Genomic DNA, 72,089 nt, shown 5'->3' on the forward strand with positions numbered 1-72,089 from the left:
GGGGTTAAATGTGTTCCTAGGGAGTGCTTGCTAACTGTGGGGGAGGTGCTTTGACAGGTGGAAGGTAAAGAACTGTGTGCTTGCTTAGCAGAAACACATGATCAGTACATTCTCCTCTCACAGAACGGCAATCTGCCTTCTTTACATAGGCAGAACACCATTCTGCCCATCTCCGAAACAAGCTGATTGTCTCCATTTTTTTCCAATCACAGCGGAAGCAGGTCGTCTGCAGCGTGCATGCACTCCCCAGACCTGGAAGTGTCAGATCAGGCACAGAGCCGCCACCTTGCCGCAATGTATGTGCATAGGGCGGTCAGCAAGCGATTAATTTAGGACTGCAGGTGTCCCGATGAAGGAGGGGAGCTGACGAGCCCCGAGTTGGTCATTACAGCTTAGGGGGTCTTTCACAAGGGCAGACTCCGCCTGCTCAATGGGGGATCTGTCTACTGATACCCGCTGAGCAGGTGGGTGACAGGTCTGCTGAGCAGACACAGCCTGCTTTCCTCTATCAGCGTTCAGATGTATACATCTAGCTGTGATTCGATCTTCCAGATGGACGGGGAATGGATCCCCCATCCATCTGTTTTTAGTGGATAGGATTGGATGTCAGTGGGTTTAAACAGATACATGTCTGTTTACATCCGAAGCTCCATAGAGGGCAATGGATAGACCGATTGGGTCTGCCTAAAAAAACCAACAGGTGTACACGATCGGAAAGGAGTTTAAATTTGTGGTGTGTGTGAGAGTGGGACTCCCAGAATCACAGTGCCATTGAAGGGTATCATCCCAATAACTTGGTACATAGAAAAATATATATATATATAGGGCAGGATTTTAAATACTCCTCCACTGGACACAAATACTTCACAATATGTTAAAAATCCATATACATTTTTAGTTGGTTCAGTTAAAACACATTGATAAGATCATATATCAAAAAGTGCAAGAACATTCATACCCCCAACCATTCCCATTGAAGGGAAGGAAATTGTTTAGTAAGGTAGTCTATTGAGATTAGGTGAGAGCGGTTGACGCGTTTTGTGGGAACCCCGCTTCCTCAGGACTTCCTATCTCATATACAGATATGGTAGAAAGAAGTTCTTAAAATAAAAATACACGTAAGTCACATAATATCTACATATGTAATTCACATCATTATTAATCAATATATAAGAAATTGATGGCTAAACCCCAGGGAGAGGGGAAGGGGGTAGAGAGGGGCCTATATGACATTTTAGGCTTCATTCACACGGCCATAAAAATGTTACTGTGTTTTCTAGGAGAAAAGTTCCCACATAACGATCAGTATAATACTTGTTGTGTATTGATGTGTTTAACCGCTTCCGGACTAGCCCCACGAGCCGTCATAGCTGTACGTCGGCTCTTTAGGATGCCTTTGGTGGCGAGTGAGCGCTAAGGGTTTTCCCAGAGCCGATGCGAGTGCCCGGTGGGCACCCACAATTGCTCGTTACCGAACGAGAATGGGGATCTGTGTGTGTAAAAACACAGATCCCGGTTCTCTCAGGGGAAAGGAGACAGATCGTGTGGTCATACTAAGAATGAACACCGATCTCTCTCTTCCCCTAGTCAGTTCCCTCCCCCTACAGTTATAAAACACACTAGGGAACATAGTTAACCCCTTGATCGCCCCCTAGTGCGAAACCCCTTCCCTGGCAGTGACATTTATACAGCAATCGGTGAATTTTTATAGCACTGATCGTTGTATAACTGGTCACTGGTCCCAAAAATATGTCAAAAGTGTCCAATTTGTCCGCCGCAATATTGCAGTCCCGATAAAAATCGCTGATCACTGCCATTACTTGTAAAAAAAAAAAAATAATAAAAATGCCATAAATCTATTTTGTAGACGCTATAACTTTTGAGCAAATCAAAAAAATATACGCTTATTGCAATTTTTTTTACCAAGAATATGTAGAAGAATACATATCGGCCTAAACTGAGGAAAACATTTTTTTTTTTAAATTGGGATATTTATTATAGCAAAAAGTAAAAGATATTGTGTTTTTTTTTGTTTTGTTTTTCAAAATTGTCGCTCTTCTTTTGTTTATAGCGCAAAAAATAAAAACCGCAGAGGTGATCAAATATCACCAAAAGAAAGCTTTATTTGTGGGAAAAAAAGGACGTAAATTTTGTTTGGGTACAACACCGCATGACCGCGCAATTGTCAGTTAAAGCGACAGTGCCGTATCGCAAAAAAAAAAAAAAATGGCCCGGTCATCGAGCAGCCAAATCTTCCGGGGCTGAAGTGGTTAAAGCGTAAAGACACGTATACATACATACCTATTTTTTAATGATCAATTATTTCTCCGCTTTGTTTAGACTTAAATGTATGCGCTTATGGACATACGCATTTCTACAGGTATACACGCGTTTATACGCATGCAGATTTTTGCATTCTGTGTTGGGGAGCTGAATGCAGTGCATGTTGAATGGCTCCATTAAAAACAATGCAGCTTTGTTCAGATTCGTTAAAGAATCACCTGTATATGCAGTTTTTATTTACAGCTGTGTGAATGAAACCTTAATACTTCGGTTTACATCTATAAAAAAAAAAAAAAAAAAAAAAGAATTGACCCAAAACCATTATAGTTTTTTCATTAAATAATAAATTTTCATAATCAATGCTCATTTCCTTATGTCTCTTCCTTAATGACTTTTATGACGATCCCACAGGGGCCAAGAAAGTCTCTCTTTATGATGTAAAGGGAATATATTTTAGCACTGAAGTAGCACAGAAAAGTAATGGCGGGTCACGACCTTTCCTAACGGAGATTTCATTGAAACAATAAATCACAGTCTGGCTGCCAAGGAACTGAGTTCGCCTTTTGCTCTGCTGTAAGTTGGCACGTCCTCGGTGTAATAACAGCGATAGGGGTAATGACATGGTAATACACTGCCAGGGTAATTTAATACCACCATGTACACATCATTTTCACAGTACGGAACATGCATGCCCTGGAAGCGGAACACCTGTCGTACATAGGCTTGATTCAATGGGAAATGATGGATACTACCAATTACAGGGAAATGTAATGGAGAGCCTCATATCTATTAACAAAAAAAAAAAGAAATTTTTTTATTTTTTTATTTATGACCTGTGTTGGAAAGCAAGATGACTTCTTCTCTGCACTGAACGATACCTGTTGAGTTATACCTTTCATCATGTGTGTTACCCGCAGTTGCAGTCACCGGCAATATGGAGACATAACATATGTATAAAATATTCCATAATGAAGCTACAGGGGATCACTAAGCATCCCATGCTGTGATGTACTAAGAATAGACTTCAGACAACTAACAAAATCAGCCAGGGACCCGCTAATGTCTATAAAACACTCAAGCCGCTTAAAAAAATTGATGTAAAGTGAAATTGTCACGTGCTTGGGCAATTCAAATTGGAGATAAGACGAAATATGTCTACACAGAGGTTAAAGCCAGGGGCGGACTGACCATTCGGGCACTGCCCGAGAGCCCCATGCTACTAAGCGGCCCCATCAGGGTTGCCAGCCTCAATAAAACCAGGGACAGTATGTAAAAATCTTTGTTTTTTTAAAAATTCCCAAGATTATAGCTGCCCCACCTCTCCAGTACCTTTGTGTGTATGTGTATTCTGTGTGTGTATATTGTGTGTCTGTGTGTGTATACTGTGTGTGTGTGTATGTGTGTATACTGTGTGGCCCCATAATCTATTGCCTGGGGGACTCATAATCTCCTATTGCCCGGGGGCACCATAATCTCCTATTGCCCAGGGGCCCCATAATCTTCTCCTATTGCCCAGGGACCCCATAATCTCCTATTGCCCGGGGGCCCCATGAGTTGTCAGTCCGCCCCTGGTTAAAGCTTAAAATGTATTGGATGTTTATCCTCCCCATGGTTGTTTCCCAACCAATGAACAGCAATTGTCTATGCCTCAATACCATCATACTACCTATTTAAGGGTAAGAGTGCTAGGACAAAGGTTTTTGTTCCTCCTTTTCCCGGTGTAATTAATTACCATTAATTACTAATCTATATTATGTTACATTTAAGGCACTTCCAATAATAAGCTCCTGATGAGTGGACCACCTTCCACGAAACGCGTCGAGCCTATACGCAAGCCTATTTACTTGCTGCCATGCCACAGCATTATTATATTTATCATGGTGTCCATTATTGGAGTCATTAACCCCATTCTGGTTTTATCTATTTAATTGTCGGGGGTAGTGTTTATTATTATTAATGATTAGGTGCTACATTATTTATTATGCTACTATTAATGTGATATAACTATATTATGTCCTACTGTATTATATATGTATGAATTATAATGTTTGTACCATCAAATGCACTATGCTCCCATAGGGTACTGAAAAATAAATGTTTATCCTTTTTTTTACCCTATGTTAATGACTCATTATGCCGCAGTGTGTTGTTTCATATAAAGTCCCAATTGCCCCTCCGGTCCCTATTTCCCATTTTGTTTTCAAAGCTTAAAATGTTATAAAACCCAGGAGCCTGCATTCACTATAACCGGTCTCCCACAGTACACAGAACATGGAAATGCAATTATTTTAGTAAATATAAACTGCTAAATACCTTTTCTCATCAGCAGTATATAGCAGTCTTGTGACTTCTATCTGTGTCTGGTTAAAGCTTGTAGGAGGAGTTTTCATTGTCCTCCGACTGTCCTAGGACTCCTGACCCTCTGTCTGGACAGTGCTGATTGGCCCTGTGCTGAATAAAATGCACCCTCCCAAGGAAAAAAAAAAAAAAACTCTAAAGGTCCATACACATGATCAGAAATTCTGCCAGCAAAAGCCGGATGTGTTTGGTCAGAAATTCCGACCGTGTGCTGGCAGAATTCCAGCCAGCAAAAGATTGAGAGCAGGTTCTCTATTTTTCGGTCGGAAAATGTTCCGGCAGGAAATTCCGACGCACAAAATTCCTACGCATGCTCGGAAACAATTCGATGCATTCTCGGTAGCACTGAACTTCATTTTCTCAGCTCGTCGTAGTGTTGTATATCACCGCCTTCTTGACAGTCTAAAGTTCTGTGTGACCGTGTGTATGCAAGCCAAGGTTGAGCGGAATTCCGTCAGAAAAACCATCCAAGTTTTTTCCAAGGGAAAATCCGCTCGTGTGTACGCGGCACAACAATACACACCTAACTGAGCATGTGCAGAGTGACGCCAAAGGCTATGTACTATCAGGAGATGGATTGGGGACAGTGGAAGAAGGGGAGACTCAGAGAAGACAGGATCCAACAGCCTTTTCACACAGCGCGCAGGATTAACGCCTTATGTTCCACAGTGAGTATAACAAGCATGCCTTACTGCATATAAAGACAGATTTTACTGTTGTGGGTTTAGCAACAGAGTACAAGCCTGTAATACCCCGTCATTACCCGGCCATTTTTCTTTTTTCAAATAACAGTTTTTATTTATTTTTTGTTTTTTAAGCAAAAGAGAGTAAGGAAACGTATACCTTGTGTACAACAAGCAAATAGCACTCTTAGCACCAAAAAATAATAATAAAAGAGAACAAAGACAATATAATGTGCAAAACAAATATGTATGGGAAGTCTCAAAATTAGCTAAAGTAGCAAATCTTCAATCATGACTATACCCGGCCATTTTTCAGTGCTGCGATAGCCCAACTAACAGTGACTTTGGTTTTGCAACACTGTACCCAATTTATTTTTTTATTTTTTTTGAGGCAGATAGAACTGTCTTTTTTTGGAATTTAATAACCTTTGTTTTTTTCTTTCTTTTTTTTTTCCTTGACCAAAAATTTAGAAAAAAAAGAAAAAAAAAAAAGTTTCCCTCACTTTGTTAAAACAAAATGTCAGAAATAGTACAAGAATTCCAGAAATGACTCTTTTTTGAAAAGTAGACAACCCAATGTGACTTTATTTTATGCCCCAATTTTGGGGAAATTAGGTAATATGCCAGTACTGAGGGGGTTAAACATGGATCTGAAGAATGGTGTACTAGATACATTAACCACTTGCCAGCCAGGCTTTTTCTAGCACCTTTTGTTCACAAGTTTAAATCTGTATTTTTTTGCTAGAATTTTTTTTACAACCTCCATGTTCATCATCATTTTTGACAATGCCATCTTGGAGTGACAAAATTATGAATGACAGCTCGTTTGAATGACATGTTATGTTTCCATTTTTAAAAAGTTAAAATATCACGGCCAGGTAAACAATATCAACCAAAAAGGAGAGGTATTAGATATCAAGGGGATCAAGGGGATTCATCACTATGTCAGCATAGACCAAGAGATGTAATAAGTAACCCCTATTCATCAGAGCCTATATATAAAAGAAGGGGAATGCTTACCCAAAATCTGAGTTGATATATATATATATGGAATATGGTAATGAATCTTAAGCCCCATACACACTATCAGATTGTCTGCTGATTTTTTTCCTTCAGGTTTACCAAAACCATGTAGTACAAGGGCCTGCCTGATTGCATACACATTGAAACCCCTAAGGTTTAACCTCATATTATATGGTTTTGGTAAATCTGATGGAAAAAATCAGCAGACAATCTGATAGTGTGTATGGGGCTAAAGATGGAGTCCAAGTAAATTATATTGCATGTTCTGCGATTGAGGGGCTCACCACATTATATTGGCATAAGAAAAATCCAAGCTTAGACCACTTATATAAATAAAATGATAGATTGGTAATAATAATAATAATAAATTTTATTTATAATGCACTTTCCATCAAAAGACCTCAAAGTGCTACATAATTACAATAAAAACAAATAAACCGCTTAATTTACAAAACATTTGCTAAAAAAAAAAAGTCTTCAACCCCTTTTTAAAATTTTCAGTAGACTGAGAAACCCTGTGGTAGCACATTATCAACCTCAGGAAAAATAATAACTATGCTTACCCTCATGTGTGAAAGATGGACACATGACACATAAAGCAGCCAATTGGCTCAGACAAATAGGTGCAAGCCACAGTCAAATGAAAGAAGTCCTCTTCACAAGAGGATAACCCACACATATTTTAATGCGGAGTTCCAACCAACAATGGAACTTCCACTTTTCGGAATCCTCCCCCCCTCCGGTGTCATATTTGGCACCTTTCGGGGGGAGGGGAGAGCAGATACCTGTATAATCCAGGTATTTTCTCCCACTTCTGGACATAGATAGCCGCGGTATCCACGGATATCTATGCCATATGCGGCGACACCTCAGTCCCTCCCGCTGTCTTCTGGGAGACACACAGGTCCCAGAAGACAACAGGGACCAGTGGGAGCTTCACTTCCTGATTCCCTTACCGAAGATGGCGGCGCCTCCACCCGAGAACCAAGGGACAGATCAGCTTCGGTTGCCAACATCGCAGGCGGCCTGGACAGGTAAGTGTCCATATTTAAAAAAATAATAAATTGGAACAAAAAGGTGGGGTCTGGGACAGTCCTGGAGAGATGTTTTGGGCCTATGAGACCACTATTATTATCTCGCCTATAGCTAAACGCACTATCTCGGTTCAAGAATACAAAAATAAATCATGTTAAATCCCCTCTACTAGTGATCCTAGAGTCAATCTTTTCCTGGAATCGACTATCAAAGATATTGAAAGTGTGCGATTTAACAGTGAGGCTCCAAATTTGTTTAGAGATCATGTACAGGTCTTTGAGACACTTAAACAACATGATGATATTGTTACATATTGTAACATTGTTATAATGCAGGAGACCCAGTATTGTAAAAAGATTCTAAATAATAGGAATTGGTATCTTAACCACTTGCCGCCCGCCCTATAGGCAATTGACGGCGGCAAAGTGGTTTCATAATCCTGACCGGACGTCATATGACGTGATCAGGATTATGAGCCGCTGCGCGCCCCCGGGGGCGCGCATCGCGGCGATCGTTGTTGCGGGGTGTCAGTCCAACGGAGACTCTTTACCATGTGATCAGCCGTGTCCAATCACAGTGTAAATGGGAAGAGCCGGTGATCGGCTTTCCCTCACTCACATCTGTCAGACGCGAGTAGAGGAGAGCCGATCGGCTGCTCCTCTGACAGGGGGGGTCTGTGCTGATCGATTATCAGCACAGCCCCCCCGAGGATGCCCACACTGGACCACCAGGGACGCCACCAGACCACCAGGGAAAAGGTAATAAAGGTCATAATCCTCCCTAGACCACCAGGGATGCCAGTCAGCACAATGGGTGCCAATCAGTGCCCATAATGGATGCCAATCAGTGCCCACAATGGGCATCACTGATTGGCATGCATTATTGTTTGGCACTGATTGGCATCCATTACTATAGTATAACACCGATGCCGCCTATGAGTGCCCACCTGTGCCGCCTATGAGTGCCCACTTGTGCCGCCTGAGTGCCCACCTGTGCCGCCTATGAGTGCCCACCTGTGCCGCCTATGAGTGCCCACCTGTGCTGCCTATCCATGCCCACCTGTGCCGCCTATCCATGCCCATCCGTGCCGCCCATCCGTGCCAGCTATCAGTGCCAATTTGTGCCACCTATCAGTGTCCGTCCGTGTCGCCCATCCGTGTCGCCCATCAGTGCCGCCTTATCAGTGCCCATCAGTGTAGCCCCATCAGTGCCCATCAGTGAAGGAGAAAACGTACTTATTTACAAAGTTTTGAAACTGAAACAAAAAAAAAAAACATTCTGTCCAGGTCTGGACTTTGATTTGGCCATTCTAACACCTGGATACGTTTATTTGTGAACCATTCCTTTGTAGATTTTGCTGTATGTTTGGGATCATTGTCCTGTTGGAAGATAAATCTCTCCCAGTTTCAGGTCTTTTGCAGACTCCAACAGGTTTTCATCCAGAATGGTCATGTATTTGGCTGCATCCATCTTCCCCTCAATTTTAACCATCTTCCCTGTCCCTGCTGAAGAAAAGCAGGCCCAAACCATGATGCTGCCACCACCATGTTTGACAGTGGGGATGGTGTGTTGAGGGTGATGAGTTGTGTTGCTTTTACGCCAAACATATCGTTTTGCATTGTGGGCAAAAAGTTTGTTGGGTTCATCTGACCAGAGCACCTTCTTCCACATGTTTGGTGTGTCTCCCAGGTGGCTTGTGGCAAACTTTAGACAAGACTTTTTATGGATATCTTTGAGAAATGGCTTTCTTCTTGCCACTCTTCCATAAAGGCCAGATTTGTGCAGTGTACGACTGATTGTTGTCCTATGGACAGACTCTCCCACCTCAGCTGAAGTTCTCTGCAGTTCATCCAGAGTGATCATGGGCCTCTTGGCTGCATCTCTGATCAGTCTTCTCCTTGTCTGAGCTGAAAGTTTAGAGGGACAGCCAGGTCTTGGTAGATTTGCAGTGGTCTGATACTCCTTCCATTTCAAAATGATCGCTTGCACAGTGCTCATTGGGATGTTTAAAGCTTGGGAAATCTTTTTGTATCCAAATCCAGCTTTAAACTTCTCCACAACAGTATTACGGACCTGCCTGGTGTGTTCCTTGGTCTTCATGATGCTCTCTGTGCTTTCAACAGAACCCTGAGACTATCACAGAGCAGGTGCATTTATACAGAGCCTTGATTACACACAGGTGGATTCTATTTATCACCATCAGTCATTTCTTCAGCTAGATATATATTACTGTGCTTTGACATCTATGGCTCCTCCGTCTTTGTATTGATTGCTTCTTTACTGGCTGGTGTATTAGTGTCTGGGAGTTTCCAGTTGTACGGGTAGATGGAGCCATAGGAATGTCCACGTTCTGTACGGTGCAGACACCATATTTGTACACCTGAGTTTTGGTTGTACAGGATGTTTGATCCGAGTACTTCTGTTTTTTTGGAGTTCTGATGATGGACTTCCTGTCTGGACGCCATCTGCGTACACCCACGGTGTACAAAGGACACTCCAAAAACACAGAGGACACTCCAAAAATCCCACAACGCATTCCCAAACTCCCACAATGCATTGAAAAAATAGAACACCCAATGCTAATTAACGTGCGTTTATGCGCATTTATCTGTGTTTGCCGTTATTAAGCATTTTTTGTGGACAGAAAAATGGCACTTTGAACGCGATTTTATGCCATTTAGAGAACAGCCCATAAACTCCACTGCTGATAAAAGCTAAAAAACATGGACACTTAGGATAACATAGAGTGGAATTCATGGGCTGTTAAAAAAAAACGCCCAAACTCCAAAAAATTTCCGTTTATGAGCTCCAGTGTGCATTGAGCCATAAGGTAAAATCTTCAATAATAACCGAAAGTATGTGCTCTCTGAAAATACACCTTATAATTAAAAATAGTGGAACAGTCCAGAGCAGCATTTGTCAAACCTTTCAACACGGAGGAACCCTTAAAATAACATTCTGATCTTGGAGAACCCGTGCTAAAAATGACCACATCTACAACTCATGATACATTATAATACACAAACCCCCCCCCCCATTCACGAGGGGGGGTTTGTGTATTATAATGTATAACTTCTTTGGGGTTAAAAGTGCCCTGCTAGCAACTGAAAAGCCCCGCTTAAACAGCGCTAAAGCGTCGCTAAAACGAGTGGCTCTTGACTAGGGGATGTGCTCATTTGTGAGGCTCTTCTATAACCACTTATACTCTAAATTACTTATCTAACAAATGACCAGACGACACATTATCCTCTTTTGGAGTCGAATGGCCATAGCAGCCCATTTTTCTTTATTACAAACATATGAAAAAATACAAAAATACTCTGAAACATAACTTAAATGCATATAAATACATTTTCAACAAAAAACATTATAAACCAAATATATATATACATCCAGCATTAACCCATTTTTGATCTAGAGGTCTTTGAAGGTAAATTAGAATTTTAACCCACCAGTTGTATCGGTAAACCATAAACAGGCCCCCCGCCGTGTAATTACGCAAGCTCAGGGACAAACCAGCAACTTCCTTCCAGATACAACCTCCTCCATTCCATTATTAACCTTTTAAGGGAGAAAAAAGGACACCCATACCTCCATCTGTGCCCAACCCCCTTTAACCTCCATTATTTTTTCCAGCACCACCTTCAAAGACCCCATAGACCTAACGCCACAGCAAGCGCATTTGTGACACCTTACATGCGTGACGCCCACCACATCCTAACTGCCCGTTGCACACCGTCTTGCACCCCCAGTTGCCAAAGGTCAAGTCCGATGGCATTCAAATGCACGCCATCAGAGCGCAAAAAACGCCAAGTCTCCTCCTCCAAATCTCGATGACGCACCGCCAGCCCTCCATTCCGGACAAAAAACTTGGCCACCGCCTTGTTTACCTTCACCCTGGCCCTATTCAAGCCCGCTACAGAGCGCGCCAAACGCCAAGCCGTCCTGGCCACAATATCGGACCAAATAAAAATTGTATCAGGGAAAGAGGCTTGCAACCGTAGCAGATCAAATTTTATATCCCTGATTAATTCCCGGGCACACCGCAAACCCAGATCATTACCACCCACATGTAACAAAACCACATTAGGAGGACGATCCAAGCGAGCGTACCTGTGTATTTCCGGCAACACCCTGGACCACAGCATCCCCGGGATACCCAACCAGCGAACCGTGCCTTCCTCCCTAGACAAACCCAACAACCTCCCATCCCTCCGGACCTCAGCCCTCCTGGCACCCCAATAAACATATGAGTGTCCAAGGATCCACACCAGACAGGCCTCCGAGTCTGAAAGAAAAGAAAAAACACAAAGGAATAGAGTGGCAGGGTGGGATGAGAGGAGAGCAAGGTTGCACAACGCTTCCTTAAAGAACAGAACGTACCAACCCGGCCCACCCCCGAAAGGAAGAATTTCACCCCCCAATCTGACCGAGCCCCAGCATCACCCCGTACCTACAATAAATGAGGGCGGACGTACAACCTAAATCGCGCCGATTCCCAACGCCCAATGCTCTGAGCAGCGTGGTCATCCAATCCCCACCGGACCGCCTCAGTGGCAGCCCCAATGCGGAAAGGGTGAGAAGAATAGTTGTTAACCGACAACCCCGCGGCCACCAAACACTTTTTAAATACCGCCTGAAATTGAAACCTAGACAAGGCCGTGCCATCCTCATGTCGGAAGAAAACCCCCTCCCCCTGGGGCCGGATACAGTAAAATTCCCCCACCGATGCCACCGGACACACAGGGGAACCCGGAATCGACCGCAATTCCACCCACACACCCTTGCCCAACCTATCTGTCTTGGACCTGCGCAAGAACACACCCAACAATCCACCCCGCACAAACACTTCGCTCACGTCTAAACCCCCATCACCTCTCTTATTCCTACTCACAATCTCCCCAACCCGAAACGCCCCAAAAAAGGCCAAAACAAAAACCGCCCGGAACAACACCCTCTCAAAACGTGAAACGCAAACACGTTGCAACTGTTTTACCACCTCGCCCAAAAGCTGGAACGAAACCGGTCGCCTGGTATCAGCCGCCGAGCGACCAGCGCGGTAACCACGCATAGCGCGCCGAACCATAAAAACCTTAGTAGCATCCCTCTGGCCCGCCAACTGAAACATAAAAGCCAGCCCGGCCAGCTTTTGCGACATATACGACGCCGACACTCCACTTTCAAAATTCCGACCAATAAAATAAAGCAGCAAATGAACCCTACCCTCCTCGCTACTGCAATCTCCCACCTCCTGTACCAAAGCGCCCCATTCACTCCAGACCTTACTGTACGCTGACCAGGTAGCTGCCGATACGGACTTACGAATCAACAGCTGTGCTGTGGTAAGGCGATGCTCCATAACCTCTCGGGGCACTGAAGCCCGTGCGCCTCCGCTGCCGGTGCCAACTGACGGAATCTGTCCCACTGGAAACGAGACAACGCATCAGCCACTGAATTTTCTACTCCAGGAACATGCACAGCAGTCACAAAACAATTAAGACACAAACACTTAAGAACCAGATAGCGCAGCAAACGCACCACAGGAGGAGAAGATGCAGTGTTATTATTAATGGCGTGCACCACCCCCAGATTATCACAATGAAAGCGAACGCGCCGATTCCGGAAATCGCCCTCCCACAATTCGACGGCCAGTACAATGGGGAACAATTCCAGTGCGGCCAGATTGCGAACCAAACCCGCTTCCCTCCAAGACACCGGCCATTCCCCATCGCTCCACCGACCCTGAAAGAAAGCCCCAAAACCACCTGAACCAGCCGCGTCTGTGAACAATTCTATATCAAAGTTAGAAACCACCCTATCCAACCAAAGCGAGCGGCCGTTATAACTAGCCAAGAAGGAATCCCACACCAACAAATCAGCCTTGAGTTCCTGGCCCAAGCGGATGAAATGATGAGGAGCCCGCACGCCAGCTTTGGCCGCCGCCAAGCGCCGGTAGAAAACACGCCCCATCGGCATAATGCGGCAGGCGAAATTCAACTTGCCCAAGAGCGATTGCAGGGCCCGAAGCTGAATCTTCTTCGCCCGCAACGCCCCGGCCACCTCCCGCTGCAGGCACTCCATCGCCATAGTGTCTATGACAATCCCCAAAAAACGCAGCTCTGTGGTCGGACCTTCCGTTTTATCCGGGGCCAACGGGACCCCAAAAACCTCAAACAACTGCTGAATTGTAGCCAAGAGAGACGCACAAACGCGGCTATCAGCAGGCCCGATACACAGAAAGTCATCCAAATAATGGATGACGGAAGATAAACCAGAAACATCCCGCACCGCCCATTCCAAAAAAGAACTAAACTGCTCAAACAACGAACAAGAAATTGCGCACCCCATGGGCAAACACCGATCAACGTAAAACATGCCCTGCCACTGGCAACCCAACAAGTGGCAGCAATCCGGGTGAACCGGCAAGAGGCGGAAGGCCGCCTCTACATCCGTTTTCGCCAACAATGCCCCCTTGCCGAAACGCTGCACCCAGTCAACCGCCGTATCAAAATAAGTGTAAGACACTGTGCAGAGGCTGGGATCAATGGAGTCATTAACCGACCCCCCCCCCGCGGATGGGACAAATGATGAATGAGCCGAAATTTGTTCGGCTCCTTCTTCGGAACCACGCCCAACGGGGAGACCACCAAATTAGACATGGGCGGATCCCCAAACGGACCAGCCATGCGCCCCAAAGCAACTTCCTTGAGCAACTTGTCTGTGACAACACCCGCATGCTCCCTAGCCGACTTCAAGTTGTTCGCAACCGGCGGAAGCACCTGAAGCTGACTATTCAACCGAAAACCCTCCGCAAACCCCAACTCCAGCAACTTGGCTGCAACTCGATCAGGATAGCGCCTTAGAAAAGGCACCATCCTTCCTACCCTCACCAGCGTCCCCCCCTTTCCCCCGTCCCTGCTTGAAGCACCGGGACTGGGAATGGGAACCTCCACACGTGGAACACTCGTGCCGGAATCGACACTTGGCCCCGAATTTGCAAGTGCCGGCATTGAATTGCCAACAGAAACCCATGCGGTTTCCGGCTGGTTGTCCGACGGCTGCCGGGCTCCCGGCCCCTCCCTGAAAGGGAGGCAAGGAGCCCCTCGGGGAGGACATTAGCTTCATCCAAAGACTAATGTCCTTGTGATCCCACCGCAAGGACGGACGGACCACCTTCTTCTGCCTAAATTGCTCATCATAGCGCAACCAAGCAGTCCCCCCGTAGACCCTCTGCGCCTCCCCGATGGAATCGAGGTAGCAAAAAAGCGGCGAGCAGTTTTCCGGTGCCTTCTCCCCAATAACGCTAGCCAGAATCGCAAACGCCTGCAACCAGTTTGCAAACGTGCGCGGGATCAGCCGGTACCGCCGCTTCTCTTCCTCCTCCTTCTTGCTCTCATCTGGCTTAACTTTGTCCAAGTTAAACTTCTCCAGAGGTAGCAAGGAAAAAATCTCCACATATTCCCCTTTCCAAATGCGGTCTCTCACCTCAGTCTTCAAGTGAGCGCCCAAAGGCCCCTCAAAACAGACGTAGACCTCACATTTCGCCGCGTCAGCTAGACGCAGGCCATCCCCTCCCGCTACTCCCTTAGCGGCTACCGCCGCCTCACCAACCGCAGCCAGCGCAGCAACCACCGCCGACGCAGCCGCAGGAACAACCCCCCCAACGGCCAGCCCAGGAGCAGCTGCCAGCGGACCGATCGCCGGCCCATCCGCAGCAGCCACCACCACAGGGGGAACCCCTGACGGCAAACCCCGAACCCCAGACTGCGCACCCAAGGCCCACGCAGCCACCGGAGAAGCCTCCGCCGCCGGCCGTGAACCAGCCTCACAGCGCGCCAGAACCTCCCGCAAACCCGCCAACAAGGTGTGAACTACCCCCACATCTGGAGAACCCGCCCCAGGGCCGACCCCTAAGACGCCAGACGCCCCAGCGCCCCCCACCCCTCCCGAAGGACCCCCCTCAGGAAGGACAGAAAAAGATGAAGAAGACAGAGTAGAAGGTCTCTTACCTGGCTGCCGCTGCCCAAGGGGACATCCAGCCGTAGGTCCCGTGCCTCGTGCCGTCCTCGGTACCTCATCCTCCTCCGGCTCGACCAGCTCCCCCTCCGACAAGCCGTCTTGGGAACTCCCAGCCTCCGATCGTGCCTCCACACCAGGCCGTGGGTCAGGATTCCTCGCCGGAGTAGAGCGCCCTGCAGCACCGTCCGTACTGCGCGCCGTGGAGGTCCGCAACCCCCGCTCAGCGTTCTCACCACGACGAGCCCTGGGCCGGGCCGGGGAAGCCCGCCTAGCCACAGATCCAGACCGCAATGCGGACCGGTCCCCCCGATGGAGCCGCGATGTCCCGGCCGTCCTGCTCCGCCCCCGTCCATCAGGATTACAGGCCCCGGCCGTTCCAAGCGACTGGCCAGCACCCGCCGAGGCCTCTCTCCCACGCCGAGCCCCCCTCGCTGCAGGCAAGAGGCCCGCAGAGGTAGCCGCCATCTGACCCCCCTCCCGCGCCTGAGCAACTCGGCCCCCGGGATCGCCACCCCCCCGCGCACGCCGCGAACTAGCACTCCCCCCAACCGCCACCGGCCTACGCTTAGCCGGCGGGGTAGCGGTGTCCCTATCCGGGTTCCCCCCAGCCCTGTCAGCGGCCAGCTCGGGGCTGTACCGCTCCGGAGGCCGGGATCTGCGGGCCCCGAGGTGGCCGGGAGGATGAGGGGGGGAGAGAGGGGGAGGGGGGCCGCCGAGCACCACGCACGAGGCCTGGCCGGGGCCCCGCAGCAAGCCTGCCACAGAGGCCTCCAACCAGCCAGCACCCCGGGTCACCGCCTCCTCCCGCAGCCTCGACAATACCGCATCCACGTCCATCATGTACACCAGTCAACACCGTCGGTCCGCCGGGCTCGATATGCTAAACGCAGGGGAGAGCTGAAAAAAACTCTCCTCCTGCTTCCTATTCCCCCAGTGCGCACTGAAACTCTGCGCGCCGACTCCGCCCCCTTTCCTCGGTATCCCCCCCCGCTCAAGGGCCCGCCTCCTCCACACTTCCTTTCCGCCCAGCCGAGCCTCACCGCCCCCACCCTCGTCATGTCGGCCCTCCCCTTATCCTAATGTCCGAGCCATTTCTTTACCGCTAATGCAGCCACGGCTCAGTGTGAAAGGTGTCTTTAATCTAGATGGTTTCCAGGTATGAATCTGCTGAACACCCACCAGGGGCAGACGGACCCATCGGGCACTCGGGCCCGGGCCCCATACAGGACCGTAGGAAGGACTCTCCTGGTCTCCCCCCATAGTGTCCCCCTGTGTGCTCCCCCCCCCACAGTGTCCCCATGTGTGCTCCCCCCCACAGTGTCCCCATGCGTGCTCTCCCCCGCACAGTGTCCTCTTGTGTGCTCTTCCCCCCCACAGTGTCCTCCTGTGTGCTCCCCCCCCCCACAGTGTCCTCCTGTGTGCTCCCCCCCCCCCACAGTGTCCTCCTGTGTGCTCTCCCCCCACAGTGTCCTCCTGTGTGCTCTCCCTACCCCCCCCCCCACAGTGTCCTCCTGTGTGCTCTCCCCCCCCACAGCATCCTCCTGTGTGCTCTACCCCCACAGTGTCCTCCTGTGTGCTCTCTCCCCCACAGTGTCCTCCTGTGTGCTCTCCCCCCCACAGTGTCCTCCTGTGTGCTCTCCCCCCCAGAGTGGCCCCTGTGTGCTCTCTCCCCCCCCCCCCACAGTGTCCCCCTGTGTGCGCTCTCTCCCCCCACAGTGTCCCCTTGTGTGCATTCCCCCCACAGTGTTCCCCTGTATGCTCTCTCCCACTATAGTGTCCCCCTGTGTGCGCCCCCCCCCACAGTGTCCCCATGTATGCTCTTCCCCCCCACAGTGTCTCCCTGTGTGCTCTCCCTCCCCCCCACAGTGTCTCCCTGTGTGCTCTCCCCCCCAGTGTCTCCCTGTATGCTCCCCCCCGCATCTCTCTGTGTGCTCTCCCCCCTGTGTGGATTGAGTGTGGGTGGGGACAAAGGGGGCCCCATAATCTTCTATTGCCCAGGGGCCCCATAAGTTTTCAGTCCACCCCTGACACCGACTGTAAATTTTTTGGCTGGCTCTGCATAAAAGATGGAAGCGGAGGATGGACACGTCATGTCCTATCCCCAGAAGACACGCTCCGAGCCTCCGTATTGTTTGCAGCATGTGCGGTGATAGAGGTGGTTGTTCTGCCTTACGTAAGGACGTTCTGACACTATTTATGGTGTGATCACCAGAGAAGTGCTCTGGGAGTTGATATAATGGTCCAACTGAACTATTCCTTCATCTCTTTTGTAAGCTGCGCGCTGATGTTTCTGCTGACACGCCGAATGCGAAAGTGCATCATTAGTGGACGATGTGCTGCCACCAGCAAAACATGAACAGCACATGTCTAGAAAGCAAAATATCCAAAACTCCCAAATCTTATGTTAGAGGTGAAGTCCAGGAAATTGGTTTACTACTAATACCATCATCACTGTGATTATAGTAAAATGATGGTCATCCTTTTGTATGAGCAGAGAATACAGGGCTGACTCCATGGGCACGATGGTGATTTTCTAAATTGCTTTTATAGACACACAAAGAAAAATAAATGGTTACAATATGATCACTTCCACAGCAATCTGTGCTCTTATGTAAGGCAGCAAACAGCGTACCTCCCAACTTTTTGAGATGGGAACAAGGGACAGTGACACCTATCAGCAAAAGTATGTACTCCCTTCCTGATCAGGCCATTTTTTGCTATACGGCACTGTGTTACTTTAAGTTTTTGCCACCCGCCCCTCATCATATGACAGCAGGGCGGTGCGGCTCTCGTTCTGGCACTCCATATGACGGTGTCCCAGAACGGGCACCACGCCGATCACGGCTGCGCCGTGTTCCTAGGACACGCCGTGACCCCGATCTCTGTAAAGAGGCGTGTCCGCGGCTCTTTAACCATGTGATCGGCTGTGTCCATTCACAGCCGGTCACATGTAAACTGACAGAGTGTGTGGCGAGGAGAGCCGATCAGCGGCATCTCCACTCAGGGGGTCAGGGATCTAGGAATGTAATCAGGGCACTGATCAGCAGTGCCCCAATTATAATATTGCAAAATAGTGTCACAAATCAGTGCCCACCATTGCCAGCTGTCAGTGCCCACCACTGCCCACAAGTGCCACCAATCAGTGCCCATTAGCGATGCAAGTCAGTGCTGGCAATCAGGGTCGCCTATCAGTGCTGCCCATCAATGATATCACTAAATCAACAGAAAAAAAAAATAGATAGATATATACACACCCTAAAGAGTTAAAGTGGTTGTAAACCCTTACAAACCACTTTGACCCACAGGTAAGCCTAGATTAAGGCTTACCTGTAGGTCCAAGAAATATCTCCTAAACCTATACGGTTTAGGAGATATTTACCTGAAGACAGCCACCGCTGTCTACGGCGCATGCGCCGTAGACAGCGGCGCGCAGGCGCACTGGGCAAGCCGCAGATCGTGGTGATATGCCGCAAGTGTCGGCTCCCGTGCGCATGCGCGGGAGTGACGTCATCGCTGCTCCAGCGAATCACAGCGCCGGAGCAGCGAGACCCACCAAAAAGATGGACGCTCGGAACTACAGGGGACAGCGGTGACATCGCTGGCTTCTGTGTCAGGTAAGTGACACATAATGGACTACTATGCGATGCATAGTAGTCCATTATGCTTTACCTTTGCAGGGAGACAAAGAGAAAGTAAACCCATCAGGGTTTACTTCCTCTTTAACTACAATATCATTTATTGCTTATAAGAGCAAAATACAAAAAAGTCACAGCGAGACAAAAATCCGGCTTATGCTCTGTATATAGAACAGAAAGAAGTTTAAACAGCTCCCCAATGTTCTATACTTCCCTACATAAAAAAGAACAGATAATCCATGTCAATGTATAAATTTCTCCCATAATTGAGGATAAAAAATGGGTAAATACAGTGCCAATCACTTCTGTCAATCAATGCCCATCAGTAATGCCCAGTGTCACCCATCAGCGCCACGCATTAATGCCCATCAGTACCGCCTATCAGTGCCCACAAGTGGTGCCCATCAGTGCCACATAACAGTGCTACCTATCAGTGCCCATAAGTGCGGCATATTAGTGCCTCCATATCAGTGCCACCTAATCAGTGCCCATAAGTGCCGCCTCATCAATGCCCACCAGTTCAGCCTATCAGTGCCCATCAGTGCCACCTCATCAGCGCACATCATTGAAGGTGAAAAATTACCTAGTTACAAAATTTAATGAAAAAATAAAAAATTTTCAAAGTTTTTGGCCTTTTTTGTAAAAAATAAAAAACCCAGGAGTGGGTTTTAGTGTTAAATACCACCAAAAAAAATCTCTATTTGTGTGAAGAAAATGATAAAAAATGTGTTTCGGTACAGTGTAGCACGACCGCGCAATTTTCATTCAAAGTGCGACACCGCTGAAAGTTGAAAAATGGCCTGGGCAGGAAGGGGGTGTAAGTGCCTGGTAGGCAAGTGGTTAAAGTGGTTGTAAACCCTTTACAACCACTTTTTACTACAGGCTGGCCTGTAGTAAAGCCGGAGCGGTGAACGAGGACCGCTGCTGGGGCTTCGATCTAAGGTACGTAATTCATAATGAGCTAGTATGCATACTAGCTCATTATGCATTTGTCTTGCAGATGTTTTTATTTTATTTTTTTTTATTTTTTTTAGGGTTTACAACCACTTTAACTAACAATTGCGCGGTTGTGCGATGCTGTACCCAAATAAAATTGATGACCTAACCCCCCCCCCCCCCCCCCACACACACACAAATAGAGCTTTGTTTCGGGGGTATTTGATCACCTCTGTGTTTTTTTTTTTTTGCGCTATAAACAAAAACAGACCGACAATTTAGAAAAAAAAAAGTAGCGAGGACCCCCACCATGCCAACATCCACTAATTGTAGAAAAATAATTGAAAGAGTAAAACTCTCTCAAAGAATGAAAGGACTTTGTGGGCACAACATGAGGCAAGGATAGTTAGCATAAAATATATTTTTATTAATAATTAATATCAATATATTTTATGCTAATTATCCTTGCCTCATGTTGTGCCCACAAAGTCCTTTCATTCTTTGAGAGAGTTTTACTCTTCCAATCCTTTTAAAAAAAAATAAAACACTATTTTTTTTTTTACTTTCTGCTATATTACACATCATATAAAAAAATTGAAAAAATCTAATTTCTAATAATCCCGATAAGCATATATTAATTGGTTTGCGGAAAAGTTATAGCGTCTACAAACATAGGTTTTTAATTTTTTTTACTAGTAATGGCAGTGATCAGCGATTTTTTTTTTTTTTGGTGGACAAATCTGACACCAAATTACACTTTTTGGGGACCAGTGACACCAATACAGTGATCATTGCTAAAAAAATAAATAAAGAAAATGCACTGTCACTGTGTAAATGACACTAGCAGGGAAGGGGTCAACACCAGGGGCGATCAAAGGGTTAAGTGTGCTCCTAGGGAGGGATTTCTAACTTTGATGGGGGAGTGAATGCACTGGAGGAAAACAAAGATCTGTGTTTCTGCTTAGCAGAAACACAAGATCTCCATTTTCCTCCCTCACAGAACGGCAGTCTGCCTTGTTTACATAGGCAGATCACCGTTCTGCCTCTCCTGTGAGCAAACGCGGGGGACGGCAGCCAATGTGGCTGCCAAACCCGCTTATTGGCTCCCACTGTGTCCAATCACAGCGGGGCTATGGTGGCACACGTGTGCATGCCCCAGAGGTGAGGAGAGCAATTGTGTACTAGTATGTGATTTTGCACTTAAGAGCCACCCTGCCGCAATATATATGTACATGGGGCAGTCCTTAAGTGGTTAAAGGATAATTGTACAAAAAAAGGGGTTGGTTAAAGCCACAAGTGTTTTTTTCCTGACAGGCTCCATGGCAGCATACGTGTGGGGTTAGCCCCGCCTCCATAATTACCCAATAGGACCTCTACTCCCATAAATCTTTGCTCCAGGCTGCTATCCGTGTTCCTTTTTTGTCCTCCTCCATAGGACAGGTGTTTCCTATCTGAAGAGATCTTCACTACGATCAAGTTGGCCGACTATCAAGCTTTTGTTCCTCCGATAGGCCCTGTCTGTTAAGCATGGGTATGGAGTGTATGGCAGAGTAGCGCTGAAGACTTTGTTTATCCGAAGATAAGTGCGCACGGCTTATTACCTGCTATGTAAGGTGGCCATTATCTGCCCGGTGGATCGGTGGTGTGTGCTTGAACCTGTTCGGCCAGACGATCGTTGGTGGAGTGGTGAGCTGTAAAAATTCCGTTTTTCATGGCAGCAGTGTTTATGTGTTTTCTTTTCTACCTGTGTCTTTTCATATGCCAGCTGGTTCTTGTGTATAGGCGCTGACGCTTCCGCGTTCCAGCAGCCTTTCTCCCCCTGTTTCCGGGTCCAGCGCTGCGTTCTGCGCATGCGCGGACCCAAATCCAAAGCGAGGCTTGGTTCCCGCGCATGCGCGCGGGCATCTCGCGTCTGACGCCGCTGATGACGTCATGGGCGCCATATTTAAAACACAGTGAGAGATGTCAGAATTTGGGAATGATTGCAGGAGATTCAGCGACTTCCCGGGGCTATTCTCTGGTTGGTGTAAGGTAGGGTTATGATCTGCTCTGATGTATTGTTGCTCCTGTGTTTTGTATGGCTGCTTATGAGGGTCTATTGTTGTTACAGTCAGCGTTCTTAGTCATGGATGCCTCACTGCCTACTAGTGACCTGCCCGCTTGTAACAGGTATGTGCATGGCTGGATTGCTGTGTATTTGTGGAGTATTCCTTAGCATTTGATACCAGCCTGGTCTGTATCTCTCTCTTTTCTTGTGTATTTCCTTATAGCCCTTCTAGGTCTGAACCGCATTACAGTGCGCATAGTCGCAGTGGATCGTCAAAATCGCACCACCGTAAATCATCGTCAAAGTCTGGTTACCGCAGGTCTTCCAGATCTGAACAACGCAGTGGTCACTCGCATTCAAGCAGAGGACCAGATAATTCATGTTGGGGCTGTAAGATGCCCATTTCATCAGACAAATCGCTCTGTGATCATTGCTTCTCTAAAGTCGCAGATGAAAGAGATGGTGCGGATCAACGCTTGGAATCTATGGTGAGAAGAGTGGTAAAAGAATCCCTGCAGCAGAGGGAAGCTCATCACGCTATGGAATTCCCCTCAGACCCATTATGTCCTTCAGGAGGTGAAGGGCTCTTACAAGAGACTGGGGAATCTTCTCAACCAAGCCACCACTCTGTGCTCTTGTCTGACAGCGAATCGGATCCAGAGGATCCAGGAGTAGGATTTGATTATGCTTTAGTACCTGCTCTTGTCAAGGCAGTGAAAGAAGCTTTAAAATGGGAAGAACCCACTACTTCTCCCCAAACAAAGAAAGTTTTTCAAACAACTCAAAAAGGAACGGCAACATTTTCCTTTCCTATCTGAATTGGGAGAAATCATTACTGAAGAGTGGAGCAAGATTGATAGGAAGAGCTCCATGCAATCAAAGGTGTCTAAATTGTACCCCTTTAAGGAGGATGATGTGAAGCACCTTGAATCAGCTCCTCTGGTAGACGCAGCACTTATGCGTTTAGTCAAATACGTGACTCTCCCTTTGGAAGACACAGTATCTTTCAAAGATCCGTTAGAGAGAAGAATTGACTCAGATCTGAAAAGAATTTATCTAACTTCAGGGATGGCTTGTAAACCAACTTTGGCTTTAGCCGCAGTCTCAAAGGCTATTGAAACATGGGCCGACAATGTTGAAGAGTTCTTGAGAGGTATCTCAGTGAATACGGCTAAAGACTCTCCCATTCAGGAGATCAGAATGGCATCAGCCTTTTTGGGGGAGGCATCTATTGACATTACCCGCCTTCTGTCTCGGGCTATGTTGGCAGCAGTCTCGGCACGCCGTGCTTTGTGGCTCCGTCCCTGGTTGGCGGATCCAACATCTAAGCAGGCATGGTGTCGTATACCATTTGAGGGAACCTCCTTGTTTGGTAATAAACTAGATAGCGCCATATCCCGGGCCACAGGTGGGAGGTCTGGGTTCCTCCCTCAAGACAGACGCCTTCAAAACCAAAAACGTATTTTTCCAAGAAGGCAGACCTCGGATCGTGCTAGAGAAGCGCACAGTTATAGACCCGGCAGGGAGTTCTCTAGATCTTGGAGGTCCAGACAATCCTCCCTTAAGAAAACCTCAAAGGGGGCTTCCGCAGGTAATCAAGATTCTACCAAATCTTTTGAATTTGGGCGGCCTCAATTCAAGATTATTGGACCGTCATGACGGTTTCCTCGGGTCACAAGTGGACTTTCATCAACACTCCGAGATTAAGGTTCATTCCCACAACAATTCCAGGCTCAGAGGAAAAAGAAACAGGTCCTATTGACCTACGTAAGTTGTTTGCTGGATCAAGGCGCAGCCGTGCCCGTGCCAGAAGACGAACGTGGCGAAGGCATGTATTCCCCTCTGTTTATGGTTCAGAAAAGAAATGGCGCATGGAGGCCGGTGATAGATTTGACCTTCCTCAATTTCCTCATTCGCAAGGAAAAGTTCAAATGGAGTCTCTTCTTACAATCCAACAGTCGGTGCAGCTAGGGGATTGGTTAATCTCAATCGACTTGAAGGACGCATACTTTCACGTGCCAGTAGCAAGGGATTTCCAGCAATTTCTCCATTTCGCAGTTGGCAATCAACACCTCCAGTTTACCTGTCTCCCATTCGGGTTGACAACATCTCCTCGGGTCTTCTCCAAGGTACTCCTAGCGATAGTAGCTCTTTTACGAGTCAAAGGAGTTCGTCTCCATCATTATCTGGACGATTTGCTCTTATTATCTCAGGACAGAGATCAAATTCTGGTTCACAAGAATTTAGTCATCTCCACTCTACAGACGTTTGGTTGGCTCCTGAACCTAGAGAAGAGCCATCTGGTTCCAACTCAAGTGATCGTGTTTCTAGGGGCTCAGTTTGACACATTAAAAGGCACTATCTCTCTGCCAGAGGAAAAAATCTATGTTATCCGGGACAGGATTCACAAGGCTTGGGAATCATCTCATCTTTCGGCTCTTCAATGCTTGAAAGTGATCGGCCCAATGACGGCCACCATCCCTATGGTGAAGTGGGCCCAGTGGCACACTCGTCCCTTCCAGAAAGGGTTTCTGCAACAGTGGGACTCGTCCAATCAATCACAGCGCATACTCCTTACACCAGCGATGAGGATGTCTCTCCTCTAGTGGCTTCAAGGGAAGAATCTACGCAACCATCATTCGATAATCCCCATTTCCTGGGTGATAATAACCTCAGATGCCAGCAACAAAGGTTGGGGCGCTCATTGCCTTACGGAAGTAGCTCAAGGAAGGTGGTCGTTCCCGGCGCTGTGTGTAGTCTCCAACATCCTGGAGTTGAGAGCAGCCTTTCAAGCACTAATAGCATTTCGCCATCTGGTGGCAGGGTCTTCAGTAATGCTGAGACTGGACAACACAACTGCGGTGGCCTATATAAAGAAACAAGGAGGGACTCGCAGTTGGTCTCTACTACGAGAAGTAGAACCGATAATGAACTGGGCTCAGAAGAATGTGGTCAACATTTCTGCTGTATACATCCCGGGGGTCCAGAATGTTCAAGCAGATTTTCTGTCAAGGGTCAAAATAGACAACAACGAGTGGTCCCTTCACAGGGATGTCTTCGAGTGGCTTCTGACTCTGGGAGTATCTCCAGAGGTCGATCTGTTCGCTTCGCCGTACAATCGCAAGATGCACAGATACTACTCGAGGTTCAGGGATCCTCAGGCGTTCAGGATAGATGCTCTCACGGATTGTTGGAAGTTCCAGAGAGCCTACGCCTTCCCTCCAGTTCCTGTAATCCTACAGTTCCTTCGGAGGCTCAGAGGGGAGAAGGTGGAAATCATTGCGATAATACCATTCTGGCCCAACAGGCCTTGGTTTCCTCTGCTGTTGCTCCTCAGCTATCAGGACCCAGTTCCCCTGCCTCTCAGGCCAGATCTACTGTCTCAAGGCACACTGTTACACCCATACCCATCCTGTCTACACCTCAGGGCATGGTTCTTGAGAGGGGAAGGCTAGAAGCTCTAGGTTTCCCAGAAGAAGCGATTCCAACCCTTCTTAGTGCTAGACGGAAGAGTACCAATAAAGTATACGAACGTATATGGGCCAGGTTTATGGGCCACATGTCTTCTAGATCAAATTCATATAATTCTCCGGCAGTTCAAGATATCTTGTCTTTCCTTCAGTCAGGGTTAGACTTGTCTCTGGCAATAGTTCTCTTAGAGTACAAGTTTCAGCCATTTCAGCCTTTACAGGAGTCTCGTGGGCGAATCATACATTAATACAACAATTCTTTAAAGGAGTCATCAGGCTTAGGCCTCAAAAGAGGCCCAGGTTTCCCAAATGGGACCTTCCGTTAGTATTGGACTTTCTTTCTGATCTTGGGAAAGGTTTGGATGCTCCCCTGTCTTTAGGAGATCTCACTATCAAGACGGTTTTTCTGGTAGCAATAACTTCAGCCAAAAGAGTGTCGGAAATTAGGAATCTTGGGTCAGTTGAACCATTTCTATCTTTCTTTCCGGACAGAGTGGTCCTGATCCCTATGCTTGGATCAAATCCAAAAGTCACATCAGTATTTCTCGAAAATCAGGAGATCGTGCTACCTACGTTTAGAATGTCAGACAACCAAGAGATTCATCCCCTGGATGTTGGTCGCACCTTGAAACAATATCTGGACGCTACAGCCTCGTTCAGACGAACAGACTTTCTTTTTGTCCTTCTTCATGGCAAAAATAAAGGGATGCGAGCATCAGTAAGATCAATCTCATCTTGGGTGGTCCAAACGATTCAAAGGGCATACAAGGCAAAGGGCATGGTTCCTCCTGAGGCAGTGACAGCTCATTCAACTCGGGGCATCTCGACCTCTTGGGCAGCAGTTCGACATGTTGCACCAGAAGTTATCTGTAGAGCAGCTTCCTGGTCTTCAATTAATACCTTTGTTTCCCATTATTGTGTAGAGCCAGCTGCGCTTTCTTCTGTTAATTTTGGTTTACAAGTATTGTCAGTGGACAATGAAAAATAAAATTCTAGTTTCTTTGCTCAACATTTTTAGCCCACCCGGGTGTGTTTGGCGAGTTATTTCCCACACGTATGCTGCCATGGAGCCTGTCAGGAAAAAGGAAAATTTATATCAAATACTTACCGTAATTTTCCTTTCCTGATGGGCTCCATGGCAGCAGGAGTTCCCTCCCAAATGTTGGAGTAGGCTAGTTACGGAACACGGATAGCAGCCTGGAGCAAAGATTTATGGGAGTAGAGGTCCTATTGGGTAATTATGGAGGCGGGGCTAACCCCACACGTATGCTGCCATGGAGCCCATCAGGAAAGGAAAATTACGGTAAGTATTTGATATAAATTTTCCTTTTTTTTTTTTTTTACCACTACTATCTCTTTATATTGGCTTTTGAAATTTACCAATGCAGAAATTAAAAAAATGGGTGAAAGGTTTAGCCCTGGGAAACACTTTTTGAAAAATAAAAAGTGCATTTTATATATAAGTATAAAGATCATACTAAAATGAGGGACAAATGAGGAGAAAAGAGGGACAGAGGGATTTTGTTCCAAATGAGGGAAAGTCCCTCGAAATCAGGGACAGTTGGGAGCTATGCAATAGCAACCTAAACCGTTGAAGGCGTTTGAATAGTTTTTTGTATTGACTAGCACTATTATGTTATTTTATGGATGGCCCTTTTCTATGCTTGTTATAAACTGGTCAAAGCCACTGGCATTTTTTTTTCTTGGTTAGATTTATAGTACAAACAAGATAGATTCTGTAGGATTGTTCTTAAGTTTAAAGAGGGATTCCGCCCAAAAAAAAAATATTAAAAGCCAGCAGCTATAAATACTACAGCTGCTGACTTTTAATAAATGGACACTCACCTGTCCCGGGTTCCAGCGATGCCGAGGCCGATCGACCGCTCGGGCCTCGGCTGCTGCCGCCGCCATTCGAGATGAGGGAATCAGGAAGTAAAGCGAATCGGCTTCACTTCCCGGTTCCCTACTGCGCATGCGCGAGCTGCGCCGCGCAATAGGAAATCTCCGTGCTGTCACTGGGACCCGTGTGTGTCCCAGCAGACAGCGCGGCAGGGCAGGAAATGGCGTAGACTCCCGTGGGAGTCTATGCCCAGAAGTGGGTGAAAATACCTGTCTTTGACAGGTATCTCCACCCCCCTCCCCCCTGGAAGGTGTCAATTGTGACACCGGAGGGGGGGGGGGGGGGTTCCGATCAGCGGAGGTTCCACTTTAGGGTGGAATCCCGCTTTAATTTGTATGTAAGTTGGAACAGGTACATTTATCAAAAAAAAAAAAAAAAAGTGCATGTTTTTTGGATGGCATAGGGAAGGGTTGCCCCTGTCTGTGCCCAGGGCTGGTGCAAGGATTTTTGACACCCTAGGCAAAACCCAGTTTTGCCCCCCCTTGGCTCCACCCCTGACCCCCTTTTCCCTGCCCATGTATACCCCACCTTTTTAATGAAGTGCCCATCAAATGCAGCCTCACCAGCGCCAATCAATGCAGCCTCACCAGCGCCAATCAATTCAGCCTCACCAGCGCCCATCAATTCAGCCTCACCAGCGCCCATCAATGCAGCCTCACTAGCGCTCATCAGTGCAGCCTCACCAGCGCTAATCAGTGCAGCCTCACCAGCGCTCATGAATGCAGCCTCACCAGCGCTCATCAATGCAGCCTCACCAGCGCCCATAAATGCAGCCTCACCAGCGCCCATAAATGCAGCCTCACTAGCGCCCATCAATGCAGCCTCACCAGCGCCCATCAAATTCAGCCTGCCAGTGCCCATCAATGCAGCCTCACCAGAGCCTGCTGAGCACCCAACCATGCTTGTTTGCATAAGAAGTGACATTTTCACAATAGTAAAAATTGTGTGGACCTCTTTTGATAAGGACATCCACAAAACATATTTTGTGATATATTGGATTTTTTCTTTTTTTTTTTTTTTACATAACATGTATCACTATAAGTATGTGTAGCGCCCTGCTCCCAATGAGAAGACGCTATTGTTTTTCAAATTTAAGTTGTCTGAAGCTGCAGTTTGGCTCAGGCTAATTATTTCAAAGTTCTGGTTTCTGTACCAGTTCAGCTGGGTTGTGCTAGTTTCCACTTGGCCGTGGGTGGATGCATTGAATATCACTTTTACTCGGTAATAGCCCAGTGAGAGTGGTTCACCCGCTGTGCATTTTGGGTGGGGGTATTTAAGGTACTGACGCCATTTTGAGGGGTTCTTTTCTGGGGTTCACTATCCCGACCTCATGGCCCTCCTGGCCTGGGGTGTGTGCTGCCTGTTCTTGTGCCTCTGGCCGGCTGGCCCCAGGCTTTGCAACTGAGAGATTAGGCCCAAAAGTCTTGGGGCCTACTGATCCAGGGGTAGTCCTGTGCTGTCTTGCCTGCGGGGAGAAGCCAAGCGACTGGAGGATCCAGGGGAGGACTTTTTCAGGAGAGGACCGAGCACAAGGCTGATATCTCTGGAAGAGCCTGGAGACTCAGTTGGAGGACACAACCCGGGTCACTAATCATACACTATCACCGGGTCGGCTGAAGGAAACTGGTACTGTGTGACAACTCTTTAATATTTCTCAAGAAGTTAATTTAAATTGACAAGTCTGTGGCAGAGACTTTGAGCATCCCCCCGGCTGCTAGGTCAGTGAGAGAGGCCTATCCGGTGATTGCTGGATCCAGTCTGTGGAAGCTGTTTGTCCTCTGGATCAAGAAAATACCTCTAACCCGCAATTACCAGGGACCTGAACTCCCCTTAATCCTCTATTGCAAAACGTTTTGTCTATCGCAAATAAATCTTGGAAAAAGGACTAAGTGTCGGAGCTAACATTCTTTGGGTTCACTTTCCAACGGGACCCCTGAGACGGAGAAGCGAGCAGGTGAGGTAACAGTAAGCCCAATAAAAACCAGCAGCTCCTTCAGGGGTCAGTGCTACATGTGTGTAAACTTTTTTGTTTTCAAATAGACATTTAATATAGGGGGTTTCCACCCACTCTTCTGAGAATGCTGGGCTTTAAAATAAGAAAGCCTAGCACTAGTACTGCCTTTGTTGACTGCCCTCGCAGGTAATCTGGATGAACACCTTCTCTGCCAGCAGAATTGGAGAGGGGGTGTATGCCTGGTGTCACCCAGCTGTGTCTGTAATTTGATGTTCCTCCCTATATGTTGATCCATTTACAACACAGGCTGTGTGGTAAAGTGGAAAATCCAAAATATGTATTATTTGCATATGTTGTTGTTGTTCAGTGGTTTAGTCATGTCCGACTCTTCGTGACCTCATGGACCATAGTGCGCCTGGCTTTTCTGTCCTCCACTGCCTCCCGGAGCATGTCTATTTTCATGTTCATTGTTTTGATGATGCTCTCTATATATCTTGTTTTCGGTTGTCAATCTTCTCCTTTTTCCTTCCATGTTTCCCAGCATTGGGGTATTTTCCAATGAGACCTCTCTTTGCATTAGGTGGCCAAAGTATTCAAGTTTCAGCTTCAGAATCTGTCCTTTCAGTGAATATTCAGGGTTCATTTCCTTCAAGATTGACTGGTTTGATCTTCTTGCCAAGTGGACTTTCAAGAGTCTGCTCCAACACCATAGTTCAATTCTTTGGCATTCAGCCATCCTTATGGTCCAACTTTCAGAGCTACTACTGGGAATACCATAGCTTTGACTATATGGCACTTTGTTGGTAGGGTGATGTCTTTGCTTTTTATAAAGCTTGTTGTCTAGGTTTGCCATTTCTTTCCTCCCAACAAGCAAGCATCTCTTAATTTCATGGCTACAGTCACCGTCTGCCGTGATCTTGGAGCCTAGGAAGATAAAATCTATCACTGTTTCTATTTGTTCTCCTATTTGCCAAGGAGTGATGGGACTGGTTGCCATGATCTTATTTTTCCTAATGTTCAATTTCAGGCCAGCTTTTGCGCTCACCTCTTTCACCTTCATTAAAAGACTCTTTAGTTCTTCTTCACTTTCTGCCATTAGTGTGGAGTTATTTCTCCCTGCGATCTTAATCTTAATGTGAGCTTGTGATTCATCGATCCTGGCATTTTGCATGATATACTTTGCATGGGGGGGGGGGGGGGGGGGCGGTAATATATGTGTGCAACTCGATAGTGACTGTGCAGGCAACTCCAGGCAGATATATCTCTTGGCTCGCCGCTCGCACTCAGTACATCCAGTCCTTTCCTAGTCAAGCCTCGGGACGCTGGGGAAGGCCTCCGCCTACAGGAAGGATGCGAGCAGCCGAGCACGCTCAGCCTCGGCGGCACGATGATACATACCTCCCGCATTGCAGGGCATTGTCTGCAACATTATCAGTGCCGCAATATGTGGGCCTATAATGCAGCTGCCTGGCAATAACAAAGGCATATAGCAGCCGGCGGCCGACGGCCAGGCCGTGGTGATTGACTTATATTGCATGTAAATTAAAGTGTTTGGGCCTATAATATGATGGGGGCCTGGAGCTTCAGCTCCAAACGCCCCTATGTTAATCCGGCCCTGTCTCTAGTTCCTCTGCCTCTTCAAAATCTAGCTCGTACTTGTGGTAGCTCTCAGTTCACATGCTACTGAAGTTTTTAGAATCTTGCTAGCGTGTGAGATCAGTGCAATTGTACGGTACGGTTTGAACATTCTTTGGCGCTGCTTTTCTTTGGTATTGGAATGTAAACGGACCCTGTGACCATTGTTGAGTTTTCAAAATTTGTTTGCATATTGAGTGCAGCACTTGAACAGCATCATCTTTTAGGATTTTAAATATCTCAGCTGGGATACCATCACTTCCACTAGCTTTGTTATTAGCAACGCTTTCTAATGCCGCGTACACACGATCGAATTGTCCGGCGTACTTAGTCCGACAAACAATCTGGAGGATAGTCCGGCGTTTGCTAGCGCGATGACGTACAGCATGTACGACGGGACTAGAAAAAGGAAGTTCAATAGCCAGTAGTCAATGGCTTCCTTTTCGTACTTGCTTCTGAGCATATGTCATTCTTAGTCCGCCAGACTAGCATACTGACGAACGTATTGTCCGCTGAGAAAGTCCGCTGAAGTCCACACACGATCGAATTGTCCGGTGAAATGCGTTTCGGTGGACTAAGTACGCCGGACAATTTGATCGTGTGTATGCAGCATTAGGCCCACTTGACTTCACTCTCCAGGATATCAGGTTCAAGGTCAGTGATTGCATCATCATGGTTATATTGGACATTCAGATCATTCTAGTATAGTTCTTCTGTGTATTTGCATATGTAACTGACTATAAATAATTAACATTTAAAAAAAGATTTTTTTAGTCCTGAACAGAGTGCATCAATAAAGAAATGATATGCAAAAATGCTCCACGTCCCCTTTAAGTAGATGCTTTGCTACTTCTGACCACTGGAGAGCAGACGTCACAAGAGAATATGAAGTCCTATTACATTACACCTAAACTACCCGATGTCTGTCTCACTTTATACCTCTGTCATGAAAACTGTGCAATTAATTCCACGTGCAATTGCATGTTTTATTCCCATTGATGTGCATTTGAAATTTGTATTCTTCCACGTAATTTCTGTAAATTTTCTTTGTCTTTTTTGTAGCATAGAAGTGAATAAGCAACCACTTGCCACAACCAGAGCATGCAAATGCCAATTTAAGGGGCCACACCACAACTGAGTGCAATATATGGGATTGCGGCACAGTGGTGCAACATTTACAGGGTTACAGAAGACTTCCAGGTTTGGCATTTTTTATATAGTTGCATTGGCCCAGCTTGGACCATTGTAACTATGCATATACCATACTTGTAGGATCCCTCTAGAAACTGGTAATCACTGTAGTAGACCACCACTACTCTAGTGGTCTCCACTAGCTTCTGGGTTTGGTGCTACATACAGAGTGCAGAGCTGAGGGGTGCGCTACATTCTAATTTGCTCCCATCAATCACCAGGGTGCCGTTCCGCTATCTCCGGCGCTGCCCTGTGCTTTCTGATCATCGCTGTCACTTCTGAATACAGAAGCCTAGCTTCTGCAGAAGTGACAGCACAACTCTCCCTCTCCGGTCTGGGCGGCCACACTGAACTCTCCCCTCTCTGGTGTAAAGCTGCTGTAATGTATGGGAGGCGGGGAGGGATCTGACATCGCTAGTGCCAGGCATCCATCCAGATGCTGTACTTGCAAGTTGCTGGCGCCCGCAGCATCTCCCACGCCACACCATTTGTCACCTGCCAGCCCAGAGTTAGACCCCTTTAACACCCCAAGCCTATAGCGTCGGCGGTAAAATGCCACTATTTTTAGCAGCGTTTTACCATCGGATTTGCAGTGCATTTCAGCCGCTAGCGTGGCGCTTTTACCCCCCGCTAGCAGCTGAGAAAGGGTTAAAACCGCCTGCAATATGCCGCAATATCAGCGTTTTGCCGGCGGTAATACAGCGCTGCCCCATTGATTTCAATGGGAAGCAGCGGTGGAGGAGCGGTAAACACCCCCTAAAAAAAAAAAATTAAAAGTCAGCAGCTACAAATACTGCAGCTGCTGACTTTTAATAATCGGACACTTACCTGTCCCAGGGTCCAGCGATGCAGGGGAACGAAGCCCCCCCTCGTTCCCCGCTACGCTCGCGGCGCCGTCATGCATACTGTGGGCACCCGGCTGTGGCTTCACAGCCGGGCACCCACTGCGCATGCGCGAGCGGCGCAGGGTGCCATGATATGCCGTACAGTCACCTGGGACACGTGACAGGTCCCAGGTGAATTAGCGGCGTGAGGGGAAGTGATGTCACCAGCCCGAGCAAGGAAGAAGGCAGACTATCAGGGACCCCCTAGCAACAGGTATTTAGAGGTGAGTAAAAAATTTTTTTTTGCCAATTGTTTTTTTTTTTTTTACGAATTTTAAGCAGCTTTTTATTTTTTGGTGGCAACACCACTTTAACTCTGCACACTGAATGTAGCACACCCCTGACACTGTACATAGCGCTCTCCTGATCTCTACACGCTGCAGACCGCACTCCTAAATCCTGGACTCTGTGCCCTCTTTTCTCTCTCTCCCTGCCTCCCTCTTTTTTTTTTTCTTTCTTTCTTTCCCCCTCCCTCCCTGCATCCCTTTCTTTCTTCCTCCCTCTTTTTCTTGCTTTCTCCCTTTTTCTTTCTCCCTCTTCCGTTCTCTCTGTTTCTTTCTCTCTTTCCCCCTCCCTCCTTCCTTTCTCCCTCTTTCTTTATTTCTTGCTCCATCCCTATTTCTTTCTTTTTCTCCTTCCATTCCTCTCTCTTTTTAACTTTTTTCTCTCTCCCTCTATCCATCCCTCTCTTTTTTTTAAATTTCTTCTTCCATCCTCCTTCCTTTCCTTTATTTCTCTCTTTCTCCAGCCATCTCACTCTCTCCAGCCCTCTCTCTCTCCATCCCTCCCTCACCATCCCTCCCTCTATCTCATTTTCTCTCTCTCCATCCAGGGCTGGACTGGGACAAAAATTTGGCCCTGGACTTCATCCAGACCGGCCCACTTACATTTTGAGTGTCTCATCAGCACTCCCTTACATCAGAGTGTCCCATCAGCAGCCCCTTACATCAGAGTGTCCCATGACCAGCCCCCTTACATCACAGTGTCCCATCAGCACCCCCTTACATCAGTGTCCCATCAGCAGCCCCCTGACATCAGAGTGTCCCATCAGCAGCCCCTTACATCTTAGTGTCCCATCAGCAGCCCCTTACATCTTAGTGTCCCATCAGCAGCCCCTTACATCAGAGTGTCCCATCAGCAGCCCCTTACATCAGAGTGTCCCATCACCAGCCCCCTTACATCAGAGTGTCCCATCAGCACCCCTTACATCAGAGTGTCCCATCAGCGCCACCTTACATCAGAGTGTCCCATCAGTGCCCCCTTACATCAGAGTGTCCCATCAGCACCCCCTTACATCAGAGTGCCCCATCAGCACCCCCTTACATCAAAGTGTCCCATCAGCACCCCCTTACATCAGAGTGTCCCATCAGCAGCCCCTTACATCAGAGTGTCCCATCAGCAGCCCCTTACATCAGAGTGTCCCATCAGCAGCCCCTTACATCAGAGTGTCCCATCAGCAGCCCCTTACATCAGAGTGTCCCATCAGCAGCCCCCTGACATCAGAGTGTCCCATCAGCACCCCTTACATCAGAGTGTCCCATCAGCACCCCTTTACATCAGAGTGTCCCATCAGCACCCCCTTACATCAGAGTGTCCCATCAGCACCCCCTGACATCAGAGTGTCCCATCAGCACCCCCTGACATCAGAGTGTCCCATCACCAGCCCCCTGACATCAGAGTGTCCCATCACCAGCCCCCTGACATCAGAGTGTCCCATCACCAGCCCCCTGACATCAGAGTGTCCCATCATCACTCCCTTACATCAGAGTGTCCCATGAACAGCCCCCTTACATCAGAGTGTCCCATCACCAGCCCCCTTACATCAGAGTGGCCCACTGAGCCATCGGCCCACCGGGAAACTCCCGGTAGTCCCAATGGCCAGTACATGCCTGTCTCCATCCCTCCCTCTCCATCCCTCCCTCTATCTCCATCACTCTCTCTCCATCCCTCTCTCTCCATCCCTCCCTCTCCATCCCTCCCTCTCCATCCCTCCCTCTCCATCCCTCCCTCTCCATCCCTCCCTCCCTCTCCATCCCTCCCTCTCCATCCCTCCCTCTCTCTCCATCCCTCTCTCTTTATCCCTCCCTCTATCTCCTCCTCTCTTTCTCCATCCCTCCCTCTCCATCCCTCCCTCTCTCTCCATCCCTCTCTCTCAATCCCTCTCTCTCCATCCCTGCCCCTCTCTCCATCCTCCCTCTCTCTCTCTCCATGCCTACATCCATATAAAGACCAGGATCCCCCGGTTTCACTCCAGTTCTCCTTTACCCATCTGTCATCTCTTACCCACTCCCTCCTTTTTACCCCCTTCTCACCTACCCCATGGTTCCCACTCCATTCGCCATCTCCGCCTCCATTTTTTTCAGGGGCTAAGGATGAACCCTGAGACGGAGCATCTTATTACTGCTGCTGCATCTGTGGGTGGCATGTGTAATGCTCCAATCCCTGCTGACCCTCCTCACCTATTAATCTCATGTGATTGGCACAGTGCACATCACACTCACACAAGCAGCAGCAGTAATAAGATGCTCCGCTTCGGGGTTCTTCCTTAACTCCTGCAAAAGGCTTGAGTTGGGCATCGTGTTTTAATTTTTGCCTAAGGCCTCACAAAGCCTAGAGCAGTCTCTGCTCTGCACGCATCTCCCTCCAAAGTTCTCATGTTCTGGTGACAGCTCAAAATGTGAAATTTTCTTCTACTTTACTCTCGGCCATAACAGTAAACAGGACACACAGGGAGGGTGAATATCCCTAACATAGACAGCAATAAAAACAAATATTTGAATCGCTCTCCAAACCCCAAAAAAAGAAAAAGGCTTGCCTTAGTTCCGTATGAAATCTTAACTACTCTGCATGTAAGAGGGGATTTGTGGTTGGCTGTTTTTGGCACCAAGAACACAAGTCCCTGCCCCTGCTCAAGCCATGCTAGAATCCTGTTGCTCCTGCTGAGGCCAAACCCTCTGCCATCTTGTGCCCTGTTCCTTGCCAAAGGCTTCCACGCGACATTCCCAGCCATAGACCTTTGTATCCCCAAGAAAGAAATGTCCACAAAAAGTAGCTGCACTTTACTGTTGGTATTCAGGAAAGGGCACAGCAGTCACATCACAAGGACATACATTCCTTAGTCACTTCCCATTACACAGCCAATCACATGTAGTGGATGGTCCGCAGTAGTCACAAGTGAAAGCATATGCATATACATTCTCTCCTCTCCCCAGGGTCCTTTGTACTTACAGGACTGTGTTCTCTGTAGTCACCTCCTTGCTAGGTACATCTCTCCCGGGAACCCTCCAGGGAAGCAGACTCACACAGGGATCTCTGACCTGCTCTAAAGGGCCTTTTGCAGTTCACCCTAGTGTCCACCTCCATAAGAGACAGAAGACTACTAACAGCTTTTCCTGCATACAGGTTCACTCCACCTGGGCTCCTGCCCTGTCCAGAGTCTACCTTTGCTGGTTACATCCACATAGGTGTGGCTTGTTTAGCGTGTACACTCTTCCCTACCTTAACTTAAATATGTGTAATGATACCCCCTAGAGAGCCACTAGGTTTTGGGTCCCTCTAATCCTGCTTAGCCAGGCAACATGCATTTTTCCAAATTGTATTCTCAGAGATGAGAGGGAAGGGTGGTAAAAATCCCTCTGATTAAACTCTCAGCTCCTGCCAAAGGTAGAGCCCCCCCAGACCTGGGGGCCCCTCAAGGTCTCATGACCCTCGACTCAGCACAGCATACTCTGACCTATAACAACCACCACTGACCAGGCTCTTCAATATTTATGGGCACATTTCACCACCCTTCCAGGCCTCGTGCCTGGGGATTGGATCCCTGCCCCTGTACCTCTGCCCACTAACTTCTATACGTTTTTGGAAACTTCCAGAACCAGGGGGAAGCGCCAGAGGTCAGGCCTGCATAGCCCTCCAGCCTGACCTGAGGTTCAAACCCACAGTCGTGCTCACTTAAAGCGGAAGTAAACCCTGATGGGTTTACTTCCTCTTTGATTCCCTGCAAAGGTAAAGCATAATGGACTACTATGCATCGCATAGTAGTCCATTATGTGTGACTTACCTGACACAGGAGCCAGCGAAGTCACCACTGTCCCCTTGTGTACGGAGCCTCCATCTTCTCGGTGGGTCTTGCTGCTCTGGCGCTGTCATTTGGCGAAGCCGCGATGACGTCACTCCCACGCATGCGCACGAGAACTGCCACTCGCAGCATATCGCCGTTGACAGCGGTGCGCTCAGTGCGCCTGCTCACCGCTGTCCATGGCGCATGCGCCGTAGACAGCGGTGCCTGTGTTTTGGCAAATATCTCCTAAACCGTGTAGGTTTAGGAGATATTTCTTGGACCTACAGGTAAGCCTTAATCTAGGCTTACCTGTAGGTCAAAGTGATTTGTATGGGTTTACAACCACTTTAAGTACATTTAGCCTTGGCTCACAAGTACATATGTACACTAGAGGGTGCTACATATGGGTGCTGACTCATCCCCGACATCACTGCAGGAAGACTCTACCTAAAAGGGGCCTTGCACCTATGACACTGTCTGCTGTAACCAGACACTATTCTGGTACAGAGCACACTGGGACTAGTGCTGCTTCAGGCATTGTGTGAGACAATGAAATGTCTTCTACAAACAGAATGGAATTGTCGCTGATGTCAGTGTCAGGGCTGGTCTCGGCCCTTCCTTCTCGGAACTGGCCGCTCATCTGTCGGATAATTGCCAGCTCCTATCTCTCCACAGTTACTCAGCTGTTGATGATATCCTGTTCATCAGTCCTGCCTACTTAAGGCATCCAGTCCAGAGGATCTCTGCCTTTGCCTTGATCAACATCATAGAAACTTCAGAAACATCTCCTGCTATCCTGTTCAAGACTTGCTTTGCTGACATCCCTTCTGGCTCCAGATCCTGCTTGCTGTTCCACTACATTGATCCCTGACTTCTGGCTTGGCTGACTATCCATTCCGGTTACTGAACTTTGTCTATGTTTTGACTACGTTTGTTCTTTTTACTTTTATTATTAAACAAGCGTGATTTAACTGTACTTCTGTCTCGACCTGATACCGTGGTTTCTCACAGTCGGAACTGCTGAGTGGCTCCCCATGACCTCTAATGTTTGAATTTTTGGACTCTGCCCGCCATTTGTTATTCCTACCTCTACCATCCTGGTTCCTCCTTGCCCTAATGTGTGCAGAAACATCCTCACAAAACATCCCGCATGTCAGGTCCTGTGTGCTTAGCCTGCGTATGCTCTCTCCCTGCACTCCTAGTTCATTACAGATACGTCCAGCTTCTATTTGCTCTCACTGCTGATAAAACTTTTGTTGTGGCAAGCAATGATAGAGCTTAGTGAATAAAACCTATAGCCTATTGTTAATTTGTATCACTGTAAAATGAAATTCTCAGGAGGAAACAAAATCCCAGAATGTGAACTTCCAAAGATAACTTATTCATTATAAAGTGAGGAAATGTAACATATTTAACAAAAATCAATAGAATCGCTCTTATAACTAAATATTCTGTAAAAAAGGCATTTCCAGGGAGAGGCGATCAATATCTGTGTGAACTCTCATACATGAGATGAGGAGCTGGGAGTTATAAATGGGAAGATGCAGCATTAAATGTGATTGATGTCCCATTGCGTTCCAGTAATTCCTGGTGTTCGTCCATCGCCAGGTCACTGGGCTGAGGTAGAGACTTGACTGCTGATGAGGTCATCATTGATCAGGACAAACTTGGGTCCACTCTAGACAGCATATGTACTTTTTTTTAATTCCGTTTCTTTATTATGTTCAGTACTAAAAAATGCAATTAAATTTTTTGTTTTTAACGTCTTGTCGACCAGCCACCGTCGTTATACGGCGGCAGGTTGGCACGGCTGCACAAACCGCCATAGGTGTACGTTGGGCACTTTAAGAGGTATAGGGGGTGCGTGCACGCCGCTGGAGCTGATGCTTGTGGCCACGTTGTCCGCCGGCGACCCATGATCGCTCCTCAGACAATCAGAATGGGGATCTGTCAATCTAAACAGACAGATTTCCATTCTGTAAGGGAAGTAGAGAGAAATCTGCTGTTCCTAGTGATCAGGAACAGCGATCTCTCTCTACTCCCTGTCAGTCCCCTCCCCCCCCCCAGAGTTTGAAAAACCTCCCTAGGGAACATTTAACCCCTTGATCGCCCCCTGGGGTTAACCCCTTCCCTGCAATTGACATTTATACAGTAATCAGTGGCTATTTATAGCACTAATTGCTGTATAAATGTCACTGCAGCGCTTTACCGTTGTTTTTGTGGAGGTTTTTGGCCGCTAGCAGGGCGCTTTTAACCACCCGCAAAGAGCCGCTGCAGTTCAGGGGCGCGGCCCATTGATATCAATGGGCAGGGGCGCTTTAGGAATGGTGTATACATCACTCCTACAGCGCTGCAAAGATGTGGCTTGCAGGACTTTTTTGGCATCCTGCCAGCGCACCGCTCCAGTGTGAAAGCACTCGGGCTTTCACACTGGAGTGAGAGGAGAGGCTCTTTACAGGTGCTATTTTTAGCACTATCGCGCCTGTAAAGCAGTCTAAGCCCTTGTATACACGGTCAGAGAATCTGTCGGAATGAGTCTTATCGGACCGTGACGTCGGATAATCCGACTGTGTGTGGTATGCATCGGACTGATTCCGTCCGAATCTCCGTCCGACCCAATTTTCCAACATGTTGGAAATATTTCCCGACCAACTGGGCCGGACGAACCTAATCCGATCATGTGTAGAGCATTTTCATCGGACCAAGTGCCACGCATGCTCAGATCAAATTCCTACATCAAAGCTATTGGCTACTAGCCTGAATGTTGTCCCATCGTAATGAAATTACGTCATCACGTTCTGAAAGATCGGATTTTTCGCCAACTTGGCCCGACCGTGTGTATGCAAGAGTTTCGGACACAATCCGTCGGACTAAATCCGACGGGCAAAATCCGACGGATTTGGTTGGCAAAATCTCAGATCGTGTGTACGTGGGCTAACAGCTTCAGCTCTTCTGGGAACGCTGTCCACAAGGTTTAGGAGTGTCTATGGGAATGTTTAACCATTCTTCCAGAAGTGCATTCATGAGGTCAGGCACTGATGTTGGACGAGAAGGCCTGGCTTGCAGTCTCCACCCTAATTCCTCCTAAAGCAGTTCTTTTGGGTTGAGGTTAGAACTCTGTGCGTCAAGTTCCTTCACCAAAAAACCTGTTATAAGCCAGCCAAACCCTCATTCTCATGTTTGTGATACATGTGTTATTCCTGATCAAGCCCTCTGTCTGCCTGGCCTGCTCTACTAGATTGGACTTCCCTGTGTATGACCTTGGACAGAATTTTGGACTATTTCCTGAACTTAGCCTGACTTTTACCTGGACTGTTATAGAACCACGCTACCTGTCTGCCAACCACAAGTAACTGTTTGCTTTGCTCAGTTTGCGACTGCCCTGGCGTGGTGGCAAAGTACTATAACATTGTGTATAAGTCCTGGGGGCAACAGAGTACCGGTAGGGCCTGCTTGCCTTATGGGAAAGGGGCTGCTATAGGGGGAAAACACAGTAGCCAGCTATAGTGTCTGATGACCTGTGTTGGGGTAGACGTGACACCATGTGTTTATGGATGTTGCTTTGTGCACTGGTCCAAATCATTTGGTGGAGGAGGGATTATAGTGTGGAGTTGTTTTCACAATAAGCTCTTAACTAATGCAGAAGCTTTTAAGGCGTTGCCTATGGAAAACTTTGGGTACCAAAGTTTATCATTGTTCTATAGGCGTGTGTAATTTTAAGGCTTGGGAAGTTTGGCATCTATTTACTTGTGCAACCCCCATTTTTTTAAATTTGACCAAAAATGGGCTAATATATTGCATTTGTACCCTGAAATGAAATTAATTGTATTTTCTACTGAAAAATTGCGCTTGATAAATCGTTGCGTTCATAACAATTTGGAGCTACCACTATTTTATCTTCCAGGATCTTTGCTTTCAGAAAATATACACACTCTTGTGTATACACTACAGGTAAGTATTCCAGCTTTCGAAAGTGTCAAAAATAATGACACTTCCAAGCAATGTTTCATATTCCTATTTCTGCCCTCTGTGTGCTAAGTATTCCTTTTTTACATTCTCATAGGGGAGAGAAGACTGGGGACGTCTGAGGACACCAGGGACCCCACACCTCCCAAAGAAGGGGAAACACCAGAAGCAGAGGAGGAGGAGGAAGGAGAGATTGTTGAAGTTGGACAAATTGTCACCACAACAGGTGAGTGTCGGAGAACACAGCTTCCGGTAAACTAATCAATGTATGTCTGCATTTTTTCTTTTTTTTTTATATTTTTATTAAGAGTTTTATAACAGACAACACTTATAACAACAGTGCTTACAGTATACAGAAGGATTTTTGAATTACATAAAGGTATGCATTGCAACAAGGCATTTCAATATTCTACATCTGTAAGGGTATATCACTGGTAGGGGGGGGGGGGGGGGCAGCTAACCAAGTGTGCCAGACCTTATCGTATTTCTTTGGGCAGCCCCGGTGTAAGTAGGTATCCTTGTATAGAGGAAGACTGTTATTCACCAGGCTTTCCATTGCACCATGGAAGGGGGTTCTGACTTTTTCCAGTGCATAGCAATATTCTTGCGAGCATAGAAGAGTAATAGACTAATCACTGTGCGTTTAGCAGTGGACTGCACTATGGGCTCAATGAGTCCCAGTATGCATGCCTCCAAAGCCAAAGGCACAGTAGTCATGGTGACCTTTCCAATTAGATTCAGCACCAATTCCCAGTATTGTTGGACCTTTGGGCATCTCCAGAAAATGTGCGGGAAGTCCCCCAGGGAGGCCCCACACTGCCAACACACTGGAGAGTGAGAGGGGTTCATCTTATGGAGTCTGTACGGGGTATAATAGGCCCGCTATACAATCTTAAATTGCACTAAGCGGTCCCGGATAGAGACCAAGGAGTTAAAATGAAGATCCCATACATCATCCCAGTCATCAATATCAAGTGTTGGAATGTCATCAGTATCAAGTGTTGGGATGTCATCAGTATCAAGTGTTGGGATGTATGTCTGCATATTTATAATACATGGTGTGTTTTTTTTTGTTTTTGTTTTTTTAGGTGATGTGGAAGAAGAATCACATTTTACCAGTGAAAGTGCCCAGATCCTCATTGGGGTGCAATCGCGATTTAGAGAATATACAGAAAAACATCAAAGATGTTCAACAGAAAATGAAGAACATCATTGATGTTTTGGGGAGAGTCTGAAACACCCCAAACTAGCTAGCATAGTTTTTTATTTTTCCAAAAAACTTTTATATTTTTCAAAAAGCCAAATTTGGAAGATGTACACAGTGTGTCAACATGTACTATCTCCCATCACAGGGGATCAATGTACGTGTTTTGTGGGTGCAACCCCTTCCTTGCTACTAAAGTGGCTGAGATGAAGGGGTTGCACCCCCAAAACATGTACATTGATACCCCATGATGGGAGATAGCACATGTTGACATTAGGCATGGGATCAGGAGGAAACTGGCCACTTTTGTATTCTCAGTGTGTGTGCATCTTCCAAATTTGGCTTTTCCAGGGGTGACACCCCATGTGATGAAGGCAATATCAGCACAGTTTGTACATACTCATGTCTGATATTGTCTTCACTTTTCAAAGTTGAACTTTGTAAGTTCCTGTTATGCTTTGATACATGCCTGTTTACACAAAAACGCCAAGTTATAAAAATTTTACCCAAAATAATGTTTTCTATACACCAAATATGTTGGTTTGTTGTAAAACCCTTTTCTAAACACACATGTGACTGTGCTTTGAGTAAACAGTGAAATTATCAACAATGTGTGGCTTCCCTTTTCAATGCGCAAAAGCAGTATTTGGAGTAAAGTTGTTGGTTTCTGTGGCAATGGGTGTTATTTACTAAAGGCAAATCCACTTTGCACTCCAAGTGCAGTTTCAGGTGCACTTTTGCAGTGCACTTGTAGTGCATAGTGGATGTGCCTTTAGTAAATAACACCCACAGTGATGTTTAAATTTCCCCAATCACGCCATATTCATGATCCCACATATTTCTGCCATGGTGCTGAAAATGAGCAATATTTTTGTGAGTAATGCACTACATACAGTATCAACAAAAACAAGGTGTGTGTGTAGCAGACCCACAACATAATAAGATTATCTGAAGAAGAGACTGTCACCTCATCTTGCTCAGAACTTGGGTTTGCACTGTTGTTAAAAAAGGCACAAAAAAAGGAAAAATACCTATGAGACACCTAAAACAAAGCCAAGCAGTAAATGAAAACAAAGATTATTGGAGTTTCAAAGAAAAATGTATTTAAAAAATGCCTCTGGCATATCAATGGCAGCCCTACCCACAAAGTACTCCATGTATTGGTTTCTGACCTTGCGGGCACTTTGGGGGGGCAAGCCAGGACGAGCAGCTTCAAGGGCCGTGAGGTAGTCATTTTCCGTCAAGTCTGCATCTGGGTCAACTGAGACCACATAGTTTGAGGATCGTTTTTTCAAAAAATTGTGCAGAACGCAGCAGGCAAGCACTATATGATTTCGTTTATATTCCGCCATTTGGATTGGCGTCAAAAATAGGCGGAACCGGCTGGCCAGTATTCCGAAAGTGTTCTCCACGGCCAGAAATTAAAGATCCTCTGATCCGGGGTGAGGGTCCTCATCGGGAAAAGCCGCATCAGATGGTTTGACAGAGCAAACGCCTCATCCGCGATAAAAATGAACGGGAGTCCTTCCAGATTCTCCTCTGGAGGTGGCAAGCCCAGACTGCCACTCTGGAAACGCCAGTAGAATTCTATCCGTGCGAACACTCCACCATCCGACATCCGGCCATTTTGCCCCACGTCCACATACAGGAAGTCATAGGTCGCTGACACCACCGCCAACATCACGATACTATTAAACCCCTTGTAATTATAATAGTAGGCCTCCGAGTTGGGGGGTGGGATGATGCGGATGTGTTTCCCATCAATTGCACCTCCACAATTGGGAAAGTCCCAACGGCTGGCAAAGTGGGAGGCCACAGTCTGCCATTCCTGTGGCGTTGAAGGAAACTGTGGAGTGAAACAAGAAAAAAAATTAGTAATTTTGCACATCAACATTGCAAGCAGATTAGACACCAACATTTTTGGACAATATCAGTATAACATTTTGGGAAATGAGTATTTAAAGCCTAAAGTATAAGATCCCCTTATAAGAGTCATCAACCCCCACCCCTCCCATTTGATGGGCCCTTGCGAAAAATGAGGGGGGGTGTTTTGGACAGGTAACCCTCTCCACTTCATTGAGAGCTGAATGCATAAATAATGTGTGATACTTTGGCCAGCCCCTCCTTACTTACACTATTGGCAGCCCACCGGACAGGTAAGAAGTGTCATAATACCAATAAAAAGGAACAAATGGAAGCACATTTTGACATTCTGCTATTACCTATCAGTATAATAATAGGAGAAAAAATACTTGAAACTGTAGCATTTGAAAGCATTGAGGCAGGCCCTTGCACTACATGCTTTGGTGAATTCGTTCATAAATCTGACCAGAAAAAAGGTAGGTATAGTGTGTATTGGGTTTGGCAAAGTCAGCAGATAGAGGATTTCTATCAGCTGACCTAGCAGTTGGGGGGAGGGGGGTTCCTAATGAGTTTGGCCCAACCAAAAAAAATAATCTGGCACTATGCATGAATTTAAGTACACACATAACATTTGTACACATTTTAGGGGGTGTTTAGGGGAAAGCAATACTATGGAGCTGACAAAATACATTGCTAAGTGACTAGACTATAGGTTTATGGGCCCAGAAGAGCATGCTGGGGAAGTAAGTGAAGGCAAATATGCATGAAGAACAAAAAAGGAACTTGAAAAGCTTCCAGCATGCATGAGGACAAAGGGGCACAGCATATCAATTATAGAATATTGCAATCATGGTAATTAGGGAATGAGGAAAGAAATCCAATACATTAGCACTCTGCTACGGAGTGATGGCTTGCCGCATGCAGATATCCTGCCTGCTGATATAAAGGGGACAGCAAAGCCAGCAGATGGTGAAAAACGGGGTCTGTCATCCGGAGATAATTCCTGAAATCATCAGAATTAAACAAACGACGAGTACGTACACGAAACATGGCTTAAAACGGTCGGGTGGTCAGAACGGACAACAGAAAGCACCGATAAACAGCATTGCCTGAAAGAACGACCTGAAAAGCAGAAGCAAGCAGACAATAAGCAATGCAAATCAAAGCGTACTATACCAAGATATAGTCCACAATGAGCAACAAATGCGAACTGACTACACGCACTGATAATCCGATACGCACCGACAAGCACAAACTGAAGAGCAGTAACAAACTGAAGCACAAATCAGAAAAGCGCTAATCGTCTCTTACCAAACTTCTACTAACACGCGATAAACACGAGATCAGCAGAAGGAGCCCAAAGGGTGCCGGACGTGGTGCTGAACTTCCCTTTTCTAGTGCCGTCGTACACGGCTTACGTCATCACGTTCTTGGCAACCCGAAATTCCGACAACTGTGTCTGACCGTGTGTATGCAACACCACTTCCGGACTAAACGGATTTGGTTGCCGGAATGTCGGACCGTGTGTACGGGGGCTAACACATTCAGTCCCACAATCCATCACAGCCATAAACATTGCTATATTTGACTGGTCACGTACCAGTTAATACAAACCTCCCAACTTTTTGAGATGGGAATAAGGGACACCTATCAGCAAAAGTATGCAGACATAGGATACACCCCTTGCTACGCCCCATTAAAGGAGAATTGTACAAAAAAAACAAGATTGGTTAAACCCACAAGTGCTTTTTTTACCACTACTATTCCTTTATATTGGAATTTGGAATTTACAAATGCAGCCATTTAGAAATCAGGTGAAAGGTTTAGCACTGGGAAACACTTTTTGACTGATAAAATTCGCTTTAAATAGACTCTCCCAGCATGCTTAGCCTCAAATATGATTGACTGAGAAATTATGTCTATTCACAACCTGAACTCACTATGGTCTTGTCATTCTAATGCCAAAGGCAGCAGTGCCAATTATTGACAGAAGAGAGAAATGCACCAGATTCAGGCTTAAGGCAAAAAAGTCAGAGGATAAAACTACCAATTAACCAGGCTAATTACCGCCTAGCATAACTAAATTTGTTAGCAACCCTGCCTAATACCAGGGAGCTACAAATAAAATTCCATAAAGCATAACAGAGTATAGTGAATTATTACATAGTACCATGTGTACACATCAAGATAACCAGTTGGTATCCTATCACTCTCGGCACGTTTTGTGAAACAAAGTTCACTTCTTCAGGAGACAATAGCGCTTCATAGCTATCCTCTGTAGAGAGGCTGTAACAGCAATTTCAAAATAGAAAAAACAAAAAAAAAGTGTCCAAAAAAAGATACAAGATTCTGAATCATGCCGTTCCTACAGGACACGCGCCGTGACCTTCGGCTCCCGTGTGCACGTGCGGAGTGACACAACGTCACTCTGGCCAGTCACAGAGCTGGAGTCCACAGCCCTGGAAATGAAGAAGGATAAAGATGGATGCAGCCACCAGCGGGGACATCGCAGGCTTTCTTTGCAGATAAGTGGCACACAACCAGGGGTGGACTGACCATTAGGATGCTCGGGACCGAGGGCCCGTAGTCAGGGGGACCCCATGAGTGGTGGGTGCTTGGGTGTGCACCCCCAAAAATTCCACTGAGGTATTGGCATAAAATGTATTGTAGCGCCGGCTTCTGAAGAGCAGGCGTTATGTTTTTTTAAACTTAATGTTTCACCTAAACTGCAGTTTGGTTTGGGTATAATTGTTCCAAATTGGGACCACAGCATCAGTCTGACTGGACTATAGGATGTTCAGCCTGGCCACAGGGGGCACTGTCTTTTCTGGCAGGCATGAAACCACGGTCTGGTTGGGTGCTTTAAGGTTACCTTCTCTCAGAAGCCCGCCCAGTGGGAGTGTCACTCTTGCTGTGCTTTCTTGGAGAGGGTACTTAAGATGCGGATGTCACGTGGTTCGGGGTTCTGGTCCAGAAGTATGTTCTGACTCCATGGTCCTGGTCCTCCTGACCAGCACCCAGAAAGGCTATGGCCTGGGGTGCGGATCCCCCCGATCGACTCTTTATTATCTCTGGGCTGGCTAGCCTGAGGCAAGGAAGCTAAAGAAGGATTCCGAGGTGGTCCAGTGTCGTCTCCGGTAGTTGGAGAGGCCCAGTAACTTCATTGCTATCCAGGGGAGGACTCTTCAGAAGAAGGCAACGTATGGGTTGGCTTCTTAGCAAGAGCCTGGTGGGGCTGTAGTACCTAAGTGAATCCAGTCTTGTGGGTATCGCCAAGCTGGCTGAAAGATCCAAGTATCACACGAGTGTTCTACAAGTTTTAGTTTCCTGAATGTTCTACAACAACGTCTGTGGCAGAGACTTGTTCCTGAGAAAAGCACCTTGTTGGCTGCTAGGCCTTGTGAGAGAGGGACTATCCAATTTGAGTGAACATCCAGTGGTGAATGGCTATTCTCTGGATTTAGTCAAAGTAAGCAAGTCCTTTTGTTAATGACTTTGACACTAAGAGTACCTGAACTTCCTTCCTAACCCTCTGATCCTATTTTAAGAGACTGTTCGTTGTCTACATTTTTGAAAAAATAAAAATCCCTTTGTGCGGATCTGTCGTCAGTCTCTAAAGTTACTGGGCCATCTACCACGGGAAACCCCTAGACACAAATCGAGGAGAAGAATGTAACGGTAAGCGTCATCAAGCCAGCAGTTCCTTCGGGGGTTAGTGCTACATGTGGGGGCTCGCAGTCCGGGATTTACCGTTACCCTTCGAAAGAACTGTACACGTGGTGAATACAGGACAGAGGGTTGTGTTTTTTAGTGCGCCATCTTATGAAATGATGGACTTCCACTGTTGGTGCATAAGTGTGGGAGGAGCCTGGAAAAAGCCTGCGAGTTGTGCAGCCGAAGGAACCAGTGGGAGGAGTCTAGCCTGTTTCGTTTCCCTGCACGAGGCACCGATTGAGTGTGTGGCGGGAGAGTAAGAAGCAGGTTGCTTTGTTTGGATGCGGTTAAAATAAACTTTTAACGTGAAAATGTTCCGCGCTCCGGGAATACCACCCAGCATGGGACCCCGCATGCCGTCAGGAGAAGATCTGATGGGTGTGAGACTCCCGGGAGCTACTTTGACTGATACAGGGATTCACCGGGCCCCTCAAGAGCGGTTCGTCCTGGAGAGGTTGAGGCCCTGGGGATGCTGTGCGGAAAGTGTGAAGGACTTTTTGTGAACCCCCGGCCTTTTGTCCGCTGTCCTGCCTGTGGGGAATACTTCTCTAAAGTCGAGCAGTCAATTGCGCTACCAAGGGCCTACCGCGTGGACTGGGCCACCGAGGAGTCGGCCATCTTTGCTCCGTCAGTGTGGCCTTCCACAGTGGTGATACTTGTTGCTGACACCCCTGAGAGAGATGCCGCTACTTCCACAACTGCCACTGCCGTAGAGACCACTTTGGAACAGATGGACACTGCTTCTACCACCGTTACTGAAGCCACCATGCCTTCTTTGGAAAAAGTGAGGCGTGCAAAATCTTCCTGGAGTCGCAACGGAAGACCGCTACCGAGTCCGGCTGGACCTAATCGGTGGAAGAAGGTTGCTTCGGGAAAAGCTCAGACTGTAAGTAAAACTTCAGTGAATTATTTACCGGCAGAGGAGTACTGGGACTCTGAGTTAGAGTCATTGTCAGATACGGGGGACGATGACATTTCTGAAACACTGTCCCAGGACTTCTTATGGCCCAAAGGGGATGATGTAGCCGCCACTTGCACAGATGTTTTGGGCTGGTTATCCCTAACTTCGGGGGGTGAAACACTGAGTGCGGAAAACCCCATCACGGTGAATGTGACTCTCCCTAAACCCGTGCATTTGCCCACACTTCAAAAGGACTCTGCTGCACTGGTGCAAAGGTCCCCAAACACCTGTATACCTCCCCGGGAGGGAAGTGCCCGCACACTGCCATGGCTTGAAGGTTGCAGCGGCTCCTAAATAAGAAAAGAGCCAATGAGTATGGACTGGAATTCCCCTATGTCCCGAGGGACATTATGGATGTCATTGAGGAGAACCGAGAGGAATTGTACGAGGACGATGTTTGGAATTACTTAAAAGTACCAAAGCCGCTTCGCAAAAAGGCCTTCTCACCAAAGCTGTATGAATGGTTTGTCGGATGTCTGCAGCATTGGAGTTGCGGTCGGCACATTTATGGGGACAAAGTTGTCATTTGCCGACCGGACAAAGATAGTGCCGTTTATTTCATTACCACCGTGGCTGCACAAGAGAAAGACTTAACTTTGCCAGATCCACGTTTCTATTGGTAGGAGGAAAAGCTACCGGAACTATGTCTATTGAATTTAAGGCGAGTTTTGCCTTTCTCCCTAATTTTCCTGAAACAAAGAAAGGGAAAAAAATACAGGAACTGTGGGGTAGTTAGACAGGGCCAGCTAAACGGAACGCCGTGTCAAGGTTACCTTATTGGTCACAGAACCTGTTCTAGGGAAAAACTGCACTTCAGTGACTCTTACCACTAGGTGGCATGAGTCGGCGCAAATAGTACTGTGCTTTTACTTGTGAAAAAAAAAGTTTTAAGTTTAGGGGAGAGGGCTCCATTGAGACTGGAATGGAGCCCTGCCTTCTAATACGTTTCTGTGCAACTTGTTATTTTGTGTGTTTTTCTTCTTTTTTCTTTTAGGATTCACCAAAAGAACATCTATCAAGCAGCCGGAGAGTGGGTGGTTTAGGTAGACAGGTTTTGGGTTGTATTCTATGTGTATGATAATTCTGTGTCACTAAACAATGTTCCAATAATATTTAAAGTTTTATTGTTCTTTCTCTTTCCCCATTCTTACCCCAAAGTTCAGGTATTCAATTTTTGATAGAGCTAATTTTTGTCTCTGGGTTTTTCCCGTCCTTCCCAGACGATGAGGACATTGTCTAAATTGGCAGGGGACGTATGTAGCGCCAGCTCCTGAAGAGCACGCGCTAGGTTTTTTTAAAGTTAATGTTTCACCTAAACTGCAGTTTGGTTTGGGTATAATTGTTCCAAATTGGGACCTCAGCATCAGTCTGACTGGACTATAGGATGTTTAGCCTGGCCACAGGGGGCACTGCCTTTTCTGGCAGGCATGGAACCACAGTCTGGTTGGGTGCTTTAAGGTTACCTTCTTCTGGAAGCCCGCCCAGTGGAAGTGTGCTTTGCTGTGCTTTCTGGGAGAGGATAAGGTTAAGATATGGATGTCACGTGGTTTGGGGTTCCAGTCCAGAAGTATGTTCTGACTCCATGGTCCTGGTCCTCCTGACCAGCCCCCAGGAAGACTATGGCCTGGGGTGTGGATCCACCCGACCTATTGTCTCGGGGGGGCTGGCTAGCCCGAGGCAAGGAAGCTAAAGAAGAATTCTGAGGTGGCCTGGTGCCGTCTCTGGTAGTTGGAGAGGCCAAGTAACTTTGTAGCTATCCAGGGAAGGACTCTTCAGAAGAAGGCCACGTATGGGTTGGCTTCTTAGCAAGAGCCTGGTGGGGCTGAAGTACCTAAGTGAATACAGCAAGAGTAGGAGAATCCAGAAAGAGCTCTTAGTCGGAACACATGAGGAGAGATTTGCATGGATCACCAACTGGGCAGAGTGTGCAGGAGCTGAGTGATCACAGCGAGTGATCACATGTGGAGAAGGGTTGTAGTATTGAAAACAGGAGAAGCGTGTCCTGGAAGTCATCACAAAAAATTAAAACCGCACAGGTGATCAAATATCAAATGACGCTGACGTCATCACGCTGAGACTGTTGGGCTACAGGACTACAGCGGGAAGTTAGTGGAGACGCCGCGATTTTTACTTTTGACATTACATGCCAATCTGAAGCTTGTGTCTGTAAGTGCAATTTTACTTATTTTTATTAAAATCATTTAAAACGATTACACTGTGGAGGCACTCTCTGTTCTTCTTTCATGAGCGGTATTGTTACTCTATCCATACTGAGCTTGTGAGCAGCCTTGAGGAGCCTAACTTTTTGGGGACACCTGCGAAGTTTCCCTACGCTTAAAGAGACCATTGCAGTATGGTAAGGGTTACCTTTACTCACCTTTGGTGTATCACATCTTTTCTGGATTGAGTCACCGGCTGGGATTAAGGGTTTTTTTCACTTCTATTTGAGACTGGATTGTTTTAAAACACCTTTTGCACGGACACTTTTAGCACTATTGCTGAACACCTTTCTACATAATGATTATTTGATTTATTAATTGTTTATTAACTCTGTTAGAGCAAGTTATTTTTTCACTTGATTAATTTTTGGTGGTTGCTTGCTTTAGTATTACCTAATAAGGTTCTTCACCACTACTGGGATATTGTTTGTATTTATTTATTTATGAATTCTTTTATCACATTATATGATTAACTTCTGTCACTTTATAGGTATTTATTTATTTAAATAATGTAATGGTTATTTATTTTGTTTAATACTTATTAGCGTTGCACCCTTTTTGCACCTTAACACAGAAGATGGCCGTACTGAAATGTGGACACAATTAGAGGCAGAAATGTAGAAAGTTTTTAAGGAACGATCTTCCCTCCCTATGGCCATAGCTTGTAAACAAAAGCGGAAGGAAGAAATAGAGTTCTACAAGAGGTTTATGAAAGTGTGGAAGGAAGAAGCAGGTTTAGGCACAAAGGAAACAATGGGATCTTTGTTTATCCAGACCTTCATATCTAGTTTGAGAAATGATGCAAGTTTGGTAGTGAAACAATTGATCTCAGACTGGCCTGGATTAACAGTGAAAGGATTCACTGTGAAAATAATGGAAAGGGACGCAGCAGGATGTTTTTATCTCAAAAGGGTCAATACAATGCATTATCAAGAGGGATTACAACACGGTAAACCCCTGGATGCTAGACTCTGGGCTGATACAGATGAGGCCGTGGAGGGAGAGGGAGAGGCAGAGGAGCGCAGGGTCATTTTAACAACCGCTCTGGACCCCAAAAACATACCCATTGTTTCAATTGTGGACAGGAGGGGCATTAGAGGAGTACATTTCCTCATCCCTGCTCTCCCTGCACCCCCCGGCACAAACTGCCCCCTAAGGGGCTCCTACCATACAATCCACACAACAGGTCAGATATCCCCAAGCCTGGAACCAAAAACATTACCAAACATAGCGTGTGCCATCATTTCCACTTACTCTCATCAACAATTACAACAAACCTCCCATTATCCCTTTGGAAGTTAATGGTAGGATCCTCCCATATCTCCTGGATACAATAAAATCTACCATATCCGAGGAGATGTATAGAGGTGAGAGAATGGATGCTGACCTTACAAAACACCTCCACTCCCAATTACTGATTCTGTCACAGGGACAGTGCTCTTGTATCACTCATTCAGAATAATACCCTCATGCCCAGTAAATCTTTTTGGAAGAGATTTAATAGGAGTTCTGTAAATTGAAATTTTCTTGACTCGAAAAGGGGACATAGCTATAGAGTCACCACTGTTTTTCCAAGCTGAAGTTCCTTCCCCATTCCCACAGGATCATCCCCTTTGGGCTAAGGACAGCCTTGATGTGGGATACATCCCTTGCATCCCCTACAAGGCCCACTTAAAGCAAAAGAAAAAGAGGAAGGCATTAAACCCATTATAGAAAGATTTATAAAAAAAGGAATTTTGAGACCCATCATATCGCCCTATAACACTGCTATAAAGCCAGTTAAAAAGAGTGATGGATCTTACAGATTTGTGCAAGACCTTAGAGTCAATAATAACCTTGTAGTTCTGATTGCCCCTATTTTACCTGATGTGCCGTCCTCATCACCTCCAAACCTTATTCGGTAATATGTTTTTCAGTTATTGATTTAAGTAACGCCGTTTTCTCAGTCTCAGTCAAAGAAGAGACACAACTACTACTCGCTTTTTCCTATGGAGGGCAACGAATAACCTGGAATCGTCTTCCACAAGGATATATAGACTCACTTGCAGTCTATTCAATCACTCTCCAGGCCACCTTACAGTCTTGGGCATCCAGCCATGGTTCCATCATCCTTCAGTATGTTGATGACCTTCTGTCATGTAGTCCCTCCCAGGAAGCCTGTCAGGAAGATTCTGTTTTGTTGTTAGAACTTCTAGCTCAGACAGGTCACAAAGCATCTAACAAAAAGTTACAATGGTGTCAGTTGAATATCTTGGATTCACTTTGTCTCATGGTGAAAGGAGAATCAGTCATAAAAGAGCTGCAGCTCTCATGGGTCTGCCCCGCCCACACACCAAGAAGGAAATTCTAACCTTCTTGGGTATGATTGGTTACTGCCACCAATGGATACCTAGTTGCTCCTACTATGACAACATGCTGAGACAGTCTGCCTTGCCGAAAGCCCTGACCTTGTAAAATGGAAGGATGAAATGGTTTATGCATTTGTGTATCTTAAAACTGCCATGGTAATGGCTCCTGGTCTGGGATTACCTGAATATTGTAAAGTATTTCATTTGTTTGCAAGAGACAACTGTAAAACCATGGCTGGGGTTCTTGCACAAGAGCATGGAGGAAAGCTGAGACCTGTAGCCTTTTTTTTTCTAGAGTAGTGGCAGTTCCGGTACAAGGCATGCCGGCTTGTCTGAGGGCCTTGGCCTTGTGTACCATGGCTGTGGAGATGGCCAAATCATTTACACTGGGTCACCCTACAGAACTACTTACCACACATCAGATACATATTTACTGAAGATCCTTAATACTCAACACGTCTGCACAACGACTAACCAGGTATGAGGTCATCCTTAAAGCGGAGGGCCGTTTAAAAAAAAAAAAAAAGTCAGCAGCTGCAAACACTGCAGCTGCTGACTTAATAAGCCCACTTACCTGTCCAGGGCGCCCGCGATGTCGGCCGCCCGAGGCCGACCCGTCCCTCGGCTCTCGGGTCCCGGCGCCGCCATTCCTTCTAAGGGAAACAGGCAGTGGAGCCTTACGGCTTCACTGCCCGTTTCCTACTGCGCATGCACGAGTCACGCAGTGCTTTGTGAATGGGACGCGCTGTGTTCTGGAACACACAGTTCCCAGAACACAGCACAAGCCATTACCCAGAAGACAATGCGACGAGGAGAGAAGACCAGAAGATCTCCGCGGAGGAGGAAGAGGAAGATTAGGATTATGTGCCTAGCAACAGGCATTTCTGGTAAGTAAAAAAAAAAAAAAAATTTCATTTTTTTTTTTAGATTTTTTTAAAATTTTTAATAATGGGATTTTTATATACAGCTTACCTGTAAAATCCTTTTCTTGAGAGTACATCACGGGACACAGGAGCTTCATTACATAGTGGGTTATATAGGCACCTCTGGTGATTGGACACTGGTTGACCCTAATTAAAGAGAATTTCTCCCCTATATAACCCCTCCCATTTGGGAGGCACCTCAGTTTTGTAGCAAAGCAATAAGAAACCACGTAAAACCCAAGAGGGGCGGGAGCCCTGTGTCCCGTGATGTACTCTCAAGAAAAGGATTTTACAGGTAAGCTGTATATAAAAATCCCATTTTCTTGATCATACATCACGGGACACAGGAGCTTCATTACATAGTGGGATGTCCCATAGCAATGCTCAGGTTGAGGGGAGGGAGACACAGATCATAAATATAGACCGCCAGGGACCTGAGGACCTAAACTGCAGCCTGCAGTACACTGCGCCCGAAGGCGATATCCTCTTGCCCTCTGACATCCACCTGATAGAATCTGGTGAATGTGTGGACTGATGACCAAGTCGCAGCCTTACAGATCTGAGCCAGGGAGAACTGGTGATGCACTGCCCAAGAAGCACTGGCAGCCCTAGTAGAGTGCGCTTTCACCTGAAAAGGAGGAATCTTCCCCTTTAAGCTATAGGCCTGAGAAATCACCTGTCTGATCCACCTTGAGAGAGTGGACTTTGACGCTGCCTGACCCCTTCTAGGGCCTTCTGGCAGAATAAATAAACAGTCAGTTCTTCTTATCTGAGCAGTTGCTTGAAGATAAAGACTGATTGCTCTAACCACATCTAAAGTGTGTAAAGACTCTTCCTCTATGGACTGAGGATTTGGAAAAAAGGATGGTCGGATTATATCCTGATTCAGATGGAAACCCGAAACCACCTTAGGTAGGAAGGACCCGTTGGGACGCATAACCACCCGGTCCTTATGGATAATTAAATAGGGCTCTTTACAGGAAAAAGCTGCCAATTCTGATACCCTTCTAGCCGTGGATATGGCTACTAGGAAGACCAGCTTTTTAGTCAAGAGAGCTAAAGAAGCCAGATGCAGAGGTTCAAATGGTTGGGCCTCTAAGGCCGAGAGAACCAAATTCAGATCCCATGGGCATACCGGAGGTTTGACTGGCGGTTTTATCCGCATAGCCCCCTGGATAAAAGCCCGTACTAGGGAGTGTGATGCAAGAGGTCTTTGAAAAAATACCGATAGGGCCGAAATCTGCACCTTGATGGTGCTTATGGCCAAATTCCTTTCTAGGCCTGACTGGAGAAAGGCCAAGATTCTGCTAATGACATACTTTCTAGGATGCCATCTCCTGAGTTCACACCAGGAAACATATGCCCTCCAGATCTTGTAATAGATACGTCTGGAGGCCGGCTTTCTGGCATTGACCAGAGTGGAAAGGACTGGCCCCGAAAGGCCACGGTCTCTCAGAATGTGGGTCTCAGCAGCCAGACCGTCAAATTCAGACTGCGTAAAGCAGGATGGTGGATTGGACCCTGTGAGAGCAGATCTGGCCGGAGAGGGAGGGTCCATGGCCTGCCCACTGCCAACTTCATGATTTCTGCGAACCATGGTCGCCTGGGCCAAGCTGAGGCCACTAAAAGGACCGACTTCGACTCCCTCTTGACCCCTCCCAGGAACCGCGATAGCCGCGGGCTCGGGAGGAAGGCATAGATCAGATTGTACTGATCCCAGGGAACCGTCAGAGCATCTGACCCCTGGGCAAGCGCATTTCTTGTCCTTGACACAAACCTGTCCAGTTTCCTGTTGAATCTGGACGCAAACAGATCCACGTCTGGAGTGCCCCACTTGTGACATATGTTCTGAAACACGTCGGGGTGCAGAGCCCATTCTCCTGGGCATAACTGCTGGCGGCTGAGAAAATCCGCCTGCTAATTCTCCACTCCTGGGATGAAGACTGCAGAAAAAACACGGAACATGCTCTTCTGCCCAGACAAGTATGCGATTCACCTCCTTTTGGGCCACCAGACCTCTGGTACCGCCCTGGTGATTAATGTAAGCCACTGCGGTGGCATTGTCGGACTGAATCCGAACTGGGAAACCTCGCAGTCTGTAGGACCACTCTATGAGTGCCATGTAAACTGCCCGAATCTCCAAGATATCTATGGGCAGCAGACTTTCGGTCGCAGACCATTTCCCCTGCGAGTACGTTCCCTCTAATACGGCTCCCCAGCCTGTCAGGCTGGCATCCGTTGTGACAATCTTCCATGAGAGGGGAAGAAAAGTTTTGCCTTTCAGCAAATTCCTGGTTTGTACCACCAGACAAGATTTTTGCGTGTCCCGGGGGATAAACGCATAGGAAGATCCAGGGATAGGGGCTTCCTGTTCCAAACCTCAAGGATGCATCTTTGCAGAGGCCTTGAGTGGAACTGGGCGAATGGGACGGCCTCGAATGAGGCGACCATCTTTCCCAATAGTCTCATACATAACCGAATGGAGGAAGATCTTCTGCCCAGAATCAGGCGCACCAGATCTCCAATGGCCAAGGCCTTTGGCCTTGGAAGAAACACCCTGCCCTGAGCGGTGTCGATAATCAGACCCAGGTAATCCAACCTGGTGGTTGGTTGCAAGGATGACCTTTCTAGGTTTATAATCCAACCTAGGTGCTCTAGATGTTCTAGCGTCTTGGTGACGCTGCGACTTAAGCACGCTGCAGTTCTCTCTACGAGAAGCAAGTCGTCTAGGTAAGCCCTGATGGCTATGCCCTGAACTCTTAAGATTGCTAAGAGAGGGTCCAGAATCTTCGTGAAGACTCGAGGGGCCGTAGCCAGCCCGAACGGCAAGGCCACAAATTGAAAATGGCGCCGCTCTACCGCGAACCTTAGAAACTTCTGGTGTGCGGGAAATATTGGCACATGGAGATATGCGTCTTTGATATCTATTGATGCCATGAATTCTCCCCCTTACAGGGAGGAGACCACAGTGCGCATAAACTGCATCCGGAAGGTCTGGATCTGTAAAAAGAAACCGGTTTAGGTCTCTCAGATCCAGGATAGGTCTGACACTTCCGTTTGGCTTTGGAACGGTGAAGAGATTTAAATAAAAACCTGAACCCTGCTCTTTCGGGCTCACTTCTACTATCACACCCTGGGATAGTAACTGATCTAAGGCCAGGAATAGCGGTTTCTGCTTTACTGGATCCTTGGGGATCCTTGACCCTAGGAAACGATAAGGTGGAATCTCCTGAAACTCTAGCCTGTAGCCCAGAGATACCGAAGAGATCACCCACTTGTCCTGAATCTCTTCCCGCCAGGCGCCTGCAAACTGCAAGAGCCTTCCCCCCACTCTGCCGAGCGGGGGCGCCCCTTCACAAGGAGGTCTTGGGGGTCTGCTTGGCAGGCTTTCATCCCCAAGTCCTTTTCTGTCCCTGGGCTCGGCCCTGGGGCTTTCTAGCAGAGGAGGGCTGGGAAGGCCGTCGCCACTGTTTAGAGCTTGATGCTTCGGGAGAGAGAGTACGCCTGAATGAAGGGCGTTTGCTCCTTTTGACTGGAAGGAGAGTAGACTTACCTCCCGAAATATTTTGGACGAATTTATCCAATTCTTCCCCAAACAAACGCTCCCCTTTAAACGGGAACCCAGTCAAATGCTTTTTGCATGACATCTCAGCAGCCCAATTCTTTAGCCATAGAGTCCTTCGCATGTGAACCAACATGAGGGACAAACGTGATGCTTGTTGGACAGAATCCAAAAATCGCATCAATTATGAAACACAGGATGTGAGGCAATTCTGCATAATTCTCTACTTCCTCACTGGGAAGGAGTTCAAACATCTGTTTAACCTGTTCCTTGAGGAACTGACACAACCCCACGGCTGCGACTGTAGGTTGCACCACAGCGCCAGCCATGGAAAAGGAGGCTTTTAATAAGGTTTCCAGCCCTTTGTCAGCTGGATCCTTAAATACCTGCGCATTATCCAAAGGACAAGCTAGGTTTTTATTCACACAAGAAACCGCCGCATCGACAGATGGGACCCCCCATTCCTTAGTGAAAACTTTCCTCCACAGGATAATGCATAGAAAACCTTTTGGGAGGAGTAAACAGTTTATCGGGATGTCCCCAATCCTCATACATCAATTTACCCGTTAAAGGATGAATTGGGAAGGAACAAGCAGTCTGTGGGGCTTTCCTGACTCCCAGGGAAGAGACAGAGGATGTAGCGACTTCAGCAGCAGGCATTCTGAATGTGGTACGCACCAATTCAGTATAATACTGCACCTGCTTTCTGAGTGCCTGGGAGGAGGGGACTATCTCCTCTACCTCTGACTTATCCGACTGCTCATGATCCCTTATCCAAAGATAGGGATCCCTCCTCATTTTCAGAACAACTATCTGAGAGAGGGATTTCAGCAGAGGGAGGGGATCTACCCCTTTTCCTGCTATCTTTTAGGGAAGCAGAAATAAAATTCATGATCCTCCCTTCAAAACCCTCCAATGTAGCCCTAAGGGAGTCCTCAGTGATATAAACCGGGGCTGCGACATTAGGAGAGGCTGCAAAACCTGACAGGTGCACTGACTTGTTATGAGAAGCTGGCTCCAGTCTTGCAGAGGGGGATGGTAACTTACAGGCACTTTTGGAACCCCTGGACCTAGGCGGTGACTTGCCAGTGCTTTTATTACCTGCCCCTGAAACCCTCTTACGAGGAGACATAGTACTAAGCTACAAAGCAGAGGTACTAGTACAAATGCAATCACTGTTGCGCTTAAAGTCTCACAATAAATCAATATATGCTTAAACTGCACAACCTGATGCTGAGTAGGTGTCTTAAGGTTTGCCTGGATCCAATCCCCACGGATGCTTACAGCCCACAGCTCCTGTGTCTCCAGTTACAGTCCCCTGACGCTCTGGGCTTTTTAAAACTGCCGCTTGGCGCCTGCACTACAGCGTTGTGCACACTAACGTGCACGGCTCGCAACCACACCCCCCCCCCCTCCTCCATTAGGCCGGGAGCGCGCCCGGCGCGCGTGCACGAGGACCGCGGGATCCGGGGGGGCAAGGAGAACCAAAGGAAGCAACGTGGGACCCCTGGACCTGCATGGGACCCCTTTTTACCTTAACTGTGGCAGGAACTGTAAGGGAGACGTGAGTAGCTGGAGAACCAGGCTTTCACTGAGCGTGTTGTATTGAAAGGCATGTAAGTATGCATCAGGCTGCTCTTACTCCCTCTAGTGGTGGAAACCAGGTAAGACATACAACTACTCACAATGAAGAAATCCATTCATATATTTAAAATATATAGGATGACTTCCCTTACCTGTTCCCCGCCGCAGGAATTGCTGATCTCAGACCAATTCCAGCCTTCACCCATCACGGCGGGTATTGTTAGCCAACCTTCAGGCGTATCTGGGGTTCTTACGAAAAGATCCTCCTACCTGGGCCATGTAAAAAGCTCTGCCAGAAACTTACGGGCGCCCTGAGTCAACAGTACCCCAAGTCTGGTTGTCCCAGAGCCCAGTCTTCCAATGGAGAGGACTTACAGGCAAAACCCCGTTTCTTCGGCAGACGAGGCCCGGGTACCATACCATCATGGGAGTCAAATATCGGCCCGAGGTATGGATCCGGTTTGTTGTAGCCCTTCGGCCCTCACCGGGACCCGCATAGAGCTAAGTTTTACGTGACCATCGACCAGACACTGGCGAAAAAACTGAGGTGCCTCCCAAATGGGAGGGGTTATATAGGGGAGGAATTCTCTTTAATTAGGGTCAACCAGTGTCCAATCACCAGAGGTGCCTATATAACCCACTATGTAATGAAGCTCCTGTGTCCCGTGATGTATGATCAAGAAATTTTTTTTTTCAGGGTGGCCCTCCACTTTAAGTGCAATCCCTCCCTAAAAATCAAATACGGTGACCCTACAGCAGGTCCTGCTCTTATCTTGAAAGCCTTACTTGGCATTAAAGGAGAAACAGACGAATTAGTTCCCCCTCATGACTGTATAGACATTGTACATACACATCAACTTGAGCTGACCTACTTGCAAGCCCCATTGAGGGAGCACACACTGTGGTAGGGGATGGATCTTGCTCTCGTCCCGATGATCACACCTACTATGCCCTATTAAAATTGTCTGACATTGTGATAGAGGCACAGCCCATCCCTTATCAATCAGCTCAAGCAGCAGAGCTTATTCCTCTTAAAAGAGCATGTCATCTTTTTAAAGGGACATGAAGTAAACATTTACACAGACTCCAAGTACGCATTTGTAGTCGCACATGACTTCAGAATAATATGGCAGAGGCGTGGTTGCATAACTGAAGATGGGAAATCTATTTCTCATTCTTCTCTAGTCACCAATCTTCTTGAAGCCGTCTCCTTACCCAGCAAAATAGCGATCATTCATTGCAAAGCACATACACACCACGCTGATGATGTCTCTAGGGGAAATGCGCTGGCAGATGCCACAGCCAAACAAGCTGCTCTCACAGTTCCAGCCTTTGTCCAAATGCCCCCGCTCCCCTTTATCCTGGAAACAGGTTTTACAGGACCTACAAGCTATGACTTCATCAGAAGACCTGGCCTACTGGCATAAGGAGGGCCTGGCACGGAGTCCTGAAACTGGACTCATTGCCAGGTATACCAAAAGCAAGTGCACCTTTATTCATTTCATAATACCACGGCCTAGGACATAGAGGATGGAAGGCCACAGCTGACATGTTAACACAAGATTTCCACATCCTACACCTCCAGTCATTATGTAAGTATTTTGTGTCCAGATGCATTGAATGTATCAGAAACCCATACGCACCAAACAAGCCCAAACATGAACACCTACTGTACCCTACCTCACCTTTTACACACCTACAAATTGATTTTACCCACATGCCAAAGTTGGGAAAGAGACAAGAATATTTACTCGTCATAGTAGACATGTTTTCCAGGTGGGTAGAAGCTTTTGTCTGTACTAGGAAGGATGCAAAGACAGTTGTAAAAATACTGACACAAGAAATAATACCTAGGTGGGGTTGCCCATTGCAAATTAACTCAGATAATGGCCAAGCCTTTGTTTCCAAGGTATTTTAGGAGTTAGTCAGATCCCTGCAAATAGAGTGGAAATTCCACATTCCCTATCACCCACAAAGCTCGGGTATAGTGGAAAGAATGAACAGAACAATCAAGGACAAGTTAAAGAAAGCTACAGGCGGCACATTTGCCAAATGGAAAACTGTGCTCCCTGCAGTTTTAGAAGAGATTAGAATGACTCCCTCAAAGATTAATCATTTGTCACCCTTTGAATTTCTGATGGGTCAACCATTTCCCACCCCCTGGGCCAAGAAACCTCCGATAATAGAACAAGGTGACCTAGGCATGATACAAGAATAATATTGCAGGAATTTGATTATGAAATTGAATGGCATCTATGGTAAAGTATCCTCTTTTCTCCCGTTACACACACAGGAACCAACACATGAATTCCAGCCTGATGACGCGGTGGTGATTCGTCAGCTGAACCGGCCCAAGAAGCAAGACTATCCCTTTGGCCCACCCACTACTGTCATCGCAGTTACCAGAATGACTGTCCTTACTGAACAGTCTGTATTGTGGATCCATGCAAAGAGGTTAAAGAAAGTACCACAAAGGACACAGAAGCAAGACACAGATAAAGGAGGTGAAACAGGTGATATAAATCCTCGAAGAGCGAGTGAAACAGGTGATAGAGACTCTGAAACAGATGACCTCACTACTTTCTCCACAGACCTCTGGAAAGATCTTGTGCCTGCTCTTTATGCTGGCACTGATAGTGTTTTTGCCCACTTAGATCATTACTAACTCTATCTACCACCCTGTGAACTTGGGTGCCATTGGTATTTTATGTGGCCGCCCTAGCAATGAGACCATGCCTGAAACAAGAGAGAGACTAATGCACAGAGCCAAGACTCTTTTACTGATAAAATGTTGTTGCTTCCGTTTAAAACGGGAGTAAACCCGCTTACTTTTTCTTTTTTTAGACCTGTAAGGTAAAAGACATAATGAGCTAGTATGCACCGCATACTAGCTCATTATGAAATACTTACCTTAGAATGAGGCGTCAGTAACTCATCTGGTCCACGCCAAGGGAGATGACATGTTGCCTCGGCGTGTCTTCCGGGTATCACGGCTCCAGCACTGTGAGTGGCTGGAACCGCAATGTTGTCACTCCCACACATCCATGTGGGAGACTTCTTTCCGGCAAGGTCTGGCATCTGCCGAGAAACCCCTGTGTGCATGCGCTGCTGCAGTCAGCGTCTCATAGCACGGGAAATATCTCCTAAACCGTAGGTTTATATTTTATTTACCTACAGGTAATCCTTATTATAGGCTTACCTGTAGGTACAAGTTTAAAAATACACTATACAACCGCTTTAAGTACTCTTAGGCCCAGAAATCAGCATATGAGAAGTGCTGGGTGTGTAGTAGACATGTGCATTCGTTTTCGTCCGAATGCATTTTCGTCCGAATTTCAGCTATTTTCGTTTTCGTTTTGACAAACGATAACGAAAGCACAAAATCCGAAAAACGAAAGATCCGACATAAATAAATGCTTTATTTTCGTTTTCATTGTTACAACAGTTCGATATAGAATAGGAGATTCGACATGACTCTGACAACAATCTGTGTCTATAGAACCTGTGTTCGAATGTGCCTAACCTTACCTCTATTAGTCCAAGATTATATAGAGAAAATATTCGACAGAGAAAAAAGATTTGACAGAGAGAAAAGATTCTGCAAGATACTGTCCTAAAAAGTGTTTGGGGACCCGGGTCCTGCCCCAGGGGACATGTATCAATGCAAAAAAAAGTTTTAAAAACGGCCGTTTTTTCGGGAGCAGTGATTTTAATAATGATTAAAGTGAAACAATAAAAGTGTAATATTCCTTTAAATTTCGTAGGGGGGGGTTGTCTATAGTGTGCCTGTGAAGGGGCGCATGTTTCCCGTGCTTAGAATTGTCCCTGCACAAAGTGTCATTTATGCAGGAAAAAAAGTCCTTTAAAATCACTCGCAGCTATTATGAATTGTCGGCTCCGTAATACAGAGAACACTCATTGAAAGTCATTGATAAAAAAATAAATAAATACATTTAAAAAAAAGCGTGGGGGTCCCCCAAATTCAATTACCAGGCCCTTCAGGTCTAGTATGGATATTAAGGGGAACCCTGCCTCAAATTTAAGAAAAAATTTGATGTGGGGTTCCCCCTAAATATCCATAACCAGACCCTTCAGGTCTGGTATGGATATTAAGGGGAACCCCGCATCAAATTTTAAAAAAAATTGACGTGGGGTTCCCCCTAAAAATCCATACCAGACCCTTTATCCGAGCACGCAACCTGGCAGGCCGCAGGAAAAGAGGGGGGGACGAGAGAGCACCCCCCCCTCCCTCCTGAACCGTACCAGGCCACATACCCTCAACATTGGGAGGATGCTTTGGGGGTCTGTGACCCCTCAAAGCACCCTGTCCCCATGTTGATGAGGACAAGGGCCTCATCCCCACAACCCTGGCCGGTGGTTGTGGAGGTCTGCGGGTGGGGGGCTTATCAGAATCTGGAAGCCCCCTTTAACAAGGGGACCCCCAGATCCCGGCCCCCCCCCCTGTTTGAAATGGTAAGGGGGTACAAAAGTACCCCTACCATTTCACAAAGAAAGTGTAAAAAATGGTTAAATAAAACAAACACACTTTTGAAAAATTCCTTTATTAAAAATAAAAAAAAGATTCCAGCGGCGGTAATCCACTCTTGCTATCCAGCGACGGACGGTCATCTCTCCAGCGATGTCTCATGTCATCCAGCGCAGCGAATACATCCTTCTTCTGTCTCCTCCACGGAGACACCGCAGGCATTCCGGCGGCTGACGTTTCTTATATACGGAGGGCGGGGCCACCCGTCACCTGACCCCGCCCCCCTCTGACGCAAGGGGAAACCCGGGGTTCCCTGTGACGTAGGGGTGACCCGCACCCCTCTGATGTAACACAGGCAGGTTTCCGTTACATCAGAGGGGGGCGGGGTCACCCATACGTCACGGGGAACCCCGGGTTTCCCCTTGCGTCAGAGGGGGGCGGGGTCAGGTGACGGGTGGCACCGCCCTCCGTATATAAGAAACGTCAGCCGCCGGAATGCCTGCAGTGTCTCCGTGGAGGAGACAGAAGAAGGATGGAGGATCGCTGCGCTGGATGAGATGAGACATCGCTGGAGAGATGATCGTCCTTCGCTGGATAGCAAGAGTGGATTACCGCCGCTGGAATCTTTTTTTTATTTTTTTATTTTTAATAAAGGAATTTTTCAAAGGTGTGTTTGTTTTATTTAACCATTTTTTACACTTTCTTTGTGAAATGTTAGGGGTACTTTTGTACCCCCTTACCATTTCAAACAGGGGGGGGCCGGGATCTGGGGGTCCCCTTGTTAAAGGGGGTTTCCAGATTCTGATAAGCCCCCCACCCGCAGACCTCCACAACCACCGGCCAGGGTTGTGGGGATGAGGCCCTTGTCCTCATCAACATGGGGACAAGGTGCTTTGAGGGGTCACGGACCCCCAAAGCATCCTCCCAATGTTGAGGGCATGTGGCCTGGTACAGTTCAGGAGGGAGGGGGGCCGCTCTCTCGTCCCCCCCTCTTTTCCTGCGGCCTGCCAGGTTGCGTGCTCGGATAAAGGGTCTGGTATGGATTTTTAGGGGGAACCCCACGTCAATTTTTTTTTAAATTTGAGGCAGGGTTCCCCTTAATATCCATACCAGACCTGAAGGGCCTGGTAATTGAATTTGGGGGACCCCCACGCTTTTTTTTTTATTTTTTATTTTTTTTATCAATGACTTTCAATGAGTGTTCTCTGTATTATGGAGCCGACAATTCATAATAGCTGCGAGTGATTTTAAAGGACTTTTTTTCCTGCATAAATGACACTTTGTGCTGGGACAGTTCTAAGCACAGGAAACATGCGCCCCTTCACAGGCACACTATAGACAACCCCCCCTACGAAATTTAAAGGAATATTACACTTTTATTGTTTCACTTTAATCATTATTAAAGGGGTTCTGCACTCATAATAAAACATTTGCCCATTCTGTTGCCTCTAGTTCATATATTTCATAATGCCACCTGTTTTTTTTTTGGATTCACCTACCTTTTGTAATCTGTAGTAATTTATTTTAAACCCCTGCGGCGATGGGCGGTCTCTTGCGGGGATCAGCGTCATTTCCTGCTGAAGCCCGCACTGTCTCCTGGGATCTCGTTCAAGTAATCCCAGGAGACATTGCGGCTAATGCACCCGACATCTCGCGAGATTTCGGGTGCTACAGCCGACATCTCGCGTGATTTGGGTTATTACAGCTGAGATCTCGCGAGGGTTTAAAATAAATTACTACAGATTACAAAAGGTAGGTGAATCCAAAAAAAAAAACAGGTGGCATTATGAAATATATGAACTAGAGGCAACAGAATGGGCAAATGTTTTATTATGAGTGCAGAACCCCTTTAAAATAACTGCTCCCGAAAAAATGGCCATTTTTTTTTTTTAACTCAAAACGGATTTTATTGGTACAAAAATACACACAGGTCATCACATAATCAGCGCAATATACATATTCAAGCAGCATACATATAAAGGCACATTTCACTTATCAAAGTCATACACCACAAGCGATATAAGTCATCTCCCTATTCTAACATCACACCACATGTACAAATCAAGACGGTCCATTCGGGCCGCAGCCCCAGTGCCCCCTTGCCTGCCCTCTAAAACACCACATTCCCCATTATAGCTTCCCTTATACTCCCTAAATAAACAACCTACCCATAACCAGCTCCAAGGGTGACAGCCCGGGGGTATCAAGCCAGGGTCCCCACAGTCGTTCAAATCGTCCCGCCCGGCCCCTGTGTTGGTAAATATACTTTTCCATGCTTAACATGTTCCCCATCTGAGTTATCCATTCCTTCAACCTCGGGGGGTCACTTGCTCTCCAGTGTTGAAGGATAAGTTTACGTGCTTGAAAAAGAGCTCTCCCTATGGCCTCCTTAACTGGCACCTCCAACGGGAGATCATCCACCACACCCAAAAGGCACACCTTTGGATCCTGTGGAATCCGTACCCGGAAGGCCCCATTGAGAGTATCAATGACCGCTGACCAATATATATGCAATTTGGGACAGCGCCAGAGCAAGTGTATGAGGTCTCCCCTATCCCTGGCACACCTGGTACAAAGGTCCCCAAAAATGGCCGTTTTTAAAACTTTTTTTTTGCATTGATACATGTCCCCTGGGGCAGGACCCGGGTCCCCAAACACTTTTTAGGACAGTAACTTGCAAATTAGCCTTTAAAATTAGCACTTTAGATTTTGAACGTTGGAGTCCCATAGACTTTAATAGGGTTCTAAAGTATGCTATATAGTTAGCTCCGTCGAATCTTCTTTATACATTCGACAGACACCATAAGCCTTCCAAGACAGATTCGACCGTAATTCATGTGGATTTTTGGACGAATGCAATTTTTGAACGAAAAACGAAATAAATAAAAACGAATTTCGGGAGTAACTAAATAAATTAAGTTTTCGGACGAAAACGAAATTCCGAAACGAAATATTTTACTCTGCACATGTCTAGTGTGTAGCAAATTGCACCCCAGCAAGGCTCAAATTCCCTCTTGAAAATTACCCCATTTCGGCTGCCCCCTTGAAAATAACCCCATTTCTGAATGTTACCCCTCCTGTGACTATAAACAATATATCAGCTGTATTTTTGAATGACACAATTTCCTTCCCAATAATAGGTAGGAGTTATTTCCCAGATTGGTGTTGTAAGCTAGGAAACTCGTCAGATAAAGGTAAAAACAAAATATGCCAGAAGTCACTATTTAATATGTCCTTGCATAAAGATTTGTCCTCCATGTTTCACACCAACGACCCAGAAATCAATTCTACTCTAAATTACCTTTTTACAGGACAGCCCTGTGGGTTTTGTCCTAGGCCAATTGACCCTGGCCACCTTTTCTTAAAATGTCCAGGATACAATAAGTAGACGACCATTTTCTCTGGGTGATAATGTATATATCTGTTGTGGCAAGAAGTGCTATCCTTGGATTCCCGTTAAAGAGCCAGGATGGTGTTATCTGGCCTTAATGATGGAGAAGGTAAATCAACACCTTCTGAAGGCTAGTACACATCCCAGTTATCCCCTTAAACACATAGGAAAAAGGGCACTATTTTTGGAACATGACATGACTTGGGCATGGTTCCCCTCATGGACAGGGTGGGGTATAGAATTAATGAAAAGGCTACTACTCCAAAAGTATAGATGAGGTTATGGAAAAGAACTCTGCAGATATCAAACTGTTAAGTATTGAGCAAAGAGCTGTTTGTAAGGAACTAGAACTGCACAATTAAGGAATTGAGTCCATAAGTGCTGCCCTGACAGGACTCTGTGAAGTCACAGAGAACTACGAGTGCTGTACCTGGATTTATAATACAAGTATTGAAGTACCTGATTATTATGAGATAATCAACAAACACCGACAGGAGGTGTAGTTCTTCCAGGCTGAAGCCAGAGACATTGCCAAAGATGGAAGATCCCTTTAAAGGATTGGGAAGCATTAGTGATTTCTTTGGCTCAATTTTTTCATGGTTTAGGAAAGCTGGAGTGCTAATGTTAATGTGCCTACTGTTTGTTTTTGCTGTATATGTTTTGTTCAAACTTATCCAGTGATTTTGCAAATACGGTGAACAGAATACTGAAGTCACTGGAAAGTTGTTAGGCAACCATGGTGAGTTCACGTTGTGATGTAAGAGGGGATTGAAGGGTTAGTGTTGGAAGGCAACATGGTTTAATATCATATTTCTGGAGTTTCTTTTTGGTTGATACAACCAAGTTGGAATGCAACAAGTTGCACATCAAAGCTTTGTAGAACAAAAGCTTGGCTCCTGTCCAACTGGTGTCAGGGCCATCTTTAAGGCAAGGCAAAAGGGGCAGTTGCCCTGGGCCCCATCGTTGTTGTGGGGCCCAAAGCAGCTGCCTCATACTTGCCAACTATCCCAGTTTAAATTTCCTTGTCCCTTGAAGTTTTAGACCTGTGTTGTGTCCTGATATCTCTGTTACTAATGCTGTCCAGCTCTGCCCTATCACTGTGTACAGTTGACGCACCTGCAGACCCTGTGTTTACATGTAAATAACCTGAATTAATATGTAAATAGCTGTGGATCAGCAGCATTGATATGTAAACAGAAGCAGCATTCATATGTATATCATGCCCCCCTGAGGTCATATCCACCATTAAGTCTTCAGAATGCTGCCCACTGGGGAGGTAAAGGGGCATGCTTGAAAGTCCTGCCTACAACTGTGGTCATTAAGCCTAACATCAGCCTGTTTTGCAAAGATAAGCAAATTGGAGGTGGAATTGAAGGTGGTCAGTGTAAATCCCTTTTTACATTGGTGGTTACTGTGAAGGCTCCTATTACAATAGTGGTCAGTATAAATTCACATTACATGGGTGGCCAGTGTAGAAAATCCTTTTTATATTGGTAATTGGCAAAAACATACCTTGCATTTGTGGTCAGTTTCAAATCCTCCCTTACATTGGTCGTCCATGTAGAAGCCCCCATTAAATTCTTGGTGAGTGTAAATGCCCCTTACAGTGGTGGCCAGTGTAGACATTCCCATTTATTGGTTGTTGATTTAAAATCCCCCATTACATTGGTGGTCAGTGTAAATCCCCCCTTATATTTATGGTCGGTGTAGAAGTGTCACCTTACATTGGTGGTCAGTACAAATCTCCTTGACAATGGTTGTCAGTGTAAATGCCCACTTACATGGAGGTCATTGTATATTCCCTCTTAAACTGGTGGTTGGTGTAAATAAATGCTCCTATTACACTGGTGTTGGTGTAGAAACCCCTCTTTATATTGGTGGGTGTAGTAAAATCCCCAATTACATTATGGTCAGTGCAAATTCCCCCTCACATTGGTGGTCATTGTAAATTCCCCTTTACATTGGTGGTTACTGTGAAGGCTCCTATTACAATAGTGGTCAGTATAAATTCCCATTACATGGGTGGCCAGTGTAGAAACTCCTTTTTATATTGGTAATCGGCAAAAACATACCTTGCATTTGTGGTCAGTTTCAAATCCTCCCTTACATTGGTGGTCCATGTAGAAGCCCCCTTTAAATTCTTGGTGAGTGTAAATGCCCCTTACAGTGGTGGCCAGTGTAGAAATCCCCATTTATTGGTTGTTGATGTAAAATCCCCCATTACATTGGTGGTCAGTGTAAATCCCCCCTTATATTGATGGTCGGTGTAGAAGTGTCACCTTACATTGGTGGTCAGTACAAATCTCCTTGACAATGGTTGTCAGTGTAAATGCTCACTTACATGGAGGTCATTGATATTCCCTCTTACACTGGTGGTTGGTGTAAATAAATGCTCCTATTACACTGGTGTCAGTGTAGAAAGTTAATTCCCCTTTACATTGGTGAGCAGTATAGAATCCCCCACTATATACTTGCTAAAGATTTTTAGCTTTGCTCTACATGATTCAGAATTTGCCACAGTGTACTGCCATCTAACTAATCCCATGCCCCCACCACTGCCACTGATCTCATCAACCCCCAGCAACCAATGAGTAGTAATGATATGCAGCAACCTCTAGCAACCAATCAGTGAGCAGTAATAAAGTGCAGTAACCTCTAGCAACCAATAAGTGATTGGTAAGGATATCCAGCAACCTTTAGCAACCAATCCGTGAACAGTAATGGTGTACAGTAATAGCTAGCAAGTAATCAACAAGCAGAAGTCATGTGCTGTAACCTCTAGCAAATAATTAGTGAACCATAATGTTTGCCCAGGGTTCAATCAATATTGAAAACGGCCCTTACTGGTGTGATAAGATGGAAATCCTTCATTAGAACTCTGCAAGCAAGATTCAAAAAAGACCATGGCTGATTAATGAATGTCCTGCTACAGAAGATCAAAGGGCCAGCTAAGACTGAAGGACCCAGGTCACAAAGCGATGATACGTGGACGAATGTTGTACCTAGAGGCCAATACAGCAGGACAGACATAAATATAATATATTCAGAAGGACTGCCCTGTAACCACTTTCATTTGTTAGAAACCTAAATGGGCTGGCAATGGGGTTGGGTCTGGACGGCGTATGAATGAAGTTTAAAAAGTGCACACAGAAGTAAAGTCGTCCCTCCCTTTTCCGCTCTTGGTTTGCTTGCCTGATGGCTCTTATGCCGCATGGCTCCCTGTTACCATTTTGAGACCAGCTGATGAGACAATATCTAGGGGACAACCTTTCAATAAGTATCTTTGATGTTCTTTTGATATATGCTCTGTAATATTTTCCTTTAGTGTTTTTATATTAGCATTTCCTATTTTCTTGGAAAATAAATAAGATGTTGTTTTACTAAGCAGTGTGTGTTTGTTTTCATAGCTAACCTTATATCATTGTGCATCAACAGTAACATTATCAGAGTTTTAATAGACTAGCTAACTATAGGAATAGACAAGTTAATACATACAGTGCCTTGCGAAAGTATTCGGCCCCCTTGAACTTTTCAACCTTTTGCCACATTTCAGGCTTCAAACATAAAGATATCAAATTTGTATTTTTTGTGAAGAATCATCAACAAGTGGGACACAATTATGAAGTGGAACGAAATCTATTGGATTTTTTAAACTTTTTTAACTAATAAAAAAATGAAAAGTGGGGCGTGCAAAATTATTCGGCCCCCTTGCGTTAATACTTTGTAGAGCCACCTTTTGCTGCGATTACAGCTGCAAGTCGCTTGGGGTATGTCTCTATCAGTTTTGCATATCGAGAGACTGAAATTCTTGCCCATTCTTCCTTGCAAAACAGCTCGAGCTCAGTGAGGTTGGATAGAGAGCGTTTGTGAACAGCAGTTTTCAGCTCTTTCCACAGATTCTCGATTGGATTCAGGACTGGACTTTGACTTTGCCATTCTAACACCTGGATACGTTTATTTGTGAACCATTCCTTTGTAGATTTTGCTGTATGTTTGGGATCATTGTCTTGTTGGAAGATAAATCTCTGTCCCAGTTTCAGGTCTTTTGCAGACTCCAACAGGTTTTCATCCAGAATGGTCCTGTATTTGGCTGCATCCATCTTCCCCTCAATTTTAACCATCTTCCCTGTCCCTGCTGAAGAAAAGCAGGCCCAAATCATGATGCTTCCACCACCATGTTTGACAGTGGGGATGGTGTGTTGAGGGTGATGAGCTGTGTTGCTTTTTCGCCAAACATATCGTTTTGCATTGTGGGCAAAAAGTTTGATTTTGGTTTCATCTGACCAGAGCACCTTCTTCCACATGTTTGGTGTGTCTCCCAGGTGGCTTGTGGCAAACTTTAGACGAGACTTTTTATGGATATCTTTGAGAAATGGCTTTCTTCTTGCCACTCTTCCATAAAGGCCAGATTTGTGCAGTATACGACTGATTGTTGTCCTATGGACAGACTCTCCCACCTCAGCTGTAGTTCTCTGCAGTTCATCCAGAGTGATCATGGGCCTCTTGGCTGCATCTCTGATCAGTCTTCTCCTTGTCTGAGCTGAAAGTTTAGAGGGACGGCCAGGTCTTGGTAGATTTGCAGTGGTCTGATACTCCTTCCATTTCAAAATGATCGCTTGCACAGTGCTCCTTGGGATGTTTAAAGCTTGGGAAATCTTTTTGTATCCAAATCCGGCTTTAAACTTCTCCACAACAGTATTACGGACCTGCCTGGTGTGTTCCTTGGTCTTCATGATGCTGTCTGCGCTTTCTACA

The 72,089-nt window shown here is 46.5% G+C and overlaps 1 long non-coding RNA gene across 1 annotated transcript; it reads right to left on the reverse strand.

Annotated features, from left to right (window-relative positions):
* Positions 1-11,578: 11,578 nt before the first annotated feature.
* On the reverse strand, positions 11,579-15,521 carry LOC143940032 (uncharacterized). Its single transcript, XR_013263815.1, has 3 exons — positions 15,392-15,521; positions 12,705-12,806; positions 11,579-11,670 (listed from the first exon to the last, which is right to left on the reverse strand). It is a non-coding gene; the product is annotated as an uncharacterized LOC143940032 (long non-coding RNA).
* Positions 15,522-72,089: the final 56,568 nt, after the last annotated feature.

Source organism: Lithobates pipiens, unplaced genomic scaffold, assembly GCF_037356315.1.
Source record: "Lithobates pipiens isolate NorthernLeopardFrog02 unplaced genomic scaffold, aLitPip1_a1.2 Scaffold_3, whole genome shotgun sequence".
Lineage (NCBI taxonomy): Eukaryota > Metazoa > Chordata > Amphibia > Anura > Ranidae > Lithobates > Lithobates pipiens.